The following is a 72089-nucleotide window of genomic DNA, read 5'->3' as shown; positions in this document are numbered from 1 at the left end:
CCTGAGATCTTTCCTATAACATGAGATGTGATATCCAACTCCTTCCCATTCCAATCCTGAGACCCTTCCTATAGCATGAGATGTGATATCACAATGCTTATACCAAACCTGAGACCGTCCCTTTAGCTTGAGATGTGATATCCAACTCCTTCCCATTCCAATCCTGAGACCCTTCCTATAGCATGAGATGTGATATCTCAAGGCCTCTAATACCAAACCTGAGATCGTTCCTCTAACATGAAATGTGATATCCAACTCCTTCCCCTTCCAAACCTGAGAGCCTTCCTATAGCATGAGATATGATAGCCAAGTCCTTCCAATTCCAATCCTGAGACCCTTCCTATAACATGAAATGTGATATCCAACTCCTTCCCATTCCAACCTGAGACCCTTCCTATAGCATGAGATGGGATATCTCAATGCTTCTAATACCAAACCTGAGACTCTTCCTATAACATGAGATGGGATATCCAACTCATTCCCATTCCAATCCTGAGACCCTTCCGATAGCAGAGATGTGATATCTCAATGCTTATACCAAACCTGAGACCCTTCCTATGGCCTGAGATGTCATATACAACTCCTTCCCATTCCAATCCTGAGACCCTTCCTATAGCATGAGATGTGATATCTCAATGCTTATACCAAATCTGAGACCCTTCCTATAGCATGAGATGTGATATCCAACTCCTTCCCATTCCAATCCTGAGACCCTTCCTATAGCATGAGATGTGATGTCTCAATGCTTCTAATACCAAACCTGAGATCCTTCCTATAACATGAGATGTGATATCCAACTCCTTCCCATTCCAATCCTGAGACCCTTATGATAGCATGAGATGTGATATCTCAATGCCTCTAATACCAAACCTGAGATACTTCCGATAGCATGAGATTTGATATCTCAATGCTTCTAATACCAAACCTGAGATCCTTCCTATAACATGAGATGTGATTTCAAAATCCTCCCCCTTCCAAACCTGAGACCCTCCCTTTAGCATGAGATGTGATATCCAACTCCTTCCCATTCCAATCCTGAGACCCTTCTGATAGCATGAGATGTGATATCTCAATGCCTCTAATTCCAAACCTGAGATCCTACCTCTAACATGAAATGTGATATCCATCTCCTTCCCTTTCCAAACCTGAGACCCTGCCTATAGCATGAGATGTGATATCCAAGTCCTTCCCATTCCAATCCTGAGACCCTTCCTATAGCATGTGATGTGATATCTCAATGCTTATACCAAACCTGAGACCCTTCCTATGGCATGAGATGTCATATCCAACTCCTTCCCATTCCAATCCTGAGACCCTTCCTATAGCATGAGATGTGATATCTCAAGGCCTCTAATACCAAACCTGAGATCCTTCCTCTAACATGAAATGTGATATCCAACTCCTTCCCCTTCCAAACCTGAGAGCCTTCCTATAGCATGAGATATGATATCCAAGTCCTTCCCATTCCAATCCTGAGACCCTTCCTATAACATGAAATGTGATATCCAACTCCTTCCCATTCCAACCTGAGACCCTTCCTATAGCATGAGATGGGATATCCAACTCCTTCCAAATCCAATACTGATACCCTTACAATAGCATGAGATGTGATATCCCAATGCTTCTACCAAACCTGAGACCCATACTATGGCATGAGATGTGATATCAAACTCCTTCCCATTCCAATCCTGAGACTCTTCCTATAGCTTGAGATGTGATATCCAACTCCTTCACATTCCAATTCTGAGACCCTTCCTATGCCATGAGACTTGATATCTCAATGCTTCTAATACCAAACCTGAGACCCGTCCTATAAGATGAGATGTGATATCCAAATCTTTCCCCTTCCAAACCTTAGACCCTTCCTTTATCATGAGATGTGATATCCAACTCCTTCCCATTCCAATCCTGAGACCCTTCCGATATCATGAGATTTGTTATCTCAATGCTTCTAATATCAAACTTGAGACCCTCCCTATAGCATGAGATGTGACATCCAAGTCCTCCCCATTCCAATCCTGAGACCCTTCCTATAGCATGAGATGTGATATCTCAATGCTTCTAATACCAAACCTGAGACCCTTCCTATAACATGAGATGGGATATCCAACTCCTTCCCATTCCAATCCTGAGACCCTTCCGATAGCAGAGATGTGATATCTCAATGCTTATACCAATCCTGAGACCCTTCCTATGGCCTGAGATGTCATATACAACTCCTTCCCAATCCAATCCTGAGACCCTTCCTATAGCATGAGATGTGATATCTCAATGCTTATACCAAATGTGAGACCCTTCCTATAGCATGAGATGTGATATCCAACTCCTTCCCATTCCAATCCTGAGACCCTTCCTATAGCATGAGATGTGATGTCTCAATGCTTCTAATACCAAACCTGAGATCCTTCCTATAACATGAGATGTGATATCCAACTCCTTCCCATTCCAATCCTGAGACCCTTCCTATAGCATGAGATGTGATGTCTCAATGCTTCTAATACCAAACCTGAGAACCTTCCTACAGCATGCGATGTGATATCTCAATGCTTCTAATACCAAACCTGAGACCAGTCCTATAACATGAGATTGGATATCCAACTCCTTCCCCTTCCAAACCTGAGACCCTTCCTATAGCATGAGATGTGATATCCAACTTCTTCCCATTCCAATCCTGAGACCCTTCCTATAACATGAGATGTGATGTCTCAATGCTTCTAATACCAAACCTGAGATCTTTCCTATAACATGAGATGTGATATCCAACTCCTTCCCATTCCAATCCTGAGACCCTTCCTATAGCATGAGATGTGCTATCTCAATGCTTATACCAAACCTGAGACCCTTCCTAAAGCTTGAGATGTGATATCCAACTCCTTCCCATTCCAATCCTGAGACCCTTCCTATAGCATGAGATGTGATATCTCAAGGCCTCTAATACCAAACCTGAGATCCTTCCTCTAACATGAAATGTGATATCCAACTCCTTCCCCTTCCAAACCTGAGAGCCTTCCTATAGCATGAGATATGATATCCAAGTCCTTCCCATTCCAATCCTGAGACCCTTCCTATAACATGAAATGTGATATCCAACTCCTTCCCATTCCAACCTGAGACCCTTCCTATAGCATGAGATGGGATATCCAACTCCTTCCAAATCCAATACTGATACCCTTCCAATAGCATGAGATGTGATATCCCAATGCTTCTACCAAACCTGAGACCCATACTATGGCATGAGATGTGATATCAAACTCATTCCCATTCCAATCCTGAGACTCTTCCTATAGCTTGAGATGTGATATCGAACTCCTTCCCATTCCAATTCTGAGACCCTTCCTATGCCATGAGACTTGATATCTCAATGCTTCTAATACCAAACCTGAGACCCGTCCTATAACATGAGATGTGATATCCAAATCTTTCCCCTTCCAAACCTTAGACCCTTCCTTTATCATGAGATGTGATATCCAACTCCTTCCCATTCCAATCCTGAGACCCTTCCGATATCATGAGATTTGTTATCTCAATGCTTCTAATATCAAACTTGAGACCCTCCCTATAGCATGAGATGTGACATCCAAGTCCTCCCCATTCCAATCCTGAGACCCTTCCTATAGCATGAGATGTGATATCTCAATGCTTCTAATACCAAACCTGAGACCCTTCCTATAACATGAGATGGGATATCCAACTCCTTCCCATTCCAATCCTGAGACCCTTCCGATAGCAGAGATGTGATATCTCAATGCTTATACCAATCCTGAGACCCTTCCTATGGCCTGAGATGTCATATACAACTCCTTCCCAATCCAATCCTGAGACCCTTCCTATAGCATGAGATGTGATATCTCAATGCTTATACCAAATGTGAGACCCTTCCTATAGCATGAGATGTGATATCCAACTCCTTCCCATTCCAATCCTGAGACCCTTCCTATAGCATGAGATGTGATGTCTCAATGCTTCTAATACCAAACCTGAGATCCTTCCTATAACATGAGATGTGATATCCAACTCCTTCCCATTCCAATCCTGAGACCCTTCCTATAGCATGAGATGTGATGTCTCAATGCTTCTAATACCAAACCTGAGAACCTTCCTACAGCATGCGATGTGATATCTCAATGCTTCTAATACCAAACCTGAGACCAGTCCTATAACATGAGATTGGATATCCAACTCCTTCCCCTTCCAAACCTGAGACCCTTCCTATAGCATGAGATGTGATATCCAACTTCTTCCCATTCCAATCCTGAGACCCTTCCTATAACATGAGATGTGATGTCTCAATGCTTCTAATACCAAACCTGAGATCTTTCCTATAACATGAGATGTGATATCCAACTCCTTCCCATTCCAATCCTGAGACCCTTTCTATAGAATGAGATGTGCTATCTCAAGGCCTCTAATACCAAACCTGAGATCCTTCCTCTAACATGAAATGTGATATCCAACTCCTTCCCCTTCCAAACCTGAGAGCCTTCCTATAGCAATGAGATATGATATCCAAGTCCTTCCCATTCCAATCCTGAGACCCTTCCTATAACATGAAATGTGATATCCAACTCCTTCCCATTCCAACCTGAGACCCTTCCTATAGCATGAGATGGGATATCCAACTCCTTCCAAATCCAATACTGATACCCTTCCAATAGCATGAGATGTGATATCCCAATGCTTCTACCAAACCTGAGACCCATACTATGGCATGAGATGTGATATCAAACTCATTCCCATTCCAATCCTGAGACTCTTCCTATAGCTTGAGATGTGATATCCAACTCCTTCCCATTCCAATTCTGAGACCCTTCCTATGCCATGAGACTTGATATCTCAATGCTTCTAATACCAAACCTGAGACCCGTCCTATAACATGAGATGTGATATCCAAATCTTTCCCCTTCCAAACCTTAGACCCTTCCTTTATCATGAGATGTGATATCCAACTCCTTCCCATTCTAATCCTGAGACCCTTCCGATATCATGAGATTTGTTATCTCAATGCTTCTAATATCAAGCTTGAGGCCCTCCCTATAGCATGAGATGTGACATCCAAGTCCTCCCCATTCCAATCCTGAGACCCTTCCTATAGCATGAGATGTGATATCTCAATGCTTCTAATACCAAACCTGAGACCCTTCCTATAACATGAGATGTCATATACAACTCCTTCCCAATCCAATCCTGAGACCCTTCCTATAGCATGAGATGTGATATCTCAATGCTTATACCAAATCTGAGACCCGTCCTATAGCATGAGATGTGATATTCAACTCCTTCCCATTCCAATCCTGAGACCCTTCCTATAGCATGAGATGTGATGTCTCAATGCTTCTAATACCAAACCTGAGATCCTTCCAATAACATGAGATGTGATATCCAACTCCTTCCCATTCCAATCCTGAGACCCTTATGATAGCATGAGATGTGATATCTCAATGCCTCTAATACCAAACCTGAGATACTTCCGATAGCATGAGATGTGATATCTCAATGCTTCTAATACCAAACCTGAGATCCTTCCTATAACATGAGATGTGATTTCCAAATCCTTCCCCTTCCAAACCTGAGACCCTCCATTTAGCATGAGATGTGATATACAACTCCTTCCCATTCCAATCCTGAGACCCTTCTGATAGCATGAGATGTGATATCTCAATGCCTCTAATACCAAACCTGAGATCCTATCTCTAACATGAAATGTGATATCCATCTCCTTCCCTTTCCAAACCTGAGGCCCTGCCTATAGCATGAGATGTGATATCCAATTCCTTCCCATTCCAATCCTGAGACCCTTCCTATAACATGTGATGTGATATCTCAATGCTTATACCAAACCTGAGACCCTTCCTATGGCATGAGATGTCATATACAACTCCTTCCCGTTCCAATCCTGAGACCCTTCCTATGGCATGAGATGTGATATCAAACTCCTTCCCATTCCAATCCTGAGACCCTTCCTATAGCTTGAGGTGTGATATCCAACTCCTTCCCATTCCAATTCTGAGACCCTTCTTATACCATGAGACTTGATATCTCAATGCTTCTAATACCAAAACTGAGACCCGTCCTATAACATGAGATGTGATATCCAAATCCTTCCCCTTCCAAACCTTAGACCCTTCCTTTATCATGAGATGTGATATCCAACTCCTTCCCATTCCAATCCTGAGACCCTTCCGATATCATGAGATTTGTTATCTCAATGCTTCTAATATCAAACTTGAGACCCTCCCTATAGCATGAGATGTGACATCCAAGTCCTTCCCATTCCAATCCTGAGACCCTTCCTATAGCATGAGATGTGATATCTCTATGCTTCTAATACCAAACCTGAAACCATTCCTATAACATGAGATGGGATATCCAACTCCTTCCCATTCCAATCCTGAGACCCTTCCGATAGCAGAGATGTGATATCTCAATGCTTATACCAAACCTGAGACCCTTCCTATGGCCTGAGATGTCATATACAACTCCTTGCCATTCCAATCCTGAGACCCTTTCTTTAGCATGAGATGTGATATCTCAATGCTTATACCAAATCTGAGACCCTTCCTATAGCATGAGATGTGATATCCAATTCCTTCCCATTCCAATCCTGAGACCCTTCCTATAGCATGAGATGTGATATCACAATGCTTATACCAAACCTGAGAGCCTACCTATAGCATGAGATGTGATATCCAAGTCCATCCCATTCCAATCCTTAGACCCTTCCTACAGCATGCGATGTGATATCTCAATGATTCTAATACCAAACCAGAGACTCTTCCTATAACATGAGATGGGATATCCAACTCCTTCCCGTTCCAAACCTGAGACACTAACTATAGCATATGTGATATCCAACTGCTTCCCATTCCAAACATGAGACCCTTCCTATAGCAAGAAAGTAATATCCAACTCCTACCCATTCCAATCCTGAGACCCTTCCTATAGCAAGAGATGTGATATCCAAATCCTTCCCATTCCAATCCTGAGACCCTTCCTATAACATGAGATGTGATATCCAACTCCTTCCCATTCAAATCCTGAGACCCTTCCTATAGCATGAGAAGGGATATCCAACTCCTTCCCAATCCAATCCTGAGACCCTTCCGATAGCAGAAACGTGATATCTCAATGCTTCTACCAAACCTGAGACCCTTCCTTTGGCATGAGATGTGATATCCAAATCCTTCACATTCCAATCCTGAGACCCTTCCTATAGCATGAGATGTGACATCTCAATGCTTCTAATACCAAACCTGAGATTGTTCCTATAACATGAGATGTGATATCCAATTTCTTCCCATTCCAAACCTGAGACCCTTCCTATTGGATGAGATGTGATATCCAACTCCTTCCCATTCCAACCCTGAGACCCTTCCTATAGCATGAGATGTGATGTCTCAATGCATCTAATACCAAACCTGAGATCCTTCCTATAACATGAGATGTGATATCCAACTCCTTCCATTCCAATCCTGAGACCCGTCCTATAGCATGAGATGTGATATCTCAATGCTTATACCAAACCTGAGACCCTTCCTATAGCATGAGATGTGATATCCAACTCCTTCCATTCCAATCCTGAGACCCGTCCTATAGCATGAGATGTGATATCTCAATGCTTCTAATACCAAATCTGAGATCCTTCCTCTAACATGAAATGTGATATCCAACTCCTTCCCTTTCCAAACCTGAGACCCTTCCTTTAGCATGAGATGTGATATCTCAATGCTTATACCAAATCTGAGACCCTTCCTATAGCATGAGATGTGATATCCAAATCCTTCCCATTCCAATCCTGAGACCCTTCCTATAGCATGAGATGTGATATCTCAATGCTTATACCAAACCTGAGAGCCTACCTATAGCATGAGATGTGATATCCAAGTCCATCCCATTCCAATCCTTAGACCCTTCCAACAGCATGCGATGTGATATCTCAATGATTCTAATACCAAACCAGAGACTCTTCCTATAACATGAGATGGGATATCCAACTCCTTCCCATTCCAATCCTGAGCCGCTTCCGATAGCAGAGATGTGATATCTCAATGCTTATACCAAACCTGAGACCCTTCCTATAACATGAGATGTGATATCCAACTCCTTCCCGTTCCAAACCTGAGACACTAACTATAGCATATGTGATATCCAACTCCTTCCCATTCCAAACATGAGACCCTTCCTATAGCAAGAAAGTAATATCCAACTCCTACCCATTCCAATCCTGAGACCCTTCCTATAGCAAGAGATGTGATATCCAAATCCTTCCCATTCCAATCCTGAGACCCTTCCTATAACATGAGATGTGATATCCAACTCCTTACCATTCCAACCTGAGACACTTCCTATAGCATGAGAAGGGATATCCAACTCCTTCCCAATCCAATCCTGAGACCCTTCCGATAGCAGAGATGTGATATCTCAATGCTTATACCAAACCTGAGACCCTTCCTATGGCATGAGATGTGATATCCAACTCTTTGCAATTCAAATCCTGAGACCCTTCCTATAGCATGAGAAGGGATATCCAACTCCTTCCCAATCCAATCCTGAGACCCTTCCGATAGCAGAGACGTGATATCTCAATGCTTCTACCAAACCTGAGACCCTTCCTGTAGCATGAGATGTGATATCCAAATCCTTCACATTCCAATCCTGAGACCCTTCCTATAGCATGAGATGTGATATCTCAATGCTTCTAATACCAAACCTGAGATCCTTCCTATAACATGAGATGTGATATCCAATTCCTTCCCATTCCAAACCTGAGACCCTTCCTATTGGATGAGATGTGATATCCAACTCCTTCCCATTCCAACCCTGAGACCCTTCCTACAGCATGAGATGTGATGTCTCAATGCTTCTAATACCAAACCTGAGATCCTTCCTATAACATGAGATGTGATATCCAACTCCTTCCCATTCCAATCCTGAGACCCTTCCTATAGCATGAGATGTGATGTCTCAATGCTTCTAATACCAAACCTGAGAACCTTCCTACAGCATGCGATGTGATATCTCAATGCTTCTAATACCAAACCTGAGACCAGTCCTATAACATGAGATTGGATATCCAACTCCTTCCCCTTCCAAACCTGAGACCCTTCCTATAGCATGAGATGTGATATCCAACTTCTTCCCATTCCAATCCTGAGACCCTTCCTATAACATGAGATGTGATGTCTCAATGCTTCTAATACCAAACCTGAGATCTTTCCTATAACATGAGATGTGATATCCAACTCCTTCCCATTCCAATCCTGAGACCCTTCCTATAGCATGAGATGTGCTATCTCAATGCTTATACCAAACCTGAGACCCTTCCTAAAGCTTGAGATGTGATATCCAACTCCTTCCCATTCCAATCCTGAGACCCTTCCTATAGCATGAGATGTGATATCTCAAGGCCTCTAATACCAAACCTGAGATCCTTCCTCTAACATGAAATGTGATATCCAACTCCTTCCCCTTCCAAACCTGAGAGCCTTCCTATAGCATGAGATATGATATCCAAGTCCTTCCCATTCCAATCCTGAGACCCTTCCTATAACATGAAATGTGATATCCAACTCCTTCCCATTCCAACCTGAGACCCTTCCTATAGCATGAGATGGGATATCCAACTCCTTCCAAATCCAATACTGATACCCTTCCAATAGCATGAGATGTGATATCCCAATGCTTCTACCAAACCTGAGACCCATACTATGGCATGAGATGTGATATCAAACTCATTCCCATTCCAATCCTGAGACTCTTCCTATAGCTTGAGATGTGATATCGAACTCCTTCCCATTCCAATTCTGAGACCCTTCCTATGCCATGAGACTTGATATCTCAATGCTTCTAATACCAAACCTGAGACCCGTCCTATAACATGAGATGTGATATCCAAATCTTTCCCCTTCCAAACCTTAGACCCTTCCTTTATCATGAGATGTGATATCCAACTCCTTCCCATTCCAATCCTGAGACCCTTCCGATATCATGAGATTTGTTATCTCAATGCTTCTAATATCAAACTTGAGACCCTCCCTATAGCATGAGATGTGACATCCAAGTCCTCCCCATTCCAATCCTGAGACCCTTCCTATAGCATGAGATGTGATATCTCAATGCTTCTAATACCAAACCTGAGACCCTTCCTATAACATGAGATGGGATATCCAACTCCTTCCCATTCCAATCCTGAGACCCTTCCGATAGCAGAGATGTGATATCTCAATGCTTATACCAATCCTGAGACCCTTCCTATGGCCTGAGATGTCATATACAACTCCTTCCCAATCCAATCCTGAGACCCTTCCTATAGCATGAGATGTGATATCTCAATGCTTATACCAAATGTGAGACCCTTCCTATAGCATGAGATGTGATATCCAACTCCTTCCCATTCCAATCCTGAGACCCTTCCTATAGCATGAGATGTGATGTCTCAATGCTTCTAATACCAAACCTGAGATCCTTCCTATAACATGAGATGTGATATCCAACTCCTTCCCATTCCAATCCTGAGACCCTTCCTATAGCATGAGATGTGATGTCTCAATGCTTCTAATACCAAACCTGAGAACCTTCCTACAGCATGCGATGTGATATCTCAATGCTTCTAATACCAAACCTGAGACCAGTCCTATAACATGAGATTGGATATCCAACTCCTTCCCCTTCCAAACCTGAGACCCTTCCTATAGCATGAGATGTGATATCCAACTTCTTCCCATTCCAATCCTGAGACCCTTCCTATAACATGAGATGTGATGTCTCAATGCTTCTAATACCAAACCTGAGATCTTTCCTATAACATGAGATGTGATATCCAACTCCTTCCCATTCCAATCCTGAGACCCTTTCTATAGCATGAGATGTGCTATCTCAAGGCCTCTAATACCAAACCTGAGATCCTTCCTCTAACATGAAATGTGATATCCAACTCCTTCCCCTTCCAAACCTGAGAGCCTTCCTATAGCATGAGATATGATATCCAAGTCCTTCCCATTCCAATCCTGAGACCCTTCCTATAACATGAAATGTGATATCCAACTCCTTCCCATTCCAACCTGAGACCCTTCCTATAGCATGAGATGGGATATCCAACTCCTTCCAAATCCAATACTGATACCCTTCCAATAGCATGAGATGTGATATCCCAATGCTTCTACCAAACCTGAGACCCATACTATGGCATGAGATGTGATATCAAACTCATCCCCATTCCAATCCTGAGACTCTTCCTATAGCTTGAGATGTGATATCCAACTCCTTCCCATTCCAATTCTGAGACCCTTCCTATGCCATGAGACTTGATATCTCAATGCTTCTAATACCAAACCTGAGACCCGTCCTATAACATGAGATGTGATATCCAAATTTTTCCCCTTCCAAACCTTAGACCCTTCCTTTATCATGAGATGTGATATCCAACTCCTTCCCATTCTAATCCTGAGACCCTTCCGATATCATGAGATTTGTTATCTCAATGCTTCTAATATCAAGCTTGAGGCCCTCCCTATAGCATGAGATGTGACATCCAAGTCCTCCCCATTCCAATCCTGAGACCCTTCCTATAGCATGAGATGTGATATCTCAATGCTTCTAATACCAAACCTGAGACCCTTCCTATAACATGAGATGTCATATACAACTCCTTCCCAATCCAATCCTGAGACCCTTCCTATAGCATGAGATGTGATATCTCAATGCTTATACCAAATCTGAGACCCGTCCTATAGCATGAGATGTGATATTCAACTCCTTCCCATTCCAATCCTGAGACCCTTCCTATAGCATGAGATGTGATGTCTCAATGCTTCTAATACCAAACCTGAGATCCTTCCAATAACATGAGATGTGATATCCAACTCCTTCCCATTCCAATCCTGAGACCCTTATGATAGCATGAGATGTGATATCTCAATGCCTCTAATACCAAACCTGAGATACTTCCGATAGCATGAGATGTGATATCTCAATGCTTCTAATACCAAACCTGAGATCCTTCCTATAACATGAGATGTGATTTCCAAATCCTTCCCCTTCCAAACCTGAGACCCTCCATTTAGCATGAGATGTGATATACAACTCCTTCCCATTCCAATCCTGAGACCCTTCTGATAGCATGAGATGTGATATCTCAATGCCTCTAATACCAAACCTGAGATCCTATCTCTAACATGAAATGTGATATCCATCTCCTTCCCTTTCCAAACCTGAGGCCCTGCCTATAGCATGAGATGTGATATCCAATTCCTTCCCATTCCAATCCTGAGACCCTTCCTATAACATGTGATGTGATATCTCAATGCTTATACCAAACCTGAGACCCTTCCTATGGCATGAGATGTCATATACAACTCCTTCCCGTTCCAATCCTGAGACCCTTCCTATAGCATGAGATGTGATATCTCAATGCTTATACCAAACCTGAGACCCTTCCTATAGCATGAGATGTGATATCCAACTTCTTCCCATTCCAATCCTGAGACCCTTCCTATAACATGAGATGTGATGTCTCAATGCTTCTAATACCAAACCTGAGATATTTCCTATAACATGAGATGTGATATCCAACTCCTTCCCATTCCAATCCTGAGATCCTTCCTATAGCATGAGATGTGATATCTCAATGCTTATACCAAACCTGAGACCCTTCCTATAGCTTGAGATGTGATATCCAACTCCTTCCCATTCCAATCCTGAGACCCTTCCTATAGCTTGAGATGTGATATCCAATTCCTTCCCCTTCCAAACCTGAGAGCCTTCCTATAGCATGAGATATGATATCCAAGTCCTTCCCATTCCAATCCTGAGACCCTTCCTATAACATGAAATGTGATATCCAACTCCTTCCCATTCCAACCTGAGACCCTTCCTATAGCATGAGATGGGATATCCAACTTCTTCCAAATCCAATACTGATACCCTTCCGATAGCATGAGATGTGATATCCCAATTCTTCTACCAAACCTGAGACCCATACTATGGCATGAGATGTGATATCAAACTCCTTCCCATTCCAATCCTGAGACCCTTCCTATAGCTTGAGGTGTGATATCCAACTCCTTCCCATTCCAATTCTGAGACCCTTCTTATACCATGAGACTTGATATCTCAATGCTTCTAATACCAAAACTGAGACCCGTCCTATAACATGAGATGTGATATCCAAATCCTTCCCCTTCCAAACCTTAGACCCTTCCTTTATCATGAGATGTGATATCCAACTCCTTCCCATTCCAATCCTGAGACCCTTCCGATATCATGAGATTTGTTATCTCAATGCTTCTAATATCAAACTTGAGACCCTCCCTATAGCATGAGATGTGACATCCAAGTCCTTCCCATTCCAATCCTGAGACCCTTCCTATAGCATGAGATGTGATATCTCTATGCTTCTAATACCAAACCTGAGACCATTCCTATAACATGAGATGGGATATCCAACTCCTTCCCATTCCAATCCTGAGACCCTTCCGATAGCAGAGATGTGATATCTCAATGCTTATACCAAACCTGAGACCCTTCCTATGGCCTGAGATGTCATATACAACTCCTTCCCATTCCAATCCTGAGACCCTTTCTTTAGCATGAGATGTGATATCTCAATGCTTATACCAAATCTGAGACCCTTCCTATAGCATGAGATGTGATATCCAATTCCTTCCCATTCCAATCCTGAGACCCTTCCTATAGCATGAGATGTGATATCTCAATGCTTATACCAAACCTGAGAGCCTACCTATAGCATGAGATGTGATATCCAAGTCCATCCCATTCCAATCCTTAGACCCTTCCTACAGCATGCGATGTGATATCTCAATGATTCTAATACCAAACCAGAGACTCTTCCTATAACATGAGATGGGATATCCAACTCCTTCCCGTTCCAAACCTGAGACACTAACTATAGCATATGTGATATCCAACTGCTTCCCATTCCAAACATGAGACCCTTCCTATAGCAAGAAAGTAATATCCAACTCCTACCCATTCCAATCCTGAGACCCTTCCTATAGCAAGATATGTGATATCCAAATCCTTCCCATTCCAATCCTGAGACCCTTCCTATAACATGAGATGTGATATCCAACTCCTTCCCATTCAAATCCTGAGACCCTTCCTATAGCATGAGAAGGGATATCCAACTCCTTCCCAATCCAATCCTGAGACCCTTCCGATAGCAGAAACGTGATATCTCAATGCTTCTACCAAACCTGAGACCCTTCCTTTGGCATGAGATGTGATATCCAAATCCTTCACATTCCAATCCTGAGACCCTTCCTATAGCATGAGATGTGACATCTCAATGCTTCTAATACCAAACCTGAGATTGTTCCTATAACATGAGATGTGATATCCAATTCCTTCCCATTCCAAACCTGAGACCCTTCCTATTGGATGAGATGTGATATCCAACTCCTTCCCATTCCAACCCTGAGACCCTTCCTATAGCATGAGATGTGATGTCTCAATGCATCTAATACCAAACCTGAGATCCTTCCTATAACATGAGATGTGATATCCAACTCCTTCCATTCCAATCCTGAGACCCGTCCTATAGCATGAGATGTGATATCTCAATGCTTATACCAAACCTGAGACCCTTCCTATAGCATGAGATGTGATATCCAACTCCTTCCATTCCAATCCTGAGACCCGTCCTATAGCATGAGATGTGATATCTCAATGCTTCTAATACCAAATCTGAGATCCTTCCTCTAACATGAAATGTGATATCCAACTCCTTCCCTTTCCAAACCTGAGACCCTTCCTTTAGCATGAGATGTGATATCTCAATGCTTATACCAAATCTGAGACCCTTCCTATAGCATGAGATGTGATATCCAAATCCTTCCCATTCCAATCCTGAGACCCTTCCTATAGCATGAGATGTGATATCTCAATGCTTATACCAAACCTGAGAGCCTACCTATAGCATGAGATGTGATATCCAAGTCCATCCCATTCCAATCCTTAGACCCTTCCAACAGCATGCGATGTGATATCTCAATGATTCTAATACCAAACCAGAGACTCTTCCTATAACATGAGATGGGATATCCAACTCCTTCCCATTCCAATCCTGAGCCGCTTCCGATAGCAGAGATGTGATATCTCAATGCTTATACCAAACCTGAGACCCTTCCTATAACATGAGATGTGATATCCAACTCCTTCCCGTTCCAAACCTGAGACACTAACTATAGCATATGTGATATCCAACTCCTTCCCATTCCAAACATGAGACCCTTCCTATAGCAAGAAAGTAATATCCAACTCCTACCCATTCCAATCCTGAGACCCTTCCTATAGCAAGAGATGTGATATCCAAATCCTTCCCATTCCAATCCTGAGACCCTTCCTATAACATGAGATGTGATATCCAACTCCTTACCATTCCAACCTGAGACACTTCCTATAGCATGAGAAGGGATATCCAACTCCTTCCCAATCCAATCCTGAGACCCTTCCGATACCAGAGATGTGATATCTCAATGCTTATACCAAACCTGAGACCCTTCCTATGGCATGAGATGTGATATCCAACTCCTTGCAATTCAAATCCTGAGACCCTTCCTATAGCATGAGAAGGGATATCCAACTCCTTCCCAATCCAACCCTGAGACCCTTCCGATAGCAGAGACGTGATATCTCAATGCTTCTACCAAACCTGAGACCCTTCCTTTAGCATGAGATGTGATATCCAAATCCTTCACATTCCAATCCTGAGACCCTTCCTATAGCATGAGATGTGATATCTCAATGCTTCTAATACCAAACCTGAGATCCTTCCTATAACATGGGATGTGATATCCAATTCCTTCCCATTCCAAACCTGAGACCCTTCCTATTGGATGAGATGTGATATCCAACTCCTTCCCATTCCAACCCTGAGACCCTTCCTACAGCATGAGATATGATGTCTCAATGCTTCTAATACCAAACCTGAGATCCTTACTATAACATGAGATGTGATATCCAACTCCTTCCATTCCAATCCTGAGACCCGTCCTATAGCATGAGATGTGATATCTCAATGCTTATACCAAACCTGAGACCCTTCCTATAGCATGAGATGTGATATCCAACTACTTCCCATTCCAATCCTGAGACCCTTCCTATAGCATGAGATGTGATATCTCAATGCTTCTAATACCAAACCTGAGATCCTTCCTCTAACATGAAATGTGATATCCAACTCCTTCCCTTTCCAAACCTAGGAGCCTATCTATAGCATGAGATGTGATATCCAAGTCCTTCCCATTCCAACCCTTAGACCCTTCCTACAGCATGCAATATGATATCTCAATGATTCTAATAACAAACCTGAGACCCGTCCTATAACATGAGATGGGATATCCAACTCCTTCCCATTCCAATCCTGAGACACTTCCGATAGCAGAGATGTGATATCTCAATGCTTATACCAAACCTGAGACCCTTCCTATAACATGAGATGTGATATCCAAATCCTTCCCGTTCCAAACCTGAGACCCTTCCTTTAGCATGAGATGTGATATCCAGCTCCTTCCCATTCCAATCCTGAGACCCTTCCTATAGCATGAGATGTGATATCTCAATGCTTCTAATACCAAACCTGAGATCCTTCCTCTAACATGAAATGTGATATCCAACTCCTTCCCTTTCCAAACCTAAGAGCCTATCTATAGCATGAGATGTGATATCCAAGTCCATCCCATTCCAATCCTTAGACCCTTCCTACAGCATGCGATGTGATATCTCAATGATTCTAATACCAAACCAGAGACTCGTCCTATAACATGAGATGGGATATCCAACTCCTTCCCATTCCAATCCTGAGCCACTTCCGATAGCAGAGATGTGATATCTCAATGCTTATACCAAACCTGAGACCCTTCCTATAACATGAGATGTGATATCCAACTCCTTCCCGTTCCAAACCTGAGACACTAACTATAGCATATGTGATATCCAACTCCTTCCCATTCCAAACATGAGACCCTTCCTATAGCAAGAAAGTAATATCCAACTCCTACCCATTCCAATCCTGAGACCCTTCCTATAGCAAGAGATGTGATATCCAAATCCTTCCCATTCCAATCCTGAGACCCTGCCTATAACATGAGATGTGATATCCAACTCCTTCCCATTCCAACCTGAGACACTTCCTATAGCATGAGAAGGGATATCCAACTCCTTCCCAATCCAATCCTGAGACCCTTCCGATAGCAGAGATGTGATATCTCAATGCTTATACCAAACCTGAGACCCTTCCTATAGCATGAGAAGGGATATCCAACTCCTTCCCAATCCAATCCTGAGACCCTTCCGATAGCAGAGACGTGATATCTCAATGCTTCTACCAAACCTGAGACCCTTCCTTTAGCATGAGATGTGATATCCAAATCCTTCACATTCCAATCCTGAGACCCTTCCTATAGCATGAGAAGGCATATCTCAATGCTTCTAATACCAAACCTGAGATCCTTCCTATAACATGAGATGTGATATCCAATTCCTTCCCATTCCAATCCTGAGACCCTTCCGATAGCAGAGATGTGATATCGCAATGCTTATACCAAACCTGAGGCCCTTCCTATGGCCTGAGATGTCATATACAACTCCTTCCCATTCCAATCCTGAGACCCTTCCTATAGCATGAGATGTGATATCTCAATGCTTATACCAAATCTGAGACCCTTCCTATAGCATGAGATGTGATATCCAACTCCTTCCCATTCCAATCCTGAGACCCTTCCTATAGCATGAGATGTGATGTCTCAATGCTTCTAATACCAAACCTGAGATCCTTCCTATAACATCAGATGTGATATCCAACTCCTTCCCATTCCAATCCTGAGACCCTTATGAAAGCATGAGATGTGATATCTCAATGCTTCTAATACCAAACCTGAGATCCTTCCTATAACATGAGATGTGATTTCCAAATCCTTCCCCTTCCAAACCTGAGACCCTCCCTTTAGCATGAGATGTGATATCCAACTCCTTCCCATTCCAATCCTGAGACCCTTCTGATAGCATGAGATGTGATATCTCAATGCCTCTAATACCAAACCTGAGATCCTACCTCTAACATGAAATGTGATATCCATCTCATTACCTTTCCAAACCTGAGACCCTGCCTATAGCATGAGATGTGATATCCAAGTCCTTCCCATTCCAATCCTGAGACCCTTCCTATAGCATGTGATGTGATATCTCAATGCTTATACCAAACCTGAGACCCTTCCTATAGCATGAGATGTCATATACAACTCCTTCCCATTCCAATCCTGAGACCCTTCCTATAGCATGAGATGTAATATCTCAATGCTTATACCAAACCTGAGACCCTTCCTATAGCATGAGATGTGATATCCAACTTCTTCCCATTCCAATCCTGAGACCCTTCCTATAACATGAGATGTGATGTCTCAATGCTTCTAATACCAAACCTGAGATCTTTCCTATAACATGAGATGTGATATCCAACTCCTTCCCATTCCAATCCTGAGACCCTTCCTATAGCATGAGATGTGATATCACAATGCTTATACCAAACCTGAGACCGTTCCTATAGCTTGAGATGTGATAACCAACTCCTTCCCATTCCAATCCTGAGACCCTTCCTATAGCATGAGATGTGATATCTCAAGGCCTCTAATACCAAACCTGAGATCCTTCCTCTAACATGAAATGTGATATCCAACTCCTTCCCCTTCCAAACCTGAGAGCCTTCCTATAGCATGGGATATGATATCCAAGTCCTTCCCATTCCAATCCTGAGACCCTTCCTATAACATGAAATGTGATATCCAACTCCTTCCCATTCCAAACTGAGACCCTTCCTATATCAAGAGATGGGATATCTCAATGCTTCTAATACCAAACCTGAGACTCTTCCTATAACATGAGATGGGATATCCAACTCCTTCCCATTCCAATCCTAAGACCCTTTCGATAGCAGAGATGTGATATCTCAATGCTTATGCCAAACCTGAGACCCTTCCTACGGCATGAGATGTCATATACAACTCCTTCCCATTCCAATCCTGAGACCCTTCCTATAGCACGAGATGTGATATCTCAATGCTTATACCAAACCTGAGACCCTTCCTCTAGCATAAGATGTGATATCCAACTCCTTCCCATTCCAATCCTGAGACCCTTCCTATAGCCTGAGATCTGATATCTCAATGCCTCTAATACCAAACCTGAGATCCTTCCTCTAACATGAAATGTGATATCCAACTCCTTCCCTTTCCAAACCTGAGAGCCTATCTATAGCATGAGATGTGATATCCAAGTCCTTCCCATTCCAATCCTGAGACACTTCCGATAGCAGAGATGTGATATCTCAATGCTTATACCAAACCTGAGACCCTTCCTATAACATGAGATGTGATATCCAACTCCTTCCCGTTCCAAACCTGAGACCCTTCCTTTAGCATGAGATGTGATATCCAGCTCCTTCCCATTCCAATCCTGAGACCCTTCCTATAGCATGAGATGTGATATCTCAATACTTCTAATACCAAACCTGAGATCCTTCTGATAACATGAGATATGATATCCAAATCCTTCCCCTTCCAAACCTGAGACCCTCCCTTTAGCATGAGATGTGATATCCAACTCCTTCCCATTCCAATCCTGAGAACCTTCTGATAGCATGAGATGTGATATCTCAATGCTTCTATACCAAACCTGAGATCCTTCCGATAGCATGAGATGTGATATCTCAATGCTTCTAATACCAAACCTGAGATCCTTCCTATAACATGAGATGTGATATCCAAATCCTTCCCCTTCCAAACCTGAGACCCTCCCTTTAGCATGAGATGTGATATCCAACTCCTTCCCATTCCAATCCTGAGACTCTTCTGATAGCATGAGATGTGATATCTCAATGCCTCTAATACCAAACCTGAGATCCTACCTCTAACATGAAATGTGATATCCAACTCTTTCCCCTTCCAAACCTGAGAGCCTTCCTATAGCATGAGATGTGATGACCAAGTGCTTCTAATTCCAATCCTGAGACCCTTCCTATAACATGAGATGTGATATCCAACTCCTTCCCATTCCAACCTGAGACCCTTCCTATAGCATGAGATGGGATATCCAACTCCTTCCAAATCCAATCCTGATACCCTTCCGATAGCATGAGATGTGATATCCCAATGCTTCTAATATCAAACTTGAGACCCTCCTTATAGCATGCGATGTGATATCCAAGTCCTTCCCATTCCAATCCTGAGACCCTTTCTATAGCATGAGATGTGATATCTCAATGCTTCTAATACCAAACCTGAGACCCTTCCTATAACATGAGATGGGAATATCCAACTCCTTCCCATTCCAATCCTGAGACCCTTCCGATAGTAGAGATGTGATATCTTAATGCTTATACCAAACCTGAGATCCTTCCTATAACATGAGATGTGATATCCAACTCCTTCCCATTCCAATCCTGAGACACTTCCTATAGCATGAGATGTGATATCTCACTGCTTATACCAAACCTGAGACCCTTCCTATAGCATGAGATGTGATATCCAACTCCTTCCCATTCCAATCCTGAGACCCTTCCTATAGCATGAGATATGATATCTCAATGCTTCTAATATCAAACTTGAGACCCTCCCTATAGCATGAGATGTGATATCCAAGTCCTTCCCATTCCAATCCTGAGACCCTTCCGATAGCATGAGATGTGATGTCTCAATGCTTCTAATACCAAACCTGAGATCCTTCCTATAACATGAGATGTGATATCCAACTCCTTCCCATTCCAATCCTGAGACCCTTCCTATAGCATGAGATGTGATATCTCAATGCTTATACCAAACCTGAGACCCTTCCTATAGCATGGGATGTGATATCCAACTCCTTCCCATTCCAATCCTGAGACCCTTCCTATAGCATGAGATGTGATATCTCAATGCCTCTAATACCAAACCTGAGATCCTTCCTCTAACATGAAATGTGATATCCAACTCCTTCCCATTCCAATCCTGAGACACTTCCTATAGCATGAGATGTGATATCTAAATGCTTCTAATACCACACTTGAGACTCTTCCTATAACATGAGATGGGATATCCAACTCCTTCCCATTCCAATCCTTAGACCCTTCCTACAGCATGCAATATGATATCTCAATGATTCTAATAACAAACCTGAGACCCCTCCTATAACATGAGATGGGATATCCAACACCTTCCCATTCCAATCCTGAGACACTTCCGATAGCAGAGATGTGATATCTCAATGCTTATACCAAACCTGAGACCCTTCCTATAACATGAGATGTGATATCCAACTCCTTCCCGTTCCAAACCTGAGACCCTTCCTATAGCATATGTGATATCCAACACATTCCCATTCCAAACATGAGACCCTTCCTATAGCAGGAATGTAATATCCAACTCCTTCCCATTCCAATCCTGAGACCATTCCTATAGCATGAGATGTGATATCTCAATGCTTCTAATACCAAACCTGAGATCCTTCCTATGACATGAGATGTGATATCCAATTCCTCCCCATTCCAAACCTGAGAACCTTCCTACAGCATGCGATGTGATATCTCAATGCTTCTAATACCAAACCTGAGACCAGTCCTATAACATGAGATTGGATATACAATTCTTTCCCCTTGCAAGCCTGAGACCCTTCCAATAGCATGAGATGTGATATCCAACTTCTTCCCATTCCAATCCTGAGACCCTTCCTATAACATGAGATGTGATGTCTCAATGCTTCTAATCCCAAACCTGAGATCTTTCCTATAACATGAGATGTGATATCCAACTCCTTCCCATTCCAATCCTGAGACCCTTCCTATAGCATGAGATGTGCTATCTCAATGCTCATACCAAACCTGAGACCCTTCCTAAAGCTTGAGATGTGATATCCAACTCCTTCCCATTCCAATCCCGAGACCCTTCCTATAACATGAAATGTGATATCCAACTCCTTCCCATTCCAACCTGAGACCCTTCCTATAGCATGAGATGTGATATCTCAAGGCCTCTAATACCAAACCTGAGATCCTTCCTCTAACATGAAATGTGATATCCAACTCCTTCTCCTTCCAAACCTGAGAGCCTTCCTATAGCATGAGATATGATATCCAAGTCCTTCCCATTCCAATCCTGAGACCCTTCCTATAACATGAAATGTGATATCCAACTCCTTCCCATTCCAACCTGAGACCCTTCCTATAGCATGAGATGGGATATCCAACCCCTTCCAAATCCAATACTGATACCCTTCCAATAGCATGAGATGTGATATCCCAATGCTTCTATCAAACCTGAGAACCATACTATGGCATGAGATGTGATATCAAACTCCTTCCCATTCCAATCCTGAGACTCTTCCTATAGCTTGAGATGTGATATCCAACTCCTTCCCATTCCAATTCTGAGACCCTTCCTATACCATGAGACTTGATATCTCAATGCTTCTAATACCAAACCTGAGACCCGTCCTATAACATGAGATGTGATATCCAAATCTTTCCCCTTCCAAACCTTAGACCCTTCCTTTATCATGAGATGTGATATCCAACTCCTTCCCATTCCAATCCTGAGACCCTTCAGATATCATGAGATGTGTTATCTCAATGCTTCTAATATCAAAATTGAGACCCTCCCTATAGCATGAGATGGGATATCCAACTCCTTCCCATTCCAATCCTGAGACCCTTCCGATAGCAGAGATGTGATATCTCAATGCTTATACCAAATCTGAGACCCTTCCTATAGCATGAGATGTGATATCCAACTCCTTCCCATTCCAATCCTGAGACCCTTCCTATAGCATGAGATGTGATGTCTCAATGCTTCTAATACCAAACCTGAGATCCTTCCTATATCATGAGATGTGATATCCAACTCCTTCCCATTCCAATCCTGAGACCCTTCCTATAGCATGAGATGTGCTATCTCAATGCTTATACCAAACCTGAGACCCTTCCTAAAGCTTGAGATGTGATATCCAACTCCTTCCCATTCCAATCCTGAGACCCTTCCTATAGCATGAATGTGATATCTCAAGGCCTCTAATACCAAACCTGAGATCCTTCCTCTAACATGAAATGTGATATCCAACTCCTTCCCCTTCCAAACCTGAGAGCCTTCCTATAGCATGAGATATGATATCCAAGTCCTTCCCATTCCAATCCTGAGACCCTTCCTATAACATGAAATGTGATATCCAACTCCTTCCCATTCCAACCTGAGACCCTTCCTATAGCATGAGATGGGATATCCAACTCCTTCGAAATCCAATACTGATACCCTTCCAATAGCATGAATTGTGATATCCCAATGCTTCTACCAAACCTGAGACCCATACTATGGCATGAGATGTGATATCAAACTCATTCCCATTCCAATCCTGAGACTCTTCCTATAGCTTGAGATGTGATATCCAACTCCTTCCCATTCCAATTCTGAGACCCTTCCTATGCCATGAGACTTGATATCTCAATGCTTCTAATACCAAACCTGAGACCCGTCCTATAACATGAGATGTGATATCCAAATCTTTCCCCTTCCAAACCTTAGACCCTTCCTTTATCATGAGATGTGATATCCAACTCCTTCCCATTCCAATCCTGAGACCCTTCCGATATCATGAGATTTGTTATCTCAATGCTTCTAATATCAAACTTGAGACCCTCCCTATAGCATGAGATGTGACATCCAAGTCCTCCCCATTCCAATCCTGAGACCCTTCCTATAGCATGAGATGTGATATCTCAATGCTTCTAATACCAAACCTGCGATCCTTCCAATAACATGAGATGTGATATCCAACTCCTTCCCATTCCAATCCTGAGACCCTTATGATAGCATGAGATGTGATATCTCAATGCCTCTAATACCAAACCTGAGATACTTCCGATAGCATGAGATGTGATATCTCAATGCTTCTAATACCAAACCTGAGATCCTTCCTATAACATGAGATGTGATTTCCAAATCCTTCCCCTTCCAAACCTGAGACCCTCCATTTAGCATGAGATGTGATATACAACTCCTTCCCATTCCAATCCTGAGACCCTTCTGATAGCATGAGATGTGATATCTCAATGCCTCTAATACCAAACCTGAGATCCTATCTCTAACATGAAATGTGATATCCATCTCCTTCCCTTTCCAAACCTGAGGCCCTGCCTATAGCATGAGATGTGATATCCAAGTCCTTCCCATTCCAATCCTGAGACCCTTCCTATAGCATGTGAAATGATATCTCAATGCTTATACCAAACCTGAGACCCTTCCTATGGCATGAGATGTCATATACAACTCCTTCCCATTCCAATCCTGAGACCCTTCCTATAGCATGAGATGTGATATCTCAATGCTTATACCAAACCTGAGACCCTTCCTATAGCATGAGATGTGATATCCAACTTCTTCCCATTCCAATCCTGAGACCCTTCCTATAACATGAGATGTGATGTCTCAATGCTTCTAATACCAAACCTGAGATATTTCCTATAACATGAGATGTGATATCCAACTCCTTCCCATTCCAATCCTGAGACCCTTCCTATAGCATGAGATGTGATATCTCAATGCTTATACCAAACCTGAGATCCTTCCTCTAACATGAAATGTGATATCCAACTCCTTCCCCTTCCAAACCTGAGAGCCTTCCTATAGCATGAGATATGATATCCAAGTCCTTCCCATTCCAATCCTGAGACCCTTCCTATAACATGAAATGTGATATCCAACTCCTTCCCATTCCAACCTGAGACCCTTCCTATAGCATGAGATGGGATATCCAACTTCTTCCAAATCCAATACTGATACCCTTCCGATAGCATGAGATGTGATATCCCAATGCTTCTACCAAACCTGAGACCCATACTATGGCATGAGATGTGATATCAAACTCCTTCCCATTCCAATCCTGAGACCCTTCCTATAGCTTGAGGTGTGATATCCAACTCCTTCCCATTCCAATTCTGAGACCCTTCTTATACCATGAGACTTGATATCTCAATGCTTCTAATACCAAACCTGAGACCCGTCCTATAACATGAGATGTGATATCCAAATCCTTCCCCTTCCAAACCTTAGACCCTTCCTTTATCATGAGATGTGATATCCAACTCCTTCCAATTCCAATCCTGAGACCCTTCCGATATCATGAGATTTGTTATCTCAATGCTTCTAATATCAAACTTGAGACCTTCCCTACAGCATGAGATGTGACATCCAAGTCCTTCCCATTCCAATCCTGAGACCCTTCCTATAGCATGAGATGTGATATCTCTATGCTTCTAATACCAAACCTGAGACCATTCCTATAACATGAGATGGGATATCCAACTCCTTCCCATTCCAATCCTGAGACCCTTCCGATAGCAGAGATGTGATATCTCAATGCTTATACCAAACCCGAGACCCTTCCTATGGCCTGAGATGTCATATACAACTCCTTCCCATTCCAATCCTGAGACCCTTCCTTTAGCATGAGATGTGATATCTCAATGCTTATACCAAATCTGAGACCCTTCCTACAGCATGAGATGTGATATCCAATTCCTTCCCATTCCAATCCTGAGACCCTTCCTATAGCATGAGATGTGATATCTCAATGCTTATACCAAACCTGAGAGCCTACCTATAGCATGAGATGTGATATCCAAGTCCATCCCATTCCAATCCTTAGACCCTTCCTACAGCATGCAATGTGATATCTCAATGATTCTAATACCAAACCAGAGACTCTTCCTATAACATGAGATGGGATATCCAACTCCTTCCCATTCCAATCCTGAGCCGCTTCCGATAGCAGAGATGTGATATCTCAATGCTTACACCAAACCTGAGACCCTTCCTATAACATGAGATGTGATATCCAACTGCTTCCCATTCCAAACATGAGACCCTTCCTATAGCAAGAAAGTAATATCCAACTCCTAACCCATTCCAATCCTGAGACCCTTCCTATAGCAAGAGATGTGATATCCAAATCCTTCCCATTCCAATCCTGAGACCCTTCCTATAACATGAGATGTGATATCCAACTCCTTCCCATTCAAATCCTGAGACCCTTCCTATAGCATGAGAAGGGATATCCAACGCCTTCCCAATCCAATCCTGAGACCCTTCCGATAGCAGAGACGTGATATCTCAATGCTTCTACCATACCTGAGACCCTTCCTTTAGCATGAGATGTGATATCCAAATCCTTCACATTCCAATCCTGAGACCCTTCCTATAGCATGAGATGTGATATCTCAATGCTTCTCATACCAAACCTGAAATCCTTCCTATAACATGAGATGTGATATCCAATTCCTTCCCATTCCAAACCTGAGACCCTTCCTATTGGATGAGATGTGATATCCAACTCCTTCCCATTCCAACCCTGAGACCCTTCCTATAGCATGAGATGTGATGTCTCAATGCTTCTAATACCAAACCTGAGATCCTTCCTCTCAGGATTAGAATGGGAAGGACTTGGATATCACATCTCATGCTATAGGCAGGGCCTCAGGTTTGGAAAGGGAAGGAGATGGATTTCACATTTCATGTTAGAGATAGGATCTCAGGTTTGGTATTAGAGGCATTGAGATATCACATCTCATGCTATCAGAAGGGTCTCAGGATTGGAATGGGAAGGAGTTGTATATCACATCTCATGCTAAATGGAGGGTCTCAAGTTTGGAAGGGGAAGGATTTGGAAATCACATCTCATGTTATAGGAAGGATCTCAGGTTTGGTATTAGAAGCATTGAGATATCACATCTCATGCTATCGGAAGTATCTCAGGTTTGGTATTAGAGGCATTGAGATATCACATCTCATGCTATCATAAGGGTCTCAGGATTGGAATGGGAAGGAGTTGGATATCACATCTCATGTTATTGGAAGGATCGCAGGTTTGGTATTAGAAGCATTGAGACATCACATGTCATGCTATAGGAAGGGTCTCAGGATTGGAATGGGAAGGAGTTGGATATCACATCTCATGCTATAGGAAGGGTCTCAGATTTGGTATAAGCATTGAGATATCACATCTCATGCTATAGGAAGGGTCTCAGGATTGGATTGGGAAGGAGTTGTATATGACATCTCATGTTATAGGAAGGGTCTCAGGTTTGGTATTAGAAGCATTGAGATATCACATCTCATGCTATAGGAAGGGTCTCAGGATTGGAATGGGGAGGACTTGGATGTCACATCTCATGCTATAGGGAGGGTCTCAAGTTTGATATTAGAAGCATTGAGATAACAAATCTCATGATATCGGAAGGGTCTCAGGATTGGAATGGGAAGGAGTTGGATATCACATCTCATGATAAAGGAAGGGTCTAAGGTTTGGAAGGGGAAAGATTTGGATATCACATCTCATGTTATAGGACGGGTCTCAGGTTTGGTATTAGAAGCATTGAGATATCAAGTCTCATGGCATAGGAAGGGTCTCAGAATTGGAATGGGAAGGAATTGGATATCACATCTCAAGCTATAGGAAGAGTCTCAGGATTGGAATGGGAATGAGTTTGATATCACATCTCATGCCATAGTATGGGTCTCAGGTTTGGTAGAAGCATTGGGATATCACAATTCATGCTATTGGAAGGGTATCAGTATTGGATTTCGAAGGAGTTGGATATCCCATCTCATGCTATAGGAAGGGTCTCAGGTTGGAATGGGAAGGAGTTGGATATCACATTTCATGTTATAGGAAGGGTCTCAGGATTGGAATGGGAAGGACTTGGATATCATATCTCATGCTATAGGAAGGCTCTCAGGTTTGGAAGGGGAAGGAGTTGGATATCACATTTCATGTTAGAGGAAGGATCTCAGGTTTGGTATTAGAGGCCTTGAGATATCACATCTCATGCTATAGGAAGGGTGTCAGGATTGGAATGGGAAGGAGTTGGATATCACATCTCAAGCTTTAGTAAGGGTCTCAGGTTTGGTATAAGCATTGCGATAGCACATCTCATGCTATAGGAAGGGTCTCAGGATTGGAATGGGAAGGAGTTGGATATCACATCTCATGTTATAGGAAAGATCTCAGGTTTGGTATTAGAAGCATTGAGACATCACATCTCATGTTATAGGAAGGGTCTCAGGATTGGAATGGGAAGAAGTTGGATATCACATCTCATGCTATAGGAAGGGTCTCAGGTTTGGAAGGGGAAGGAGTTGGATATCCAATCTCATGTTATAGGACTGGTCTCAGGTTTGGTATTAGAAGCATTGAGATATCACATCGCATGCTGTAGGAAGGTTCTCAGGTTTGGTATTAGAAGCATTGAGACATCACATCTCATGCTATAGGAAGGGTCTCAGGATTGGAATGGGAAGGAGTTGGATATCACATCTCATGTTATAGGAAGGATCTCAGGTTTGGTATTAGAAGCATTGAGACATCACATCTCATGCTATAGGAAGGGTCTCAGGATTGGAATGGGAAGTAGTTGGATATCACATCTCATGCTATAGGAAGGGTCTCACATTTGGTATAAGCATTGAGATATCACATCTCATGCTATAGGAAGGGTCTCAGGATTGGATTGGGAAGGAGTTGTATATGACATCTCAGGCCATAGGAAGGGTCTCAGGATTGGTATAAGCATTGAGATATCACATCTCTGCTATCGGAAGGGTCTCAGGATTGGAATGGGAAGGAGTTGGATATCCCATCTCATGTTATAGGAAGGGTCTCAGGTTTGGTATTAGAAGCTTTGAGATATCACATCTCATGCTATAGGAAGGGTCTCAGGATTGGAATGGGGAGGACTTGGATGTCACATCTCATGCTATAGGGAGTGTCTCAAGTTTGATATTAGAAGCATTGAGATAACAAATCTCATGATATCGGAAGGGTCTCAGGATTGGAATGGGAAGGAGTTGGATATCACATCTCATGATAAAGGAAGGGTCTAAGGTTTGGAAGGGGAAAGATTTGGATGTCACATCTCATGTTATAGGACGGGTCTCAGGTTTGGTATTAGAAGCATTGAGATATCAAGTCTCATGGCATAGGAAGGGTCTCAGAATTGGAATGTGAAGGAGTTGGATATCACATCTCAAGCTATAGGAAGAGTCTCAGGATTGGAATGGGAAGGAGTTTGATATCACATCTCATGCCATAGTATGGGTCTCAGGTTTGGTAGAAGCATTGGGATATCACATCTCATGCTATTGGAAGGGTATCAGTATTGGATTTGGAAGGAGTTGGATATCACATTTCATGTTATAGGAAGGGTCTCAGGTTGGAATGGGAAGGAGTTGGATATCACATTTCATGTTATAGGAAGGGTCTCAGGATTGGAATGGGAAGGACTTGGATATCATATCTCATGCTATAGGAAGGCTCTCAGGTTTGGAAGGGGAAGGAGTTGGATATCACATTTCATGTTAGAGGAAGGATCTCAGGTTTGGTATTAGAGGCCTTGAGATATCACATCTCATGCTATAGGAAGGGTCTCAGGATTGGAATGGGAAGGAGTTGGATATCACATCTCAAGCTTTAGGAAGGGTATCAGGTTTGGTATAAGCATTGAGATAGCACATCTCATGCTATAGGAAGGGTCTCGGGATTGGAATGGGAAGGAGTTGGATATCACATCTCATGTTATAGGAAGGATCTCAGGTTTGGTATTAGAAGCATTGAGACATCACATCTCATGCTATAGGAAGGGTCTCAGGATTGGAATGGGAAGGAGTTGGATATCACATCTCATGCTATAGGAAGGGTCTCAGATTTGGTATAAGCATTGAGATATCACATCTCTGCTATCGGAAGGGTCTCAGGATTGGAATGGGAAGGAGTTGGATATCCCATCTCATGCTATAGGGAGGGTCTCAATTTTGATATTAGAAGCATTGAGATAACAAATCTCATGATATCGGAAGGGTCTCAGGATTGGAATGGGAAGGAGTTGGATATCACATCTCATGATAAAGGAAGGGTCTAAGGTTTGGAAGGGGAAAGATTTGGATATCACATTGTCCTGTCCCCGGCCTAGGGATAAGCGCGCATGCAGGTCGCGGCAATAACAAGGCTGACACGGAGAGACTCTATTCAACTTCCTTCTTTATTCGTGCCTCAACTGTAACTAACTTGCCCCCGCCCCTCCCACGTCACTTCCCCTCTTTTCCCGCCCCGGGTCCCTCCCGCCCCCGTCGTCCAGGATACGTCAACATGACATCTCCCCCCTTTTTAAACCATACCACACTCATCGCAACAGGCGATGATCTGGCAAGTCACTATTCCATTTCCTCGATCCACCGGCGAGGTCTAGTCCGAGCTCGCTGTGGTCGGGCTAGCTCGGCCCGGGGTGACGATCTACTCACGGTCGTCTCGGTATCTGGATCTTGATCCGATTCGTCGGCATCCCACGAATCCTCTCCTTGTTGATCACTGTATTCTTCCTCCGGTGGAGCCTGTACCCTTCCACTCAGGCGTCTTGTTCCGGGCGGTGGGAGTTCCTTGAAATGGGACGAGTTCCGGGTTATAGCTCCCGTGGAGCCTTGTGCAGTGATCATTGACCCCTTCTTCTGCGTAACGAGAAGGGGCTCTTCCCGAAAGGCAGGCGTGTGCTTGTGGGTCGAGGGTTGTCGAACGGCCACCACATCCCCTATGTTTATTTGGGATGTCTGGGCTCTTCGGCGGGCGTCGGCATATTCTTTCATTCTGTCCTTTGCCGCTTCATCCCGCTCTCGGACTTCCGCATCCATCGCTGGACGTGGTGCACTTGTCTCTGCTTGGGGAAGTCGGGTTTGAGGGTTGCGGCCAAACATGAGTTCGGCAGGGGTCTTCCCTGTGGTGCTATGGGGCGTTCCTCGGTAGTCCCGCAGCAGTTGGTTAAGCACCTGTTCATATGGTTGTTCCGTGACGCGGGCAATTTGCAATGCCCGCTTGAGATTTGCCATGAATCGTTCGATCATTCCGTTTGCTTGTGGCCACAGCGGGGTCACCTTCCGATGTCGGAACCCCAAGTATTCCGCAAACCTGGCAAACTGATGTCCACAGAACGGGGCCCCGTTGTCGGTCTTGAGTACCTTGGGCACTCCATAGGCAGAGAACATGTGGTCCAGTGCTGGGACGACATGATGTGCGGCCGTGGACAAGATCATCTGGACTTCTGGATATCGGGAGTATTCATCCATCACTGCAAGGACATACTTCCCCCCTTCGATGGGTCCAAAGAAGTCGGCGGCCACCGCTTCCCATATGTTCTGCGGAAGTTCGGACATTTGCAATGGCTCCGGGTTTCGGTTTGGGGTAATGATGCAGCAGGTGGGGCAAGTTCTCAAGGCGGCCTCCACTCGGGCATCCATTCGTGGGAACCACACCTTTTGGCGCAGCATGCGCTGTGTGGAGACGATGCCTCGATGGGTCTCGTGAGCCAGGTTGATGACCTTCTCACGCAGGGTTGTTGGGATCACCAGCTTGCAGTCTTTGAGTAGTAGTTGGTCTTCTGATACTGCCAACTCTTCTTTCACAAGGAGAAGCCGTTCCACGTCTTCCCATGTCTGGCCCCCTTCCGCTTTACCTCTCTCTTTAGCCCTTCTCCATTGTCCGGACATGAGGCCTTCACATATGATGCGGCATGCAGGGTCGTTTTCAGTTTCTCTTGCCAGTTCTTCTATGTTAACCCCCTCCGGCGTGGTTTGTTGAATCAGGTATCTGAGGTAGCGGTCTGCCACCGATGGCTCAGGTCTGCTCTCGTCTCTCGGTCTCCTCGACAGGAAGTCAGCCGGGTTTTCACCCTTCCCTGGTCTGTGAATAATGTCGAAGGCGTAATCCTGCAGGCGCAGCCCCCACCGGGCGATCCTCGGGGGCATTTTGGCTTGGGGATTTCCATAGAGAAACAGGAGCGCCTGGTGATCGGTGACCACCTGAAATGGCTTTCCATACAGGAATAAGTGGAAATATTCACATGCCCACACCACCGCTAGTCCTTCTTTCTCAGCCTGGGAGTATGCTCGTTCCGTGGCGGATAAACTGCGGCTGGCATAGGCAACCACGTGTCTCTGTTGTGGGTCTTTGGGATCAACTTGAGCCAGGATGGCCCCTAATCCCACTGGACTCGCGTCCACTGTTAGTTCAGTTCTCCGGTTGGGGTCGTAGTAGGCCATGTTTTCTGCTTTAGCAACCCTCTCCCTGATGGTTTCGAAAGCTACTTGGCATGCACTGGTCCACTCGAATTTCTCGTTCTGGTGCGTAAGTTTCCGCAACGGTTCACTGACCGAGGCAAAATCCTTGATGTACCTGCTGCAGTAGCTGGCTAGGCCTAAGAACGAGCGAAGTTCTGACACATTGAGTGGTGCAGCTGTGTCATTCAGGGCAGAGACTTTGTCCGGATCTGGGGTCATCCCCACCTCCGAGAACACGTGGCCAAAGAATTTTAGTGTGCTCTTCCGGAACTCGCACTTGTCTTTGTTGAGTGTGAGGTTTGCATCATGCAGGGCTTTACACACCTTCATGAGGGTTTCATCATGGTTCTTCACGTCGGTCCCAAACACCAGAATGTCGTCCGAGTAGTTGAGGCAGTTGGGGATGTGCTTTATGATGTTATGCACCTCAGCTTGGAAAATCTCGGCGGCCGACGACACCCCAAAGCTTAGCCTTTTGTATCTGAATAACCCAACGTGGGTGACAAATGTGGTTATGTTGCGACTCTCGGGGTGTAAGACCAGCTGATGGTATCCCTTCTGGAGGTCTAGTTTCGAGAAGACCTTGGCTCCATTTAGTAGATGTATCATGTCCGTTATGCGTGGCGCAGGGTATCTTTCCCTGCGGATTGCCTGGTTGGGACGTCTCATGTCGACACACAACCTGATGGTTTCAGATCCCTTCTTCGGGACAGGGACGATGGGAGAAACCCAGGTGGTTGCTCCCGAGGCCTTCTCAATAATGTCCTGTTCCAGCAATTTCTGTAGCTCATCCTCCACCTTTTGTTGGATGTTGACAGGGATCCCTCGGTAGGGCTGGGCTACTGGGCGTACAGAGTCGTCTATGTGTAACTTTATTTGTCGGTTCTTGAGTCTTCCAACCCCTCTGAATATCTTTGGGTACAAGTTATTGATCATGTCACTCGGGTCGATGTACTTATGAACCATGATGCTGTATAGGACGTGTATCAGGCCCATATCTGCAGCGGCCTTGAAACTCAGGACACATCCACTGTCCGTTTCGGTGGCCAGGACGTGGATTGGGACCCTCATCTCTTGGCCCTTGTATCGGCATAGCCCGCTGAACCTTCCTGCGCACTTGAGAGGAGTTTTCGCGCCATATGCGTAGATGTCAACGGTGGCTGGCTGGAGCTTTGGTTTCGGGTTTAGTTCGGCATATACCCGTTCACTCACCACGTTGACGGTGGCGCCAGTATCGATGAGGAATTCCGTTGGTCTTTCCTGCAGCTTGATGATGAGGGTGGGGCTATGCGCGGTGGCTGTGGGATTTCCTAGCGCGTAGACGTACGCCTTCTTTTTGTGATCACTCCCGGAAGAGCTAGGGTCTGATTCTGTGAGGGATTGTTCGACTAGATAGCGAACATGGCGTCTGGACCTTCTTTCGGGTTTGTCCCGTGTCACGAATCTTCTTCTTTCTCTCCGCTTTTGGCAGTCGTCGCCGGAGTCCTTCTCTCTCTGGTCACTTCCGAGTTGACTTGGAGGGGTGGAGGTGTTACTTTGGGCCGGGTGAGTGCTCTGTGTTCCCCCATATCGACTCCTCGAGCGAGTGGTACTATCTCGTGGCCTCTCTCTCCCTCGATTCCTGAACAGTCTGCACACCGCTTTGAAATGGCCTTCTTCACCGCATGTGGTGCAGCGTTGTCCTATAGCCGGGCATGTCCCTTCGTGTGGATATTCGAATCCACACTTGTAGCAGAACAGTTCCTCTGTCCTTTTCTCTAGATGTAGTTTGTTCAAGCTTTCGCCCAACGGCGTGCTCCCGAAACTTTCCACTTGACAGTCAATGGCTCTTTCGACCCTGGCCAGTGCCAGTATTTCCTCGAGCGTGCGGGACCTTTGGAGCAATTTTCTGCGGAATGTTTGGGACTCAGACCCTGATATTATTTGCGATCTGAGGGCTTCAGTGTTCGAATAGTTTGCGAAGTCGCAAGGTTTGAGTTTTGTGCGGAGTCGCATTACATATGCGTCCATGGTCTCCCCTTTTGCCTGCTTTGTGATGTGGAACAGGTGCCTTTCATAGTCAACATTGGTGTGAGGTGCGAAGTATACTGCTAGAGCGTCCTTTAATTTTTGTATGGAGTCTATGGAGTCCTGGGGCATCTCGTCTATGATATCTCGGGTGGCGGAGCCAACCGCTAGCTTTAGGAGGCACACTTGCCTTGCATCCGCTACTGGCCCCGTGGCCCCCATGTACAAGTCAAAGTCTCGAATCCATTTGGTCCACCTGGGGCCCATGTTGCTCGTGTCCGTCACGTCGAAGGCTCCAGGCATCTGGGCGGCCAGTGTGTCCGGCAGTTGGTAGGGCACGTGATCTGGCATTTGGTCTACGGGTGCTGGGGGCCCATTTCCGGCCGCTCCCGCGCCCTGGTTTGCATCCTGATTAGACATGGCGCCGGGAGCGTGGCTTCCTTATGCAGGCTTCCGCTGTCGTGGTGCGATGGCCGCCTTGGAAGGCACGAGCACCATCGATGAGCACCGCGCCTGTTAAAAGACGCTCCGGCGTGAGCCTGGCCCTTCGCTTGAGCCGGCACCGTCGCTGCAGCGTATACTACGCGCACGTGCGCTCGCCTGCTCCTCCGTGCTCACCGTCGCGGCCCAGATCTTCTCTCCGTCCTGTGGTTCCTGTCCGGTTCCGCGACGCCCCCACGCTGCGGCGACACCCTTCGCTTCTGGGTTGCTGTGGGCGTCGGTCAGCGGGCGTTCTCGTCGCTGTTGCGTGTCGATGCACGGCGCTCGTCTCCGGGGATCTGCCTCTCAGAATCCCATCCTCGTCGCCATTGTCCTGTCCCCGGCCTAGGGATAAGCGCGCATGCAGGTCGCGGCAATAACAAGGCTGACACGGAGAGACTCTATTCAACTTCCTTCTTTATTCGTGCCTCAACTGTAACTAACTTGCCCCCGCCCCTCCCACGTCACTTCCCCTCTTTTCCCGCCCCGGGTCCCTCCCGCCCCCGTCGTCCAGGATACGTCAACATGACACACATCTCATGTTATAGGACGGGTCTCAGGTTTGGTATTAGAAGCATTGAGATATCAAGTCTCATGGCATAGGAAGGGTCTCAGAATTGGAATGTGAAGGAGTTGGATATCACATCTCAAGCTATAGGAAGAGTCTCAGGATTGGAATGGGAAGGAGTTTGATATCACATCTCATGCCATAGTATGGGTCTCAGGTTTGGTAGAAGCAATGGGATATCACATCTCATGCTATTGGAAGGGTATCAGTATTGGATTTGGAAGGAGTTGGATATCACATTTCATGTTATAGGAAGGGTCTCAGGTTGGAATGGGAAGGAGTTGGATATCACATTTCATGTTATAGGAAGGGTCTCAGGATTGGAATGGGAAGGACTTGGATATCATATCTCATGCTATAGGAAGGCTCTCAGGTTTGGAAGGGGAAGGAGTTGGATATCACATTTCATGTTAGAGGAAGGATCTCAGGTTTGGTATTAGAGGCCTTGAGATATCACATCTCATGCTATAGGAAGGGTCTCAGGATTGGAATGGGAAGGAGTTGGATATCACATCTCAAGCTTTAGGAAGGGTCTCAGGTTTGGTATAAGCATTGAGATAGCACATCTCATGCTATAGGAAGGGTCTCAGGATTGGAATGGGAAGGAGTTGGATATCACATCTCATGTTATAGGAAGGATCTCAGGTTTGGTATTAGAAGCATTGAGACATCACATCTCATGCTATAGGAAGGGTCTCAGGATTGGAATGGGAAGGAGTTGGATATCACATCTCATGCTATAGGAAGGGTCTCAGATTTGGTATAAGCATTGAGATATCACATCTCTGCTATCGGAAGGGTCTCAGGATTGGAATGGGAAGGAGTTGGATATCCCATCTCATGCTATAGGGAGGGTCTCAATTTTGATATTAGAAGCATTGAGATAACAAATCTCATGATATCGGAAGGGTCTCAGGATTGGAATGGGAAGGAGTTGGATATCACATCTCATGATAAAGGAAGGGTCTAAGATTTGGAAGGGGAAAGATTTGGATATCACATCTCATGTTATAGGACGGGTCTCAGGTTTGGTATTAGAAGCATTGAGATATCAAGTCTCATGGTATAGGAAGGGTCTCAGAATTGGAATGGGAAGGAGTTGGATATCACATCTCAAGCTATAGGAAGAGTCTCAGGATTGGAATGGGAAGGAGTTTGATATCACATCTCATGCCATAGTATGGTTCTCAGGTTTGATAGAAGCATTGGGATATCACATCTCATGCTATTGGAAGGGTATCAGTATTGGATTTGGAAGGAGTTGGATATCCCATCTCATGCTATAGGAAGGGTCTCAGGTTGGAATGGGAAGGAGTTGGATATCACATTTCATGTTATAGGAAGGTTCTCAGGATTGGAATGGGAAGGACTTGGATATCATATCTCATGCTATAGGAAGGCTCTCAGGTTTGGATGGAGAAGGAGTTGGATATCACATTTCATGTTAGAGGAAGGATCTCAGGTTTGGTATTAGAGGCCTTGAGATATCACATCTCATGCTATAGGAAGGGTCTCAGGTTGGAATGGGAAGGAGTTGGATATCACATTTCATGTTATAGGAAGGGTCTCAGGATTGGAATGGGAAGGAGTTGGATATCACATCTCAAGCTTTAGGAAGGGTCTCAGGTTTGGTATAAGCATTGAGATAGCACATCTCATGCTATAGGAAGGGTCTCAGGATTGGAATGGGAAGGAGTTGGATATCACATCTCATGTTATAGGAAAGATCTCAGGTTTGGTATTAGAAGCATTGAGACATCACATCTCATGTTATAGGAAGGGTCTCGAGATTGGAATGGGAAGAAGTTGGATATCACATCTCATGCTATAGGAAGGGTCTCAGGTTTGGAAGGGGAAGGAGTTGGATATCCAATCTCATGTTATAGGACTGGTCTCAGGTTTGGTATTAGAAGCATTGAGATATCACATCGCATGCTGTAGGAAGGTTCTCAGGTTTGGAATGGGGAGGAATTGGATATCACATCTCATGTCATAGGAAGGATCTCAGGTTTGGTATTAGAAGCATTGAGATATCACATCTCATGCTATAGGAATGGTCTCAGGATTGGAATGGGGAGGAGTTGGATATTACATTCCTGCTATAGGAAGGGTCTCATGTTTGGAATGGGAATGTGTTGGATATCACATATGCTATAGGAAGGGTCTCAGGTTTGGAACGGGAAGGAGTTGGATATCACATCTCATGTTATAGGAAGGGTCTCAGGTTTGGTATAAGCATTGAGATATCACATCTCTGCTATCGGAAGTGTCTCAGGATTGGAATGGGAAGGTGTTGGATATCCCATCTCATGTTATAGGACGGGTCTCAGGTTTGTTATTAGAATCATTGAGATATCATATTGCATGCTGTAGGAAGGGTCTAAGGATTGGAATGGGAAGGAGTTGGATATCCCATCTCATGTTATAGGAAGAGTCTCAAGTTTGGTATTAGAAGCATTTAGATATCACATCTCATGCTATAGGAAGTGTCTCAGGATTGGAATGGGAAGGAGTTGGATATCACATTTCATGTTAGAGGAAGGATCTCAGGTTTGGTATTAGAGGCATTGAGATATCACATCTCATGCTATAGGAAGGGTCTCAGGATAGGAATGGGAAGGAGTTGGATATCACATCTCATGCTATAGGAAGGGTCTCAGGTTTGGTATAAGCATTGAGATATCACATCTCATGCTATAGGAAGGGTCTCAGGATTGGAATGGGAAGGCGTTGGATATCACATCTCATGTTATAGGAAGGATCTCAGGTTTGGTATTAGAAGCATTGAGACATCACATCTCATGCTATCGGAAGGGTCTCAGGATTGGAATGGGAAGGACTTGGATATCACATCTCATGCTATAGGGAGGGTCTCAAGTTTGATATTAGAAGCATTGAGATATCATATCTCATGCTATAGGAAGGGTCTCAGGATTGGAATGGGAAGGAGTTGGATATCACATCTCATGCTATAGGAAGGGTCTCAGGTTTGGTATAAGCAGTGAGATATCACATCTCATGCTATAGGAAGTGTCTCAGGATTGGAATGGGAAGGAGTTGGATATCACATCTCATGTTATAGGAAGGATCTCAGGTTTGGTATAAGCATTGAGATATCACATCTCTACTATCGGAAGGGTCTCAGGATTGGAATGGGAAGGAGTTGGATATTCCCATCTCATGTTATAGGAAGGGTCTCAGGTTTGGTATTAGAAGCATTGAGATATCACATCTCATGCTATAGGAAGGGTCTCAGGATTGGAATGGGAAGGACTTGGATATCACATCTCATGCTATAAGGAGGGTCTCAAGTTTGATATTAGAAGCATTGAGATATCACATCTCATGATATCGGAAGGGTCTCAAGGATGGAATGGGAAGGAGTTGGATATCACATCTCATGATAAAGGAAGTGTCTAAGGTTTGGAAGGGGAAGGAGTTGGATATCACATCTCATGTTATAGGAAAGGTCTCAGGATTGGAATTAGAAGGACTTGGATATCACATCTCATGCTATAGGAAGGCTCTCAGGTTTGGAAGGGGAAAGAGTTGGATATCACATTTCATGTTAGAGGTAGGATCTCAGGTTTGGTATTAGAGGCATTGAGATATCACATCTCATGCTATCAGAAGAGTCTCAGGATTGGAATGGGAAGGAGTTGGATATCACATCTCATGCTAAAGGGAGGGTCTCAGGTTTGGAAGGGGAAGGATTTGGATATCACATCTCATGTTATAGGAAGGATCTCAGGTTTGGTATTAGAAGCATTGAGATATCACATCTCATGCTATCGGAAGGATCTCAGGTTTGGTATAGAAGCATTGAGATATCACATCTCATGCTATCAGAAGGTTCTCAGGATTGGAATGGGAAGGAGTTGGATATCACATCTCATGCTAAAGGGAGGGTCTCAGGTTTGGAAGGGGAAGGATTTGGATATCATATCTCATGTTATCAGAAGGATCTCAGGTTTGGTATTAGAAGTATTGAGATATCACATCTCATGCTATAGGAAGGGTCTCAGGATTGGAATGGGAAGGAGTTGGTTATCACATCTCATGCTAAAGGAAGGGTCTCAGGTTTGGTAGAAGCATTGAGATATCACATCTCATGCTATAGGAAGGGTCTCAGGATTGGAATGGGAAGGACTTAGATATCACATATCATGCTATAGGGAGGGTCTCAGTTTTGATATTAGAAGCATTGAGATATAACATCTCATGCTATCAGAAGGGTCTCAGGATTGGAATGGGAAGGAGCTGGATATCACATCTCATGCTAAAGGAAGGATCTCAGGTTTGGAACGGGAAGGAGTTGGATATCACATCTCATGTTATAGGAAGGGTCTCAGGTTTGGTATAAGCATTGAGATATCACATCTCTGCTATCGGAAGTGTCTCAGGATTGGAATCGGAAGGACTTGGATATCACATCTCATGCTATAGATAGGCTCTCAGGTTTGGAAAGGGAAGGAGTTGGATATCACATTTCATGTTAGAGGAAGGATCTCAGGTTTGGTATTAGAGGCATTGAGATATCAGATCTCAGGCTATAGGAAGGGTCTCAGGATTGGAATGGGAAGGAGTTGGATATCACATCTCATGCTAGAGGAAGGGTCTCAGGTTTGGTATAAGCATTGAGATATCACATCTCGTGCTATAGGAAGGGTCTCAGGATTGGAATGGGAAGGAGTTGTATATGACATCTCATGCCGTAGGAAGGGTCTCAGGTTTGGTATAAGCATTGAGATATCACATCTCTGCTATCGAAAGGGTCTTAGGATTGGAATGGGAAGGAGTTGGATATCCCATCTCATGTTATAGGAAGAGTCTCAGGTTTGGTATTAGAAGCATTGAGATATCCCATCTCATGATATAGGAAGGGTCTCAGTTTGGAATGGGAAGGAGTTGGATATCACATTTCATGTTATAGGAAGGGTCTCAGGATTGGAATGGGAAGGACTTGGATATCATATCCCATGCTATAGGAAGGCTCTCAGGTTTGGAAGGGGAAGGAGTTGGATATCACATTTCATGTTAGAGGAAGGATCTCAGGTTTGGTATTAGAGGCCTTGAGATATCACATCTCATGCTATAGGAAGGGTCTCAGGATTGGAATGGGAAGGAGTTGGATATCACATCTCAAGCGATAGGAACGGTCTCAGGTTTGGTATAAGCATTGTGATATCACATCTCATGCTATAGGAAGGGTCTCAGGATTGGAATGGGAAGGAGTTGGATATCACATCTCATGTTATAGGAAAGATCTCAGGTTTGGTATTAGAAGCATTGAGACATCACATCTCATGTTATAGGAAGGGTCTCAGGATTGGAATGGGAAGAAGTTGGATATCACATCTCATGCTATAGGAAGGGTCTCAGGTTTGGTATAAGCATTGAGATATTACATCTCATGCTATAGGAAGGGTCTCAGGATTGGAATGGGAAGGAGTTGTATATGACATCTCATGCCATAGGAAGGGTCTCAGGTTTGGTATAAGCATTGAGATATCACATCACATGCTATAGGAAGGGTCTCAGGATTGGAATGGGAACGACTTGGATATCACATCTCATGCTATAGGCAGGGTCTCAGGTTTGGAAAGGGAATGAGATGGATATCACATTTCATGTTAGAGGTAGGATCTCAGGTTTGGTATTAGAGGCATTGAGATATCACATCTCATGCTATCAGAAGGGTCTCAGGATTGGAATGGGAAGGAGTTGGATATCATATCTCATGCTAAAGGGAGGGTCTCAGGTTTGGAAGGGGAAGCTTTTGGAAATCACATCTCATGTTATAGGAAGGATCTCAGGTTTGGTATTAGAAGCATTGAGATATCACATCTCATGCTTTCATAAGGGTCTCAGGATTGGAATGGGAAGGAGTTGGATATCACATCTGATGTTATAGGAAGGATCTCAGGTTTGGTATTAGAAGCATTGAGACATCACATCTCATGCTATAGGAAGGGTCTCAGGATTGGAATGGGAAGGAGTTGGATATCACATCTCATGCTATAGGAAGGGTCTCAGATTTGGTATAAGCATTGAGATATCACATCTCATGCTATAGGAAGGGTCTCAGGATTGGAATGGGAAGGAGTTGTATATGACATCTCAGGCCATAGGAAGGGTCTCAGGTTTGGTATAAGCATTGAGATATCACATCTCTGCTATCGGAAGGGTCTCAGGATTGGAATGGGAAGGAATTGGATATCACATCTCATGTTATAGGAAGGATCTCAGGTTTGGTATTAGAAGCATTGAGATATCCCTTCTCATGCTATAGGAAGGGTCTCAGGATTGGAATGTGAAGGATTTGGATATCACATCTCATGCTAAAGGAAGGGTCTCAGGTTTGGTAGAAGCATTGAGATATCACGTCTCTGCTATCGGAAGGGTCTCAGGATTGGATTGGGAAGGAGTTGGATATCCCTTCTCATGCTATAGGAAGGGTCTCAGGTTTGGTATAAGCATTGAGATATCACATCTCTGCTATCGGAAGGGTCTCAGGATTGGATTGGGAAGGAGTTGGATATCCCTTCTCATGCTATAGGAAGTGTCTCAGGTTGGAATGGGAAGGAGTAGGATATCACATCTCATGTTATAGGAAGGGTCTCAGGATTGGAATGGGAAGGATTTGGATATCACATCTCTTGCTATAGGAAGGGTCTCAGGATTGGAATGGGTAGGAGTTGGATATTACTTTCTTGCTATAGGAAGGGTCTCATGTTTGGAATGGGAAGGAGTTGGATATCACATATGCTATAGTTAGTGTCTCAGGTTTGGAACGGGAAGGAGTTGGATATCACATCTCATGTTATAGGAAGGGTCTCAGGTTTGGTATAAGCATTGAGATATCACATCTCTGCTATCGGAAGTGGCTCAGGATTGGAATGGGAAGGAGTTGGATATCCCATCTCATGTTATAGATAGGCTCTTAGGTTTGGAAAGGGAAGGAGTTGGATATCACATTTCATGTTAGAGGAAGGATCTCAGGTTTGGTATTAGAAGCATTGAGATATCACATCTCATGCTATAGGAAGGGTCTCAGGATTGGAATGGGAAGGAGCTGGATATCACATCTCATGCTAAAGGAAGGGTCTCAGGTTTGGAACGGGAAGGATTTGGATATCACATCTCATGTTATAGGAAGGTTCTCAGGTTTGGTATAAGCATTGAGATATCACATCTCTGCTATCGGAAGTGTCTCAGGATTGGAATGGGAAGGAGTTGGATATCCCATCTCATGTTTTAGGACGGGTCTCAGGTTTGTTATTAGAATCATTGAGATATCATATTGCATGCTGTAGGAAGGGTCTAAGGGTTGGAATGGGAAGGACTTGGATATCACATCTCATGCTATAGGAAGGGTCTCAGGATTGGAATGGGAAGTAGTTGGATATCACATCTCATGCTATAGGAAGGGTCTCAGGTTTGGTATAAGCATTGAGATATCACATCTCATGCTATAGGACGGGTCTCAGGATTGGAATGGAAGGAGTTGGATATCACATCTCATGTTATAGGAAGGATCTCAGGTTTGGTATTAGAAGCATTGAGACATCACATCTCATGCTGTAGGAAGGGTCTCAGGGTTGGAATGGGAAGGAGTTGGATATCACATCTCATCCAATAGGAAGGGTCTCAGGTTTGGAATGGGAAGGAATTGGATATCACATCTCATGTTATAGGAAGGATCTCAGGTTTGGTATTAGAAGCATTGAGATATCACATCTCATGCTATAGGAAGGGTCTCAGGATTGGAATGTGAAGGATTTGGATATCACATCTCATGCTAAAGGAAGGGTCTCAGGTTTGGTAGAAGCATTGAGATATCACGTCTCTGCTATCGGAAGGGTCTCAGGATTGGATTGGGAAGGAGTTGGATATCCCTTCTCATGCTATAGGAAGGGTCTCAGGATTTGAATGGCAAGGAGTTGGATATCACATCTCATGCCATAGGAAGGGTCTCAGGTTTGGTATAAGCATTGAGATATCACATCTCTGCTATCGGAAGGGTCTCAGGATTGGATTGGGAAGGAGTTGGATATCCCTTCTCATGCTATAGGAAGTGTCTCAGGTTGGAATGGTAAGGAGTTGGATATCACATCTCATGTTATAGGAAGGGTCTCAGGATTGGAATGGGAAGGATTTGGATATCACATCTCTTGCTATAGGAAGGGTCTCAGGATTGGAATGGGTAGGAGTTGGATATTACTTTCTTGCTATAGGAAGGGTCTCATGTTTGGAATGGGAAGGAGTTGGATATCACATATGCTATAGTTAGTGTCTCAGGTTTGGAACGGGAAGGAGTTGGATATCACATCTCATGTTATAGGAAGGGTCTCAGGTTTGGTATAAGCATTGAGATATCACATCTCTGCTATCGGAAGCGGCTCAGGATTGGAATGGGAAGGAGTTGGATATCCCATCTCATGTTATAGGAAGAGTCTCTGGTTTGGTATTAGAATCATTGAGATATCACATCGCATGCTGTTGGAAGGGTCTAAGGATTGGAATGGGATGGACTTGGATATCACATCTCATGCTATAGGTAGGCTCTCAGGTTTGGTATAAGCATTGAGGTATCACATCTCATGCTATAGGAAGGGTCTCAGGATTGGAATGGGAAGGATTTGGATATCACATCTCATGCTATAGAAAGGGTCTCAGATTTGGTATAAGCATTGAGATATCACATCTCATGCTAAAGGAAGGGTCTCAGGTTTGGAAAGGGAAGGAGTTGGATATCACATTTCATGTTAGAGGAAGGATCTCAGGTTTGGTATTAGAAGCATTGAGATATCACATCTCATGCTATAGGACGGGTCTCAGGATTGGAATGGAAGGAGTTGGATATCACATCTCATGCTATAGGAAGGGTCTCAGGTTTGGTATAAGCATTGAGATATCACATCTCATGCTATAGGACGGGTCTCAGGATTGGAATGGAAGGAGTTGGATATCACATCTCATGTTATAGGAAGGATCTCAGGTTTGGTATTAGATGCATTGAGACATCACATCTCATGCTATAGGAAGGGTCTCAGGGTTGGAATGGGAAGGAGTTGGATATCACATCTCATCCAATAGGAAGGGTCTCAGGTTTGGAATGGGAAGGAATTGGATATCACATCTCATGTTATAGGAAGAATCTCAGGTTTGGTATTAGAAGCATTGAGATATCACATCTCATGCTATAGGAAGGGTCTCAGGATTGGAATGTGAAGGATTTGGATATCACATCTCATGCTAAAGGAAGGGTCTCAGGTTTGGTAGAAGCATTGAGATATCACGTTTCTGCTATCGGAAGGGTCTCAGGATTGGATTGGGAAGGAGTTGGATATCCCTTCTCATGCTATAGGAAGGGTCTCAGGATTTGAATGGGAAGGAGTTGGATATCACATCTCATGTTATAGGAAGGGTCTCAGGATTGGAATGGGAAGGATTTGGATATCACATCTCTTGCTATAGGAAGGGTCTCAGGATTGGAATGGGTAGGAGTTGGATATTACTTTCTTGCTATAGGAAGGGTCTCATGTTTGGAATGGGAAGCAGTTGGATATCACATATGCTATAGTTAGTGTCTCAGGTTTGGAACGGGAAGGAGTTGGATATCCCATCTCATGTTATAGGAAGAGTCTCTGGTTTGGTATTAGAATCATTGAGATATCACATCGCATGCTGTAGGAAGGGTCTAAGGATTGGAATGGGATGGACTTGGATATCACATCTCATGCTATAGGTAGGCTCTCAGGTTTGGTATAAGCATTGAGATATCACATCTCATGCTATAGGAAGGGTCTCAGGATTAGAATGGGAAGGAATTGGATATCACATCTCATGCTATAGGAAGGGTCTCAGATTTGGTATAAGCATTGAGATATCACATCTCATGCTATAGGAAGGGTCTCAGGATTGGAATGGGAAGGAGTTGTATATGACATCTCAGGCCATAGGAAGGGTCTCAGGTTTGGTATAAGCATTGAGATATCACATCTCTGCTATCGGAAGGGTCTCAGGATTGGAATGGGAAGGAATTGGATATCACATCTCATGTTATAGGAAGGATCTCAGGTTTGGTATTAGAAGCATTGAGATATCCCTTCTCATGCTATAGGAAGGGTCTCAGGATTGGAATGTGAAGGATTTGGATATCACATCTCATGCTAAAGGAAGGGTCTCAGGTTTGGTAGAAGCATTGAGATATCACGTCTCTGCTATCGGAAGGGTCTCAGGATTGGATTGGGAAGGAGTTGGATATCCCTTCTCATGCTATAGGAAGGGTCTCAGGTTTGGTATAAGCATTGAGATATCACATCTCTGCTATCGGAAGGGTCTCAGGATTGGATTGGGAAGGAGTTGGATATCCCTTCTCATGCTATAGGAAGTGTCTCAGGTTGGAATGGGAAGGAGTAGGATATCACATCTCATGTTATAGGAAGGGTCTCAGGATTGGAATGGGAAGGATTTGGATATCACATCTCTTGCTATAGGAAGGGTCTCAGGATTGGAATGGGTAGGAGTTGGATATTACTTTCTTGCTATAGGAAGGGTCTCATGTTTGGAATGGGAAGGAGTTGGATATCACATATGCTATAGTTAGTGTCTCAGGTTTGGAACGGGAAGGAGTTGGATATCACATCTCATGTTATAGGAAGGGTCTCAGGTTTGGTATAAGCATTGAGATATCACATCTCTGCTATCGGAAGTGGCTCAGGATTGGAATGGGAAGGAGTTGGATATCCCATCTCATGTTATAGATAGGCTCTTAGGTTTGGAAAGGGAAGGAGTTGGATATCACATTTCATGTTAGAGGAAGGATCTCAGGTTTGATATTAGAAGCATTGAGATATCACATCTCATGCTATAGGAAGGGTCTCAGGATTGGAATGGGAAGGAGCTGGATATCACATCTCATGCTAAAGGAAGGGTCTCAGGTTTGGAACGGGAAGGATTTGGATATCACATCTCATGTTATAGGAAGGTTCTCAGGTTTGGTATAAGCATTGAGATATCACATCTCTGCTATCGGAAGTGTCTCAGGATTGGAATGGGAAGGAGTTGGATATCCCATCTCATGTTTTAGGACGGGTCTCAGGTTTGTTATTAGAATCATTGAGATATCATATTGCATGCTGTAGGAAGGGTCTAAGGGTTGGAATGGGAAGGACTTGGATATCACATCTCATGCTATAGGAAGGGTCTCAGGATTGGAATGGGAAGTAGTTGGATATCACATCTCATGCTATAGGAAGGGTCTCAGGTTTGGTATAAGCATTGAGATATCACATCTCATGCTATAGGACGGGTCTCAGGATTGGAATGGAAGGAGTTGGATATCACATCTCATGTTATAGGAAGGATCTCAGGTTTGGTATTAGAAGCATTGAGACATCACATCTCATGCTGTAGGAAGGGTCTCAGGGTTGGAATGGGAAGGAGTTGGATATCACATCTCATCCAATAGGAAGGGTCTCAGGTTTGGAATGGGAAGGAATTGGATATCACATCTCATGTTATAGGAAGGATCTCAGGTTTGGTATTAGAAGCATTGAGATATCACATCTCATGCTATAGGAAGGGTCTCAGGATTGGAATGTGAAGGATTTGGATATCACATCTCATGCTAAAGGAAGGGTCTCAGGTTTGGTAGAAGCATTGAGATATCACGTCTCTGCTATCGGAAGGGTCTCAGGATTGGATTGGGAAGGAGTTGGATATCCCTTCTCATGCTATAGGAAGGGTCTCAGGATTTGAATGGCAAGGAGTTGGATATCACATCTCATGCCATAGGAAGGGTCTCAGGTTTGGTATAAGCATTGAGATATCACATCTCTGCTATCGGAAGGGTCTCAGGATTGGATTGGGAAGGAGTTGGATATCCCTTCTCATGCTATAGGAAGTGTCTCAGGTTGGAATGGTAAGGAGTTGGATATCACATCTCATGTTATAGGAAGGGTCTCAGGATTGGAATGGGAAGGATTTGGATATCACATCTCTTGCTATAGGAAGGGTCTCAGGATTGGAATGGGTAGGAGTTGGATATTACTTTCTTGCTATAGGAAGGGTCTCATGTTTGGAATGGGAAGGAGTTGGATATCACATATGCTATAGTTAGTGTCTCAGGTTTGGAACGGGAAGGAGTTGGATATCACATCTCATGTTATAGGAAGGGTCTCAGGTTTGGTATAAGCATTGAGATATCACATCTCTGCTATCGGAAGCGGCTCAGGATTGGAATGGGAAGGAGTTGGATATCCCATCTCATGTTATAGGAAGAGTCTCTGGTTTGGTATTAGAATCATTGAGATATCACATCGCATGCTGTTGGAAGGGTCTAAGGATTGGAATGGGATGGACTTGGATATCACATCTCATGCTATAGGTAGGCTCTCAGGTTTGGTATAAGCATTGAGGTATCACATCTCATGCTATAGGAAGGGTCTCAGGATTGGAATGGGAAGGATTTGGATATCACATCTCATGCTATAGAAAGGGTCTCAGATTTGGTATAAGCATTGAGATATCACATCTCATGCTAAAGGAAGGGTCTCAGGTTTGGAAAGGGAAGGAGTTGGATATCACATTTCATGTTAGAGGAAGGATCTCAGGTTTGGTATTAGAAGCATTGAGATATCACATCTCATGCTATAGGACGGGTCTCAGGATTGGAATGGAAGGAGTTGGATATCACATCTCATGCTATAGGAAGGGTCTCAGGTTTGGTATAAGCATTGAGATATCACATCTCATGCTATAGGACGGGTCTCAGGATTGGAATGGAAGGAGTTGGATATCACATCTCATGTTATAGGAAGGATCTCAGGTTTGGTATTAGATGCATTGAGACATCACATCTCATGCTATAGGAAGGGTCTCAGGGTTGGAATGGGAAGGAGTTGGATATCACATCTCATCCAATAGGAAGGGTCTCAGGTTTGGAATGGGAAGGAATTGGATATCACATCTCATGTTATAGGAAGAATCTCAGGTTTGGTATTAGAAGCATTGAGATATCACATCTCATGCTATAGGAAGGGTCTCAGGATTGGAATGTGAAGGATTTGGATATCACATCTCATGCTAAAGGAAGGGTCTCAGGTTTGGTAGAAGCATTGAGATATCACGTTTCTGCTATCGGAAGGGTCTCAGGATTGGATTGGGAAGGAGTTGGATATCCCTTCTCATGCTATAGGAAGGGTCTCAGGATTTGAATGGGAAGGAGTTGGATATCACATCTCATGTTATAGGAAGGGTCTCAGGATTGGAATGGGAAGGATTTGGATATCACATCTCTTGCTATAGGAAGGGTCTCAGGATTGGAATGGGTAGGAGTTGGATATTACTTTCTTGCTATAGGAAGGGTCTCATGTTTGGAATGGGAAGCAGTTGGATATCACATATGCTATAGTTAGTGTCTCAGGTTTGGAACGGGAAGGAGTTGGATATCCCATCTCATGTTATAGGAAGAGTCTCTGGTTTGGTATTAGAATCATTGAGATATCACATCGCATGCTGTAGGAAGGGTCTAAGGATTGGAATGGGATGGACTTGGATATCACATCTCATGCTATAGGTAGGCTCTCAGGTTTGGTATAAGCATTGAGATATCACATCTCATGCTATAGGAAGGGTCTCAGGATTAGAATGGGAAGGAATTGGATATCACATCTCATGCTATAGGAAGGGTCTCAGATTTGGTATAAGCATTGAGATATCACATCTCATGCTAAAGAAAGGGTCTCAGGATTGGAATGGGAAGGAGTTGTATATGACATCTCAGGCCATAGGAAGGGTCTCAGGTTTGGTATAAGCATTGAGATATCACATCTCTGCTATCGGAAGGGTCTCAGGATTGGAATTGGAAGGACTTGGCTATCATATTATAGGATGTCCCGGGAGGATAGCACAGCGGCAGCGTGCGCGTCTTGGAAGCAAGACGACACAAAGCAACAACAGGTTCGATCCCCGGGTCCGCGCTTAGAAACCTCCGAGTGTTTAAGCGCGTTATAAATACGTAACTAAGACAAAAAAAATCTGTGTTTCCTCTGTAACAGCGCCTCGATGCCTCATGGGCTGCAAGTGCGCTTAACAAATGCAAATAAAATAAATAAATAAAATATCTCATGCTATAGGAAGGCTCTCAGGTTTGGAAGGGGAAAGAGTTGGATATCACATTTCATGTTAGAGGAAGGATCTCAGGTTTGGTATTAGAGGCCTTGAGATATCACATCTCATGCTATAGGAAGGGTCTCAGGATTGGAATGGGAAGGAGTTGGATATCACATCTCATGCTATAGGAAGGGTCTCAGATTTGGTATAAGCATTGAGATATCACATCTCATGCTATAGGAAGTGTCTCAGGATTGGAATGGGAAGGAGTTGGATATAACATCTCATGTTATAGGAAGGATCTCAGGTTTGGTATAAGCATTGAGATATCACATCTCTGCTATTGGAAGGGTCTCAGGATTGGAATGGGAAGGAGTTGGATATTCCCATCTCATGTTATAGGAAGGGTCTCAGGTTTGGTATTAGAAGCATTGAGATATCCCATCTCATGATATAGGAAGGGTCCCAGGATGGAATGGGAAGGAGTAGGATATCACATTTCATGTTATAGGAAGGGTCTCAGGATTGGAATGGGAAGGATTTGGATAGCATATCTCATGCTATAGGAAGGCTCTCAGGTTTGGAAGGGGAAAGAGTTGGATATCACATTTCATGTTAGAGGAAGGATCTCAGGTTTGGTATTAGAGGCCTTGAGATATCACATCTCATGCTATAGGAAGGGTCTCAGGATTGGAATGGGAAGGAGTTGGATATCACATCTCATGTTATAGGAAAGATCTCAGGTTTGGTATTAGAAGCATTGAGACATCACATCTCATGTTATAGGAAGGGTCTCAGGATTGGAATGGGAAGAAGTTGGATATCACATCTCATGCTATAGGAAGGGTCTCAGGTTTGGTATAAGCATTGAGATATCACATCTCATGCTATAGGAAGGGTCTCAGGATTGGAATGGGAAGGAGTTGTATATGACATCTCATGCCATAGGAAGGGTCTCAGGTTTGGTATAAGCATTGAGATATCACATCACATGCTATAGGAAGGGTCTCAGGATTGGAATGGGAAGGACTTGGATATCACATCTCATGCTATAGGCAGGGTCTCAGGTTTGGAAAGGGAAGGAGATGGATATCACATTTCATGTTAGAGGTAGGATCTCAGGTTTGGAATTAGAGGCATTGAGATATCACATCTCATGCTATCAGAAGGGTCTCAGGATTGGAATGGGAAGGAGTTGGATATCACATCTCATGCTAAAGGGAGGGTCTCAGGTTTGGAAGGGGGAGGATTTGGAAATCACATCTCATGTTATAGGAAGGATCTCAGGTTTGGTATTAGAAGCATTGAGATATCACATCTCATGCTATCGGAAGTATCTCAGGTTTGGTATTAGAGGCATTGAGATATCACATCTCATGCTATCATAAGGGTCTCAGGATTGGAATGGGAAGGAGTTGGATATCACATCTCATGTTATAGGAAGGATCTCAGGTTTGGTATTAGAAGCATTGAGACATCACATCTCATGCTATAGGAAGGGTCTCAGGATTGGAATGGGAAGGAGTTGGATATCACATCTCATGCTATAGGAAGGGTCTCAGATTTGGTATAAGCATTGAGATATCACATCTCATGCTATAGGAAGGGTCTCAGGATTGGAATGGGAAGGAGTTGTATATGACATCTCAGGCCATAGGAAGGGTCTCAGGTTTGGTATAAGCATTGAGATATCACATCTCTGCTATCGGAAGGGTCTCAGGATTGGAATGGGAATGAGTTGGATATCCCATCTCATGTTATAGGAAGAGTCTCAGGTTTGGTATTAGAAGCATTGAGATATCCGATCTCATGCTATAGGAAGGGTCTCAGGTTGGAATGGGAAGGAGTTGGATATCACATTTCATGTTATAGGAAGGGTCTCAGGATTGGAATTGGAAGGACTTGGCTATCAAATCTCATGCTATAGGAAGGCTCTCAGGTTTGGAAGGGGAAGGAGTTGGATATCACATTTCATGTTAGAGGAACGATCTCAGGTTTGGTATTAGAGGCCTTGAGATATCACATCTCATGCTATAGGAAGGGTCTCAGGATTGGAATGGGAAGGAGTTGGATATCACATCTCAAGCTAAAGGGACGGTCTCAGGTTTGGTATAAGCATTGTGATATCACATCTCATGCTATAGGAAGGGTCTCAGGATTGGAATGGGAAGGAGTTGGATATCACATCTCATGTTATAGGAAAGATCTCAGGTTTGGTATTAGAAGCATTGCGACATCACATCTCATGTTATAGGAAGGGTCTCAGGATTGGAATGGGAAGAAGTTGGATATCACATCTCATGCTATAAGAAGGGTCTCAGGTTTGGTATAAGCATTGAGATATCACATCTCATGCTATAGGAAGGGTCTCAGGTTTGGAATGGGAAGGACTTAGATATCACATATCATGCTATAGGGAGGGTCTCAGTTTTGATATTAGAAGCATTGAGATATCACATCTCATGCTATCGGAAGTGTCTCAGGATTGGAATGGGAAGGAGCTGGATATCACATCTCATGCTAAAGGAAGGGTCTCAGGTTTGGAACGGGAAGGAGTTGGATATCACATCTCATGTTATAGGAAGGGTCTCAGGTTTGGTATAAGCATTGAGATATCACATCTCTGCTATCGGAAGTGTCTCAGGATTAGAATGGGAAGGACTTGGATATCACATCTCATGCTATAGATAGGCTCTCAGGTTTGGAAAGGGAAGGAGTTGGATATCACATTTCATGTTAGAGGAAGGATCTCAGGTTTGGTATTAGAGGCATTGAGATATCACATCTCAGGCTATAGGAAGGGTCTCAGGATTGGAATGGGAAGGAGTTGGATATCACATCTCATGCTAAAGGAAGGGTCTCAGGATTGGAATGGGAAGGAGTTGGATATCACATCTCATGCTATAGGAAGGGTCTCAGGTTTGGTATAAGCATTGAGATATCACATCTCGTGCTATAGGAAGGGTCTCAGAATTGGAATGGGAAGGAGTTGTATATGACATCTCATGCTATAGACAGGGTCTCAGGTTTGGAAAGGGAAGGAGATGGATATCACATTTCATGTTAGAGGTAGGATCTCAGGTTTGGAATTAGAGGCATTGAGATATCACATCTCATGCTATCAGAAGGGTCTCAGGATTGGAATGGGAAGGAGTTGGATATCACATCTCATGCTAAAGGGAGGGTCTCAGGTTTGGAAGGGGAAGGATTTGGAAATCACATCTCATGTTATAGGAAGGATCTCAGGTTTGGTATTAGAATCATTGAGATATCACATCTCATGCTATCATAAGGGTCTCAGGATTGGAATCGGAAGGAGTTGGATATCACATCTCATGTTATAGGAAGGATCTCAGGTTTGGTATTAGAAGCATTGAGACATCACATCTCATGCTATAGGAAGGGTCTCAGGATTGGAATGGGAAGGAGTTGGATATCACATCTCATGCTATAGGAAGGGTCTCAGATTTGGTATAAGCATTGATATATCACATCTCATGCTATAGGAAGGGTCTCAGGATTGGAATGGGAAGCAGTTGGATATCACATCTCAGGCCATAGGAAGGGTCTCAGGTTTGGTATAAGCATTGAGATATCACATCTCTGCTATCGGAAGGGTCTCAGGATTGGAATGGGAAGGAGTTGGATATCCCATCTCATGTTATAGGAAGAGTCTCAGGTTTGGTATTAGAAGCATTGAGATATCCCATCTCATGCTATAGGAAGGGTCTCAGGTTGGAATGGGAAGGAGTTGGATATCACATTTCATGTTATAGGAAGGGTCTCAGGATTGGAATTGGAAGGACTTGGCTATCATAGCTCATGCTATAGGAAGGCTCTCAGGTTTGGAAGGGGAAGGAGTTGGATATCACATTTCATGTTAGAGGAACGATCTCAGGTTTGGTATTAGAGGCCTTGAGATATCACATCTCATGCTATAGGAAGGGTCTCAGGATTGGAATGGGAAGGAGTTGGATATCACATCTCATGCTATAGGGAGGGTCTCAGGATTGGAATGGGAAGGACTTAGATATCACATATCATGCTATAGGGAGGGTCTCAGTTTTGATATTAGAAGCATTGAGATATCACATCTCATGCTATCGGAAGTGTCTCAGGATTGGAATGGGAAGGAGCTGGATATCACATCTCAATCTAAAGGAAGGGTCTCAGGTTTGGAACGGGAAGGATTTGGATATCACATCTCATGTTATAGGAAGGGTCTCAGGTTTGGTATAAGCATTGAGATATCACATCTCTGCTATCGGAAGAGTCTCAGGATTGGAATGGGAAGGAGTTGAATATCCCATCTCATGTTATAGGACGGGTCTCAGGTTTGTTATTATAATCATTGAGATATCATATTGCATGCTGTAGGAAGGGTCTAAGGGTTGGAATGTGAAGGACTTGGATATCACATCTCATGCTATAGATAGGCTCTTAGGTTTGGAAAGGGAAGGAGTTGGATATCACATTTCATGTTAGAGGAAGGATCTCAGGTTTGGTATTAGAAGCATAGAGATATCACATCTCATGCTATAGGAAGGGTCTCAGGATTGGAATGGGAAGCAGTTGGATATCACATCTCATGCTATAGGAAGTGTCTCAGGATTGGAATGGGAAGGACTTGGGTATCACATCTCATGCTATAGGGAGGGTCTCAAGTTTGATATTAGAAGCATTGAGATATCACATCTCATGCTATAGGAAGGGTCTCAGGATTGGAATGGGAAGAAGTTGGATATCACATCTCATGCTATAGGAAGGGTCTCAGGTTTGGTATAAGCAGTGAGATATCACATCTCATGCTATAGGAAGTGTCTCAGGATTGGAATGGGAAGGAGTTGGATATCACATCTCATGTTATAGGAAGGATCTCAGGTTTGGTATAAGCATTGAGATATCACATCTGTGCTATCGGAAGGGTCTCAGGATTGGAATGGGAAGGAGTTGGATATTCCCATCTCATGTTATAGGGAGGGTCTCAAGTTTGATATTAGAAGCATTGAGATATCACATTTCATGATATCGGAAGGGTCTCAAGATTGGAATGGGAAGGAGTTGGCTATCACATCTCATGATAAAGGAAGGGTCTAAGGTTTGGAAGGGGAAGGATTTGGAAATCACATCTCATGTTATAGGACGGGTCTCAGGTTTGGTATTAGAAGCATTGAGATATCAAGTCTCATGGTATAGGAAGGGTCTCAGAATTGGAATGGGAAGGAGTTGGATATCACATCTCAAGCTATAGGAAGGGTCTCAGGATTAGAATGGGAAGGAGTTTGATATCACATCTCATGCCATAGTATGGGTCTCAGGTTTGGTAGAAGCATTGGGATATCAGATCTCATGCTATCGGAAGGGTATCGGGATTGGATTTGGAAGGAGTTGGATATCCCATCTCATGCTATGGAAGGGTCTCAGGTTGGAATGGGAAGGAGTTGGATATCACATCTCATGTTATAGGAAGGGTCTCAGGATTGGAATGGGAAGGACTTGGATATCACATCTCATGCTATAGGAAGGCTCTCAGGTTTGCAAGGGGAAAGAGTTGGATATCACATTTCATGTTAGAGATAGGATCTCAGGTTTGGTATTAGAAGTATTGAGATATCACATCTCATGCTATCAGAAGGATCTCAGGTTTGGTATAGAAGCATTGAGATATCATATCTTATGCTATCAGAAGAGTCTCAGGATTGGAATGGGAAGGAGTTGGATATCACATCTCATGCTAAAGGGAGGGTCTCAGGTTTGGAGGATAAGGATTTGGATATCACATCTCATGTTATAGGAAGGATCTCAGGTTTGGTATTAGAAGTATTGAGATATCACATCTCATGCTATCGGAAGGATCTCAGGTTTGGTATAGAAGCATTGAGATATCATATCTTATGCTATCAGAAGGGTCTCAGGATTGGAATGGGAAGGAGTTGGATATCACATCTCATGCTAAAGGGAGGGTCTCAGGTTTGGAAGGGGAAGGATTTGGATATCACATCTCATGTTATAGGATGGATCTCAGGTTTGGTATTAGAAGTATTGAGATATCACATCTCATGTTATCGGAAGGATCTCAGGTTTGGTATTAGAAGTATTGAGATATCACCTCTCATGCTATAGGAAGGGTCTCAGGATTGGAATGGGAAGGAGTTGGATATCACATCTCATGCTAAAGGAAGGGTCTCAGGTTTGGTAGAAGCATTGAGATATCACATCTCATGCTATAGGAAGGGTCTCAGGATTGGAATGGGAAGGACTTAGATATCACATATCATGCTATAGGGAGGGTCTCAGTTTTGATATTAGAAGCATTGAGATATCACATCTCATGCTATCGGAAGTGTCTCAGGATTGGAATGGGAAGGAGCTGGATATCACATCTCATGCTAAAGGAAGGGTCTCAGGTTTGGAACGGGAAGGAGTTGGATATCACATCTCATGTTATAGGAAGGGTCTCAGGTTTGGTGTAAACATTGAGATATCACATCTCTGCTATCGGAAGTGTCTCAGAATTGGAATGGGAAGGAGTTGGATATCCCATCTCATGTTATAGGACGGGTCTCAGGTTTTTTATTAGAATCATTGAGATATCATATTGCATGCTGTAGCAAGGGTCTAAGGATTGGAATGGGAAGGACTTGGATATCACATCTCATGCTATAGATAGGCTCTCAGGTTTGGAAAGTGAAGGAGTTGGATATCACATTTCATGTTAGAGGAAGGATCTCAGGTTTGGTATTAGAGGCATTGAGATATCACATCTCAGGCTATAGGAAGGGTCTCAGGATTGGAATGGGAAGGAGTTGGATATCACATCTCATGCTATAGGAAGGGTCTCAGGTTTGGTATAAGCATTGAGATATCACATCTCATGCTATAGGAAGGGTCCAGGATTGGAATGGAAGGAGTTGGATATCACATCTCATGTTATAGGAAGGATCTCAGGTTTGGTATTAGAAGCATTGAGACATCACATCTCATGCTATAGGAAGGGTCTCATGATTGGAATGGGAAGGAGTTGGATATCACATCTCATGCTATAGGAAGGGTCTCAGGATTGGAATGGGAAGGAGTTGAATATGACATCTCATGCCGTAGGAAAGGTCTCAGGTTAGGTATAAACATTGAGATATCACATCTCTGCTATCGAAAAGGTCTCAGGATTGGAATGGAAAGGAGTTGGATATCCCATCTCATGTTATAGGAAGAGTCTCAGGTTTGGTATTAGAAGCATTGAGATATCACATCTCATGCTATAGGAAGTGTCTCAGGATTGGAATGGGAAGGACTTGGGTATCACATCTCATGCTATAGGGAGGGTCTCAAGTTTGATATTAGAAGCATTGAGATATCACCTCTCATGCTATAGGAAGGGTCTCAGGATTGGAATGGGAAGGAGTTGGATATCACATCTCATGCTATAGGAAGGGTCTCAGGTTTGGTATAAGCAGTGAGATATCACATCTCATGCTATAGGAAGTGTCTCAGGATTGGAATGGGAAGGAGTTGGATATCACATCTCATGTTATAGGAAGGATCTCAGGTTTGGTATAAGCATTGAGATATCACATCTCTGCTATCGGAAGGGTCTAAGGTTTGGAAGGGGAAGGATTTGGATATCACATCTCATGTTATAGGACGGGTCTCAGGTTTGGTATTAGAAGCATTGAGATATCAAGTCTCATGGTATAGGAAGGGTCTCAGAATTGGAATGGGAAGGAGTTGGATATCACATCTCAAGCTATAGGAAGGGTCTCAGGATTAGAATGGGAAGGAGTTTGATATCACATCTCATGCCATAGTATGGGTCTCAGGTTTGGTAGAAGCATTGGGATATCAGATCTCATGCTATCGGAAGGGTATCGGGATTGGATTTGGAAGGAGTTGGATATCCCATCTCATGCTATAGGAAGGGTCTCAGGTTGGAATGGGAAGGAGTTGGATATCACATCTCATGTTATAGGAAGGGTCTCAGGATTGGAATGGGAAGGACTTGGATATCACATCTCATGCTATAGGAAGGCTCTCAGGTTTGCAAGGGGAAAGAGTTGGATATCACATTTCATGTTAGAGGTAGGATCTCAGGTTTGGTATTAGAAGTATTGAGATATCACATCTCATGCTATCAGAAGGATCTCAGGTTTGGTATAGAAGCATTGAGATATCATATCTTATGCTATCAGAAGAGTCTCAGGATTGGAATGGGAAGGAGTTGGATATCACATCTCATGCTAAAGGGAGGGTCTCAGGTTTGGAAGATAAGGATTTGGATATCACATCTCATGTTATAGGAAGGATCTCAGGTTTGGTATTAGAAGTATTGAGATATCACATCTCATGCTATCGGAAGGATCTCAGGTTTGGTATAGAAGCATTGAGATATCATATCTTATGCTATCAGAAGGGTCTCAGGATTGGAATGGGAAGGATTTGGATATCACATCTCATGCTAAAGGGAGGGTCTCGGGTTTGGAAGGGGAAGGATTTGGATATCACATCTCATGTTATAGGATGGATCTCAGGTTTGGTATTAGAAGTATTGAGATATCACATCTCATGTTATCGGAAGGATCTCAGGTTTGGTATTAGAAGTATTGAGATATCACCTCTCATGCTATAGGAAGGGTCTCAGGATTGGAATGGGAAGGAGTTGGATATCACATCTCATGCTAAAGGAAGGGTCTCAGGTTTGGTAGAAGCATTGAGATATCACATCTCATGCTATAGGAAGGGTCTCAGGATTGGAATGGGAAGGACTTAGATATCACATATCATGCTATAGGGAGGGTCTCAGTTTTGATATTAGAAGCATTGAGATATCACATCTCATGCTATCGGAACTGTCTCAGGATTGGAATGGGAAGGAGCTGGATATCACATCTCATGCTAAAGGAAGGGTCTCAGGTTTGGAACGGGAAGGAGTTGGATATCACATCTCATGTTATAGGAAGGGTCTCAGGTTTGGTATAAACATTGAGATATCACATCTCTGCTATCGGAAGTGTCTCAGGATTGGAATGGGAAGGAGTTGGATATCCCATCTCATGTTATAGGACGGGTCTCAGGTTTTTTATTAGAATCATTGAGATATCATATTGCATGCTGTAGGAAGGGTCTAAGGATTGGAATGGGAAGGACTTGGATATCACATCTCATGCTATAGATAGGCTCTCAGGTTTGGAAAGTGAAGCAGTTGGATATCACATTTCATGTTAAAGGAAGGATCTCAGGTTTGGTATTAGAGGCATTCAGATATCACATCTCAGGCTATAGGAAGGGTCTCAGGATTGGAATGGGAAGGAGTTGGATATCACATCTCATGCTATAGGAAGGGTCTCAGGTTTGGTATAAGCATTGAGATATCACATCTCATGCTATAGGAAGGGTCCAGGATTGGAATGGAAGGAGTTGGATATCACATCTCATGTTATAGGAAGGATCTCAGGTTTGGTATTAGAAGCATTGAGACATCACATCTCATGCTATAGGAAGGGTCTCAGGATTGGAATGGGAAGGAGTTGGATATCACATCTCATGCTATAGGAAGGGTCTCAGGATTGGAATGGGAAGGAGTTGAATATGACATCTCATGCCGTAGGAAGGGTCTCAGGTTTGGTATAAACATTGAGATATCACATCTCTGCTATCAAAAGGGTCTCAGGATTGGAATGGGAAGGACTTGGATATCACATCTCATGCTATAGGAAGGCTCTCAGGTTTGCAAGGGGAAAGAGTTGGATATCACATTTCATGTTAGAGATAGGATCTCAGGTTTGGCATTAGAAGTATTGAGATATCACATCTCATGCTATCAGAAGGATCTCAGGTTTGGTATAGAAGCATTGAGATATCATATCTTATGCTATCAGAAGAGTCTCAGGATTGGAATGGGAAGGAGTTGGATATCACATCTCATGCTAAAGGGAGGGTCTCAGGTTTGGAGGATAAGGATTTGGATATCACATCTCATGTTATAGGAAGGATCTCAGGTTTGGTATTAGAAGTATTGAGATATCACATCTCATGCTATCGGAAGGATCTCAGGTTTGGTATAGAAGCATTGAGATATCATATCTTATGCTATCAGAAGGGTCTCAGGATTGGAATGGGAAGGAGTTGGATATCACATCTCATGCTAAAGGGAGGGTCTCAGGTTTGGAAGGGGAAGGATTTGGATATCACATCTCATGTTATAGGATGGATCTCAGGTTTGGTATTAGAAGTATTGAAATATCACATCTCATGTTATTGGAAGGATCTCAGGTTTGGTATTAGAAGTATTGAGATATCACCTCTCATGCTATAGGAAGGGTCTCAGGATTGGAATGGGAAGGAGTTGGATATCACATCTCATGCTAAAGGAAGGGTCTCAGGTTTGGTAGAAGCATTGAGATATCACATCTCATGCTATAGGAAGGGTCTCAGGATTGGAATGGGAAGGACTTAGATATCACATATCATGCTATAGGGAGGGTCTCAGTTTTGATATTAGAAGCATTGAGATATCACATTTCATGCTATCGGAAGTGTCTCAGGATTGGAATGGGAAGGAGCTGGATATCACATCTCATGCTAAAGGAAGGGTCTCAGGTTTGGAACGGGAAGGAGTTGGATATCACATCTCATGTTATAGGAAGGGTCTCAGGTTTGGTGTAAACATTGAGATATCACATCTCTGCTATCGGAAGTGTCTCAGAATTGGAATGGGAAGGAGTTGGATATCCCATCTCATGTTATAGGACGGGTCTCAGGTTTTTTATTAGAATCATTGAGATATCATATTGCATGCTGTAGGAAGGGTCTAAGGATTGGAATGGGAAGGACTTGGATATCACATCTCATGCTATAGATAGGCTCTCAGGTTTGGAAAGTGAAGGAGTTGGATATCACATTTCATGTTAGAGGAAGGATCTCAGGTTTGGTATTAGAGGCATTGAGATATCACATCTCAGGCTATAGGAAGGGTCTCAGGATTGGAATGGGAAGGAGTTGGATATCACATCTCATGCTATAGGAAGGGTCTCAGGTTTGGTATAAGCATTGAGATATCACATCTCATGCTATAGGAAGGGTCCAGGATTGGAATGGAAGGAGTTGGATATCACATCTCATGTTATACGAAGGATCTCAGGTTTGGTATTAGAAGCATTGAGACATCACATCTCATGCTATAGGAAGGGTCTCATGATTGGAATGGGAAGGAGTTGGATATCACATCTCATGCTATAGGAAGGGTCTCAGGATTGGAATGGGAAGGAGTTGAATATGACATCTCATGCCGTAGGAAAGGTCTCAGGTTTGGTATAAACATTGAGATATCACATCTCTGCTATCGAAAAGGTCTCAGGATTGGAATGGAAATGAGTTGGATATCCCATCTCATGTTATAGGAAGAGTCTCAGGTTTGGTATTAGAAGCATTGAGATATCACATCTCATGCTATAGGAAGTGTCTCAGGATTGGAATGGGAAGGACTTGGGTATCACATCTCATGCTATAGGGAGGGTCTCAAGTTTGATATTAGAAGCATTGAGATATCACCTCTCATGCTATAGGAAGGGTCTCAGGATTGGAATGGGAAGGAGTTGGATATCACATCTCATGCTATAGGAAGGGTCTCAGGTTTGGTATAAGCAGTGAGATATCACATCTCATGCTATAGGAAGTGTCTCAGGATTGGAATGGGAAGGAGTTGGATATCACATCTCATGTTATAGGAAGGATCTCAGGTTTGGTATAAGCATTGAGATATCACATCTCTGCTATCGGAAGGGTCTAAGGTTTGGAAGGGGAAGGATTTGGATATCACATCTCATGTTATAGGACGGGTCTCAGGTTTGGTATTAGAAGCATTGAGATATCAAGTCTCATGGTATAGGAAGGGTCTCAGAATTGGAATGGGAAGGAGTTGGATATCACATCTCAAGCTATAGGAAGGGTCTCAGGATTAGAATGGGAAGGAGTTTGATATCACATCTCATGCCATAGTATGGGTCTCAGGTTTGGTAGAAGCATTGGGATATCAGATCTCATGCTATCGGAAGGGTATCGGGATTGGATTTGGAAGGAGTTGGATATCCCATCTCATGCTATAGGAAGGGTCTCAGGTTGGAATGGGAAGGAGTTGGATATCACATCTCATGTTATAGGAAGGGTCTCAGGATTGGAATGGGAAGGACTTGGATATCACATCTCATGCTATAGGAAGGCTCTCAGGTTTGCAAGGGGAAAGAGTTGGATATCACATTTCATGTTAGAGGTAGGATCTCAGGTTTGGTATTAGAAGTATTGAGATATCACATCTCATGCTATCAGAAGGATCTCAGGTTTGGTATAGAAGCATTGAGATATCATATCTTATGCTATCAGAAGAGTCTCAGGATTGGAATGGGAAGGAGTTGGATATCACATCTCATGCTAAAGGGAGGGTCTCAGGTTTGGAAGATAAGGATTTGGATATCACATCTCATGTTATAGGAAGGATCTCAGGTTTGGTATTAGAAGTATTGAGATATCACATCTCATGCTATCGGAAAAGGATCTCAGGTTTGGTATAGAAGCATTGAGATATCATATCTTAAGCTATCAGAAGGGTCTCAGGATTGGAATGGGAAGGATTTGGATATCACATCTCATGCTAAAGGGAGGGTCTCAGGTTTGGAAGGGGAAGGATTTGGATATCACATCTCATGTTATAGGATGGATCTCAGGTTTGGTATTAGAAGTATTGAGATATCACATCTCATGTTATCGGAAGGATCTCAGGTTTGGTATTAGAAGTATTGAGATATCACCTCTCATGCTATAGGAAGGGTCTCAGGATTGGAATGGGAAGGAGTTGGATATCACATCTCATGCTAAAGGAAGGGTCTCAGGTTTGGTAGAAGCATTGAGATATCACATCTCATGCTATAGGAAGGGTCTCAGGATTGGAATGGGAAGGACTTAGATATCACATATCATGCGATAGGGAGGGTCTCAGTTTTGATATTAGAAGCATTGAGATATCACATCTCATGCTATCGGAAGTGTCTCAGGATTGGAATGGGAAGGAGCTGGATATCACATCTCATGCTAAAGGAAGGGTCTCAGGTTTGGAACGGGAAGGAGTTGGATATCACATCTCATGTTATAGGAAGGGTCTCAGGTTTGGTATAAACATTGAGATATCACATCTCTGCTATCGGAAGTGTCTCAGGATTGGAATGGGAAGGAGTTGGATATCCCATCTCATGTTATAGGACGGGTCTCAGGTTTTTTATTAGAATCATTGAGATATCATATTGCATGCTGTAGGAAGGGTCTAAGGATTGGAATGGGGAGGACTTGGATATCACATCTCATGCTATAGATAGGCTCTCAGGTTTGGAAAGTGAAGGAGTTGGATATCACATTTCATGTTAGAGGAAGGATCTCAGGTTTGGTATTAGAGGCATTGAGATATCACATCTCAGGCTATAGGAAGGGTCTCAGGATTGGAATGGGAAGGAGTTGGATATCACATCTCATGCTATAGGAAGGGTCTCAGGTTTGGTATAAGCATTGAGATATCACATCTCATGCTATAGGAAGGGTCCAGGATTGGAATGGAAGGAGTTGGATATCACATCTCATGTTATAGGAAGGATCTCAGGTTTGGTATTAGAAGCATTGAGCCATCACATCTCATGCTATAGGAAGGGTCTCAGGATTGGAATGGGAAGGAGTTGGATATCACATCTCATGCTATAGGAAGGGTCTCAGGATTGGAATGGGAAGGAGTTGAATATGACATCTCATGCCGTAGGAAGGGTCTCAGGTTTGGTATAAACATTGAGATATCACATCTCTGCTATCAAAAGGGTCTCAGGATTGGAATGGGAAGGAGTTGGATATCCCATCTCATGTTATAGGAAGAGTCTCAGGTTTGGTATTAGAAGCATTGAGATATCACATCTCATGCTATAGGAAGTGTCTCAGGATTGGAATGGGAAGGACTTGTATATCACATCTCATGCTATGGGAAGGGTCTCAGGTTTGGTATAAGCAGTGAGATATCACATCTCATGCTATAGGAAGTGTCTCAGGATTGGAATGGGAAGGAGTTGGATATCACATCTCATGTTATAGGAAGGATCTCAGGTTTGGTATAAGCATTGAGATATCACATCTCTGCTATCGGAAGGGTCTCAGGATTGGAATGGGAAGGAGTTGGATATTCCCATCTCATGTTATAAGAAGGGTCTCAGGTTTGGTATTAGAAGCATTGAGATATCACATCTCATGCTATAGGAAGGGTCTCAGGATTGGAATGGGAAGGACTTGGATATCACATCTCATGCTATAGGGAGGGTCTCAAGTTTGATATTAGAAGCTTTGAGATATCACATCTCATGATATCGGAAGGGTCTCAGGATTGGAATGGGAAGGAGTTGGATATCACATCTCATGATAAAGGAAGGGTCTAAGGTTTGGAAGGGGAAGGATTTGGATATCACATCTCATGTTATATTACGGGTCTCAGGTTTGGTATTAGAAGCATTGAGATATCAAGTCTCATAGTATAGGAAGGGTCTCAGAATTGGAATGGGAAGGAGTTGGATATCACATCTCAAGCTATAGGAAGGGTCTCAGGATTGGAATGGAAAGGACTTGGATATCACATCTCATGCTATAGTAAGGCTCTCAGGTTTGGAAGGGGAAAGAGTTGGATATCACATTTCATGTTAGAGGTAGGATCTCAGGTTTGGTATTAGAGGCATTGAGATATCACATCTCATGCTATCAGAAGGGTCTCAGGAATGGAATGGGAAGGAGTTGGATATCACATCTCATGCTAAAGGGAGGGTCTCAGGTTTGGAAGGGGAAGGATTTGGATATCACATCTCATGTTATAGGAAGGATCTCAGGTTTGGTATTAGAAGCATTGAGATATCACATCTCATGCTATCGGAAGGATCTCAGGTTTGGTATTAGAAGCATTGAGATATCACATCTCATGCTAGCAGAAGAGTCTCAGGATTGGAATAGGAAGGAGTTGGATATCACATCTCATGCTAAAGGGAGGGTCTCAGGTTTGGAAGGGGAAGGATTTGGATATCACATCTCATGTTATCGGAAGGATCTCACGTTTGGTATTAGAAGTATTGAGATATCATATCTCATGCTATAGGAAGGGTCTCAGGATTGGAATGGGAAGGAGTTGGATATCACATCTCATGCTATAGGGAGGGTCTCAGGATTGGAATGGGAAGGACTTAGATATCACATATCATGCTATAGGGAGGGTCTCAGTTTTGATATTAGAAGCATTGAGATATCACATCTCATGCTATCGGAAGTGTCTCAGGATTGGAATGGGAAGGAGCTGGATATCACATCTCATGCTAAAGGAAGGGTCTCAGGTTTGGAACGGGAAGGATTTGGATATCACATCTCATGTTATAGGAAGGGTCTCAGGTTTGGTATAAGCATTGAGATATCACATCTCTGCTATCGGAAGAGTCTCAGGATTGGAATGGGAAGGAGTTGAATATCCCATCTCATGTTATAGGACGGGTCTCAGGTTTGTTATTAGAATCATTGAGATATCATATTGCATGCTGTAGGAAGGGTCTAAGGGTTGGAATGTGAAGGACTTGGATATCACATCTCATGCTATAGATAGGCTCTTAGGTTTGGAAAGGGAAGGAGTTGGATATCACATTTCATGTTAGAGGAAGGATCTCAGGTTTGGTATTAGAAGCATAGAGATATCACATCTCATGCTATAGGAAGGGTCTCAGGATTGGAATGGGAAGCAGTTGGATATCACATCTCATGCTATAGGAAGTGTCTCAGGATTGGAATGGGAAGGACTTGGGTATCACATCTCATGCTATAGGGAGGGTCTCAAGTTTGATATTAGAAGCATTGAGATATCACATCTCATGCTATAGGAAGGGTCTCAGGATTGGAATGGGAAGGAGTTGGATATCACATCTCATGCTATAGGAAGGGTCTCAGGTTTGGTATAAGCAGTGAGATATCACATCTCATGCTATAGGAAGTGTCTCAGGATTGGAATGGGAAGGAGTTGGATATCACATCTCATGTTATAGGAAGGATCTCAGGTTTGGTATAAGCATTGAGATATCAAGTCTCATGGTATAGGAAGGGTCTCAGAATTGGAATGGGAAGGAGTTGGATATCACATCTCAAGCTATAGGAAGGGTCTCAGGATTAGAATGGGAAGGAGTTTGATATCACATCTCATGCCATAGTATGGGTCTCAGGTTTGGTAGAAGCATTGGGATATCAGATCTCATGCTATCGGAAGGGTATCGGGATTGGATTTGGAAGGAGTTGGATATCCCATCTCATGCTATAGGAAGGGTCTCAGGTTGGAATGGGAAGGAGTTGGATATCACATCTCATGTTATAGGAAGGGTCTCAGGATTGGAATGGGAAGGACTTGGATATCACATCTCATGCTATAGGAAGGCTCTCAGGTTTGCAAGGGGAAAGAGTTGGATATCACATTTCATGTTAGAGGTAGGATCTCAGGTTTGGTATTAGAAGTATTGAGATATCACATCTCATGCTATCAGAAGGATCTCAGGTTTGGTATAGAAGCATTGAGATATCATATCTTATGCTATCAGAAGAGTCTCAGGATTGGAATGGGAAGGAGTTGGATATCACATCTCATGCTAAAGGGAGGGTCTCAGGTTTGGAAGATAAGGATTTGGATATCACATCTCATGTTATAGGAAGGATCTCAGGTTTGGTATTAGAAGTATTGAGATATCACATCTCATGCTATCGGAAAAGGATCTCAGGTTTGGTATAGAAGCATTGAGATATCATATCTTATGCTATCAGAAGGGTCTCAGGATTGGAATGGGAAGGATTTGGATATCACATCTCATGCTAAAGGGAGGGTCTCAGGTTTGGAAGGGGAAGGATTTGGATATCACATCTCATGTTATAGGATGGATCTCAGGTTTGGTATTAGAAGTATTGAGATATCACATCTCATGTTATCGGAAGGATCTCAGGTTTGGTATTAGAAGTATTGAGATATCACCTCTCATGCTATAGGAAGGGTCTCAGGATTGGAATGGGAAGGAGTTGGATATCACATCTCATGCTAAAGGAAGGGTCTCAGGTTTGGTAGAAGCATTGAGATATCACATCTCATGCTATAGGAAGGGTCTCAGGATTGGAATGGGAAGGACTTAGATATCACATATCATGCGATAGGGAGGGTCTCAGTTTTGATATTAGAAGCATTGAGATATCACATCTCATGCTATCGGAAGTGTCTCAGGATTGGAATGGGAAGGAGCTGGATATCACATCTCATGCTAAAGGAAGGGTCTCAGGTTTGGAACGGGAAGGAGTTGGATATCACATCTCATGTTATAGGAAGGGTCTCAGGTTTGGTATAAACATTGAGATATCACATCTCTGCTATCGGAAGTGTCTCAGGATTGGAATGGGAAGGAGTTGGATATCCCATCTCATGTTATAGGACGGGTCTCAGGTTTTTTATTAGAATCATTGAGATATCATATTGCATGCTGTAGGAAGGGTCTAAGGATTGGAATGGGGAGGACTTGGATATCACATCTCATGCTATAGATAGGCTCTCAGGTTTGGAAAGTGAAGGAGTTGGATATCACATTTCATGTTAGAGGAAGGATCTCAGGTTTGGTATTAGAGGCATTGAGATATCACATCTCAGGCTATAGGAAGGGTCTCAGGATTGGAATGGGAAGGAGTTGGATATCACATCTCATGCTATAGGAAGGGTCTCAGGTTTGGTATAAGCATTGAGATATCACATCTCATGCTATAGGAAGGGTCCAGGATTGGAATGGAAGGAGTTGGATATCACATCTCATGTTATAGGAAGGATCTCAGGTTTGGTATTAGAAGCATTGAGCCATCACATCTCATGCTATAGGAAGGGTCTCAGGATTGGAATGGGAAGGAGTTGGATATCACATCTCATGCTATAGGAAGGGTCTCAGGATTGGAATGGGAAGGAGTTGAATATGACATCTCATGCCGTAGGAAGGGTCTCAGGTTTGGTATAAACATTGAGATATCACATCTCTGCTATCAAAAGGGTCTCAGGATTGGAATGGGAAGGAGTTGGATATCCCATCTCATGTTATAGGAAGAGTCTCAGGTTTGGTATTAGAAGCATTGAGATATCACATCTCATGCTATAGGAAGTGTCTCAGGATTGGAATGGGAAGGACTTGTATATCACATCTCATGCTATGGGAAGGGTCTCAGGTTTGGTATAAGCAGTGAGATATCACATCTCATGCTATAGGAAGTGTCTCAGGATTGGAATGGGAAGGAGTTGGATATCACATCTCATGTTATAGGAAGGATCTCAGGTTTGGTATAAGCATTGAGATATCACATCTCTGCTATCGGAAGGGTCTCAGGATTGGAATGGGAAGGAGTTGGATATTCCCATCTCATGTTATAAGAAGGGTCTCAGGTTTGGTATTAGAAGCATTGAGATATCACATCTCATGCTATAGGAAGGGTCTCAGGATTGGAATGGGAAGGACTTGGATATCACATCTCATGCTATAGGGAGGGTCTCAAGTTTGATATTAGAAGCTTTGAGATATCACATCTCATGATATCGGAAGGGTCTCAGGATTGGAATGGGAAGGAGTTGGATATCACATCTCATGATAAAGGAAGGGTCTAAGGTTTGGAAGGGGAAGGATTTGGATATCACATCTCATGTTATATTACGGGTCTCAGGTTTGGTATTAGAAGCATTGAGATATCAAGTCTCATAGTATAGGAAGGGTCTCAGAATTGGAATGGGAAGGAGTTGGATATCACATCTCAAGCTATAGGAAGGGTCTCAGGATTGGAATGGAAAGGACTTGGATATCACATCTCATGCTATAGTAAGGCTCTCAGGTTTGGAAGGGGAAAGAGTTGGATATCACATTTCATGTTAGAGGTAGGATCTCAGGTTTGGTATTAGAGGCATTGAGATATCACATCTCATGCTATCAGAAGGGTCTCAGGAATGGAATGGGAAGGAGTTGGATATCACATCTCATGCTAAAGGGAGGGTCTCAGGTTTGGAAGGGGAAGGATTTGGATATCACATCTCATGTTATAGGAAGGATCTCAGGTTTGGTATTAGAAGCATTGAGATATCACATCTCATGCTATCGGAAGGATCTCAGGTTTGGTATTAGAAGCATTGAGATATCACATCTCATGCTAGCAGAAGAGTCTCAGGATTGGAATAGGAAGGAGTTGGATATCACATCTCATGCTAAAGGGAGGGTCTCAGGTTTGGAAGGGGAAGGATTTGGATATCACATCTCATGTTATCGGAAGGATCTCACGTTTGGTATTAGAAGTATTGAGATATCATATCTCATGCTATAGGAAGGGTCTCAGGATTGGAATGGGAAGGAGTTGGATATCACATCTCATGCTATAGGGAGGGTCTCAGGATTGGAATGGGAAGGACTTAGATATCACATATCATGCTATAGGGAGGGTCTCAGTTTTGATATTAGAAGCATTGAGATATCACATCTCATGCTATCGGAAGTGTCTCAGGATTGGAATGGGAAGGAGCTGGATATCACATCTCATGCTAAAGGAAGGGTCTCAGGTTTGGAACGGGAAGGATTTGGATATCACATCTCATGTTATAGGAAGGGTCTCAGGTTTGGTATAAGCATTGAGATATCACATCTCTGCTATCGGAAGAGTCTCAGGATTGGAATGGGAAGGAGTTGAATATCCCATCTCATGTTATAGGACGGGTCTCAGGTTTGTTATTAGAATCATTGAGATATCATATTGCATGCTGTAGGAAGGGTCTAAGGGTTGGAATGTGAAGGACTTGGATATCACATCTCATGCTATAGATAGGCTCTTAGGTTTGGAAAGGGAAGGAGTTGGATATCACATTTCATGTTAGAGGAAGGATCTCAGGTTTGGTATTAGAAGCATAGAGATATCACATCTCATGCTATAGGAAGGGTCTCAGGATTGGAATGGGAAGCAGTTGGATATCACATCTCATGCTATAGGAAGTGTCTCAGGATTGGAATGGGAAGGACTTGGGTATCACATCTCATGCTATAGGGAGGGTCTCAAGTTTGATATTAGAAGCATTGAGATATCACATCTCATGCTATAGGAAGGGTCTCAGGATTGGAATGGGAAGGAGTTGGATATCACATCTCATGCTATAGGAAGGGTCTCAGGTTTGGTATAAGCAGTGAGATATCACATCTCATGCTATAGGAAGTGTCTCAGGATTGGAATGGGAAGGAGTTGGATATCACATCTCATGTTATAGGAAGGATCTCAGGTTTGGTATAAGCATTGAGATATCACATCTGTGCTATCGGAAGGGTCTCAGGATTGGAATGGGAAGGAGTTGGATATTCCCATCTCATGTTATAGGGAGGGTCTCAAGTTTGATATTAGAAGCATTGAGATATCACATTTCATGATATCGGAAGGGTCTCAAGATTGGAATGGGAAGGAGTTGGCTATCACATCTCGTGATAAAGGAAGGGTCTAAGGTTTGGAAGGGGAAGGATTTGGATATCACATCTCATGTTATAGGACGGGTCTCAGGTTTGGTATTAGAAGCATTGAGATATCAAGTCTCATGGTATAGGAAGGGTCTCAGAATTGGAATGGGAAGGAGTTGGATATCACATCTCAAGCTATAGGAAGGGTCTCAGGATTAGAATGGGAAGGAGTTTGATATCACATCTCATGCCATAGTATGGGTCTCAGGTTTGGTAGAAGCATTGGGATATCAGATCTCATGCTATCGGAAGGGTATCGGGATTGGATTTGGAAGGAGTTGGATATCCCATCTCATGCTATAGGAAGGGTCTCAGGTTGGAATGGGAAGGAGTTGGATATCACATCTCATGTTATAGGAAGGGTCTCAGGATTGGAATGGGAAGGAGTTGGATATCACATCTCATGCTATAGGAAGGCTCTCAGGTTTGCAAGGGGAAAGAGTTGGATATCACATTTCATGTTAGAGGTAGGATCTCAGGTTTGGTATTAGAAGTATTGAGATATCACATCTCATGCTATCAGAAGGATCTCAGGTTTGGTATAGAAGCATTGAGATATCATATCTTATGCTATCAGAAGAGTCTCAGGATTGGAATGGGAAGGAGTTGGATATCACATCTCATGCTAAAGGGAGGGTCTCAGGTTTGGAAGATAAGGATTTGGATATCACATCTCATGTTATAGGAAGGATCTCAGGTTTGGTATTAGAAGTATTGAGATATCACATCTCATGCTATCGGAAGGATCTCAGGTTTGGTATAGAAGCATTGAGATATCATATCTTATGCTATCAGAAGGGTCTCAGGATTGGAATGGGAAGGAGTTGGATATCACATCTCATGCTAAAGGGAGGGTCTCAGGTTTGGAAGGGGAAGGATTTGGATATCACATCTCATGTTATAGGATGGATCTCAGGTTTGGTATTAGAAGTATTGAGATATCACATCTCATGTTATCGGAAGGATCTCAGGTTTGGTATTAGAAGTATTGAGATATCACCTCTCATGCTATAGGAAGGGTCTCAGGATTGGAATGGGAAGGAGTTGGATATCACATCTCATGCTAAAGGAAGGGTCTCAGGTTTGGTAGAAGCATTGAGATATCACATCTCATGCTATAGGAAGGGTCTCAGGATTGGAATGGGAAGGACTTAGATATCACATATCATGCTATAGGGAGGTTCTCAGTTTTGATATTAGAAGCATTGAGATATCACATCTCATGCTATCGGAAGTGTCTCAGGATTGGAATGGGAAGGAGCTGGATATCACATCTCATGCTAAAGGAAGGGTCTCAGGTTTGGAACGGGAAGGAGTTGGATATCACATCTCATGTTATAGGAAGGGTCTCAGGTTTGGTATAAACATTGAGATATCACATCTCTGCTATCGGAAGTGTCTCAGAATTGGAATGGGAAGGAGTTGGATATCCCATCTCATGTTATAGGACGGGTCTCAGGTTTTTTATTAGAATCATTGAGATATCATATTGCATGCTGTAGGAAGGGTCTAAGGATTGGAATGGGAAGGACTTGGATATCACATCTCATGCTATAGATAGGCTCTCAGGTTTGGAAAGTGAAGGAGTTGGATATCACATTTCATGTTAGAGGAAGGATCTCAGGTTTGGTATTAGAGGCATTGAGATATCACATCTCAGGCTATAGGAAGGGTCTCAGGATTGGAATGGGAAGGAGTTGGATATCACATCTCATGCTATAGGAAGGGTCTCAGGTTTGGTATAAGCATTGAGATATCACATCTCATGCTATAGGAAGGGTCCAGGATTGGAATGGAAGGAGTTGGATATCACATCTCATGTTATAGGAAGGGTCTCAGGTTTGGTAGAAGCATTGAGATATCACGTCTCTGCTATCGGAAGGGTCTCAGGATTGGATTGGGAAGGAGTTGGATATCCCTTCTCATGCTATAGGAAGGGTCTCAGGATTTGAATGGCAAGGAGTTGGATATCACATCTCATGCCATAGGAAGGGTCTCAGGTTTGGTATAAGCATTGAGATATCACATCTCTGCTATCGGAAGGGTCTCAGGATTGGATTGGGAAGGAGTTGGATATCCCTTCTCATGCTATAGGAAGTGTCTCATGTTGGAATGGTAAGGAGTTGGATATCACATCTCATGTTATAGGAAGGGTCTCAGGATTGGAATGGGAAGGATTTGGATATCACATCTCTTGCTATAGGAAGG

Source organism: Ambystoma mexicanum, unplaced genomic scaffold (genome assembly GCF_040938575.1).
Source record: "Ambystoma mexicanum isolate Mex_15411 unplaced genomic scaffold, UKY_AmexF1_1 Mex_scaf5, whole genome shotgun sequence".
Classification (NCBI taxonomy): Eukaryota; Metazoa; Chordata; class Amphibia; order Caudata; family Ambystomatidae; genus Ambystoma; species Ambystoma mexicanum.
Note: the sequence above shows the minus strand (reverse complement) of the source record.